This window comes from Schistocerca cancellata, chromosome 8 (assembly GCF_023864275.1).
Source record: "Schistocerca cancellata isolate TAMUIC-IGC-003103 chromosome 8, iqSchCanc2.1, whole genome shotgun sequence".
Taxonomy (NCBI): Eukaryota; Metazoa; Arthropoda; class Insecta; order Orthoptera; family Acrididae; genus Schistocerca; species Schistocerca cancellata.
In genome coordinates, this window is record NC_064633.1 from 43,748,560 (window position 1) to 43,820,648 (window position 72,089).

Sequence of the window (72,089 nt, forward strand, 5' to 3'; positions counted from 1 at the left end):
TTTCTTCTCCCCATTTTACATCTAAAATTAACTCTTTGAGAACATCTACTCGTCTCAGAAACAAACCGATAATGTGCGCATTTGACTTTTCTAAAGCAAAATACGGACGAGTTTAAATAGAAGCACACAAGTCTGTAACAAGTACGCGCGAACAAGCTTAGTGCATCCAAGAGTCGCTTAGTAGATAGACTGTGTGCATATAAAAAATGACGAGCCTTTGCTACGAACTGTACATTTGAGCATGTGGACAAAAAGAGATTATTTTCCCCTTGTATTGGGTTTTTCCAGTCAGCTCCGACGATGCATTTGCGTATAAGAACACAACTGTTACTATCGCTGGATGTTATTAGGTTATTATTTTAAAATTAATATGTATTTTCCCTCCGTTTCTTAATAACGTATCATTGTAGGTTAATTCCTCTTCCTCCACTCAACAGCGATGAGGAAACTCCTTGTTCCGACTTCACACATGCATCCACCTTCAACCTGGTGAAAAGGGTGGGATGTGTTCAATAAAATAATTTGAGGTCATTATAACAACAGAACGTTTGCCCACGGATACGATACACTATAGAACGAGGGAGGAAGAGGGGGGGGGGGAGGAAAGCCGATAGTTAATATATCTTCACATCAAGCTATGTACAAAAAATAAGTGAGATTGTGTGAAATAACCAAGTAATTTGAATCTAAGCTGGCCGCTGTGACCGAGAAGTTTTGGCGCTTCAGTCCGGAACCGCGCTGCTGCTACGGTCGCAGGTACGAATCCTGCCTCGGGCATGGATGTGTGTGATGTCCTTAGATTAGTTAGGTTTAAGTAGTTCTAAGTATAGGGGACTGATGACTTCAGATGGTAAGTCCCATGCACTTAGAGCCATTTGAACCATTTGAATCTAACTTAATCTGATCTGGCCACTGGTGTCATTAACATAGATTTTATGGCCAATGGAAATTTTCATTAGAAATTGAGTTCAAGAATACGACATAGTATGTGAGGAAATTTTTATTTTCAACTCAGTAATTAATTCCATCTACTTTCCTAACGATCTGGTTCGTTAACAAATGATAGTACTTCAATAATTACGATAATGTATATTTATTATCTTTAAACACAAACTACGGCTATCGATTTTTACAGTAATAGACCAGTAACTGCGTCTTCAGCCAATGAAACAAGGACAGAATGGAAAATGATCTAATTACATGGTCCCAAAAAAATTTCTTATAATTAACATTCCGTGACCTAACCTGGAGATGCGCAGTGGATAAGGAGAGTGGTGTGAAACAGTCTTAATAGAAACAATTCATTCTAACTCACGAAAATTGCCATACTATTTTTCAGATACATTAGATATCGATGATTTATAGATGTTTAATTATCACAATCAAATTCGTTAGGGTGAAAACAGAACGCGTACAGATAACGAACTAAATAACACATCGTAGACGCTGCCTATGGCTGCTATGTGCGGCATCGAACGCAAATCCCTTAGTTCGGATAAAGTCTTTTCAGACAGACAGCCGTGCTGGCCGCGGTGGTCTAGCGGTTCTGGCGCTGCAGTCTGGAACCGCGGGACTGCTACAGTCGCAGGTTCGAATCCTGCCTCGGGCATGGGTGTGTGTGATGTCCTTAGGTTAGTTAGGTTTAAGTAGTTCTAAGTTCTAGGGGACTTATGACCTAAGATGTTGAGTCCCATAGTGCTCAGAGCCATTTGAACCATTTTGAACAGACAGCCGTGAAATGATTAAACGCAATCGCTTGAGGCGATAAAACATTTATTTAAATTCTGCAAGTTGAGCCAACCATTAAACTCATACGAACTGTGATAGAAAAGGTTTTGACTGTTTCCCGAACGAATGCGTGTTTGAATTTAGAAGTAAGCTAAAGCACGAAACACTACGATCATTGATAGTTGGTTGTTGTTGGGTTGTTTGGAGGAAGAGACCAAACTGCGAGGTCACCGGTCTCATCGGATTAGGGACGGATGGGGAAGGAAGTCGGCCGTGTCCTTTCAAAGGAGTGATTTAGGGAAATCACGGAAAACCTAAATCAGGATGGCCGGACGCGGGATTGAATCGTCGTCCTCCCGAATGCGACTCCAGTGTGTTAACCACAGCCCCACTTCGCTCGATACCATTGATATGTTGTGTACATAGTTCCGCGTAGTCAGCGCGTACACAACTTTCCCAATAGAGCGCGCCCCGCTAAGCACAACGGCGCAGGCGCAGCGCTCGTCCATCTCTGCACTACGAGATGGCGCTGTCTTAGAAACGGACCAAATTCTGCTTCCGCCGATCCGCGTATTAATATGTAATGCAGCCAATGAGATTGCTGCTAACGAAGAACCTTTTCTCCTCGCGGATCACATTCGCGCAGTGATACCTGAACGAGCGAGGTATTATAACGAGTGTACAGACCTCCGATTAGTCACTCGGCATTTGTCTGCCCCAGTCTGTACCAGTCTGCATTAGTCTGCATTAGTCTGTAGTCAAGTTTCAGTCTGCGCCTAATAAGATTATCATATCCCTGTACATAGCCATGAAGAGAAATGTATAGACACTTTGTCAAGTATCAGAGATATGTGAGAATAAGATTAACGTACCAATACCAAAGGAACTGCAGATTGTCAATTGTAAATAGCATCCAGAATCAAGTTAAGTAATTTTATGTTTTTATTATTTTAATAAATGTGTGTGAAAATTAATCAAGTTCTGTTTAAAGTCCTGCCGCCGTTGGATAAGCAGCTGCAGCAGCAAGTCGTATACTCCTAGCTCACTCATTTGTTACATAGTTTAATTCTTAATTTCTTTGCGTGTTTTTGGTACTTGCATTGTTTAATTCATAAATTTCGGGCGTATTATAGTATTTGAGAGTTGTAGCATCACGTTTTAGTACTCGAATAGTGTTAAATCGTGTAGTCTCCTTCCGCCGCCGAGCAGTGTGTCAGCAGTGCACAAGTGGCAGCATTACTGCATTTACTAGGCAATCTTGTATTTTAATAACCGCTTCAATTTTGTGTCGTTTTGTTTGCGCTCTCTGTAGATTAGTTCAGACGTTCTTTGCACAAGTTTTTAGTATGGATAGGGACTGCAACTGCTGTGTTCGGATGCAGGCTGAGTTGGCATCCCTTCGCTCCCAGCTTCAGGCAGTGTTGGCTTCGGTCACACAGCTTGAGGCTGTTGCCAATGGGCATCACTGTGGGGGTCCGGATGGGGCTTTGTCGGGGACGGCCAGCTCGTCCCACGCATCCCCCGATCGGACTACGACTGTGGTTGCCCGGGATACTGCCCGCATTGAGGCTGATCCCTCACCTGTGGTAGAGTGGGAGGTCGTCTCAAGGTGTGGCAGGGGGCGAAAGACATTCCGGAGGGCTGAACGGAAGGCCTCTCCAGTTTGTCTGACGAACCGGTTTCAGGCTCTGTCTCAGGCTGATACTGATCTTCAGCCTGACATGGCTGCTTGTCCTGTTCCAGAGGTTGCCCATCAGTCTGCAAGATCCGGGCAGTCGCAGAGGGTGGGCTTAGTGGTAGTTGGGAGCTCCAACGTCAGGCGCGTAATGGGGCCCCTTAGGGATATGGCAGCAAGGGAGGGGAAGAAAACCAAAGTGCACTCCGTGTGCATACCGGGGGGAGTCATTCCAGATGTGGAAAGGGTCCTTCTGGATGCCATGAAGGGTACAGGGTGCACCCATCTGCAGGTGGTCGCTCATGTCGGCACCAATGATGTGTGTCGCTATGGATCGGAGGAAATCCTCTCTGGCTTCCGGCGGCTATCTGATTTGGTGAAGACTGCCAGTCTCGCTAGCGGGATGAAAGCAGAGCTCACCATCTGCAGCATCGTCGACAGGACTGACTGCGGACCTTTGGTACAGAGCCGAGTGGAGGGTCTGAATCAGAGGCTGAGACGGTTCTGCGACCATGTGGGCTGCAGATTCCTCGACTTGCGCCATAGGGTGGTGGGGTTTCGGGTTCCGCTGGATAGGTCAGGAGTCCACTACACGCAACAAGCGGCTACACGGGTAGCAGGGGTTGTGTGGCGTGGGCTGGGCGGTTTTTTAGGTTAGATGGCCTCGGGCAAGTGCAGAAAGGGCAACAGCCTCAACGGGTGCGGGGCAAAGTCAGGACATGCGGGGACCAAGCAGCAATCGGTATTGTAATTGTAAACTGTCGAAGCTGCGTTGGTAAAGTACCGGAACTTCAAGCGCTGATAGAAAGCACCGAAGCTGAAATCGTTATAGGTACAGAAAGCTGGCTGAAGCCAGAGATAAATTCTGCCGAAATTTTTACAAAGGCACAGACGGTGTTTAGAAAGGATAGATTGCATGCAACCGGTGGTGGAGTGTTCGTCGCTGTTAGTAGTAGTTTATCCTGTAGTGAAGTAGAGGTGGATAGTTCCTGTGAATTATTATGGGTGGAGGTTACACTCAACAACCGAGCTAGGTTAATAATTGGCTCCTTTTACCGACCCCCCGACTCAGCAGCATTAGTGGCAGAACAACTGAGAGAAAATTTGGAATACATTTCACATAAATTTTCTCAGCATGTTATGGTCTTAGGTGGAGATTTCAATTTACCAGATATAGACTGGGACACTCAGATGTTTAGGACGGGTGGTAGGGACAGAGCATCGAGTGACATTATACTGAGTGCACTATCCGAAAATTACCTTGAGCAATTAAACAGAGAACCGACTCGTGGAGATAACATCTTGGACCTACTGATAACAAACAGACCCGAACTTTTCGACTCTGTAAGTGCAGAACAGGGAATCAGTGATCATAAGGCCGTTGCAGCATCCCTGAATATGGAAGTTAATAGGAATATAAAAAAAGGGAGGAAGGTTTATCTGTTTAGCAAGAGTAATAGAAGGCAGATTTCAGACTACCTAACAGATCAAAACGAAAATTTCTGTTCCGACACTGACAATGTTGAGTGTTTATGGAAAAAGTTCAAGGCAACCGTAAAATGCGTTTTAGACAGGTACGTGCCGAGCAAAACTGTGAGGGACGGGAAAAACCCACCGTGGTACAACAACAAAGTTAGGAAACTACTGCGAAAGCAAAGAGAGCTTCACTCCAAGTTTAAACGCAGCCAAAACCTCTCAGACAAACAGAAGCTAAACGATGTCAAAGCTAGCGTAAGGAGGGCTATGCGTGAAGCGTTCAGTGAATTCGAAAGTAAAATACTAGGTACCGACTTGACAGAAAATCCTAGGAAGTTCTGGTCTTACGTTAAATCAGTAAGTGGCTCGAAACATCATTTCCAGACACTCCGGGATGATGATGGCATTGAAACAGAGGATGACAAGCGTAAAGCTGAAATACTAAACACCTTTTTCCAAAGCTGTTTCACAGAGGAAGACCGCACTGCAGTTCCTTCTCTAAATCCTCGCACCAACGAAAAAATGGCTGACATTGAAATAAGTGTCCAAGGAATAGAAAAGCAACTGGAATCACTCAACAGAGGAAAGTCCACTGGACCTGACGGGATACCAATTCGATTCTACACAGAGTACGCGAAAGAACTTGCCCCCCTTCTAACAGCCGTGTACCGCAAGTCTCTAGAGGAACAGAAGGTTCCAAATGATTGGAAAAGAGCACAGGTAGTCCCAGTCTTCAAGAAGGGTCGTCGAGCAGATGCGCAAAACTATAGACCTATCTCTCTGACGTCGATCTGTTGTAGAATTTTAGAACATGTCTTTTGCTCGAGTATCATGTCGTTTTTGGAAACTCAGAATCTACTATATAGGAATCAACATGGATTCCGGAAACAGCGATCGTGTGAAACCCAACTCGCTTTATTTGTTCATGAGACCCAGAAAATATTAGATACAGGCTCCCAGGTAGATGCCATTTTCCTTGACTTCCGGAAGGCGTTCGATACAGTCCCGCACTGTCGCCTGATAAACAAAGTAAGAGCCTACGGAATATCAGACCAGCTGTGTGGCTGGATTGAAGAGTTTTTAGCAAACAGAACACAGCATGTTGTTCTCAATGGAGAGACATCTACAGACGTTAAAGTAACCTCTGGCGTGCCACAGGGGAGTGTTATGGGACCATTGCTTTTCACAATATATATAAATGACCTAGTAGATAGTGTCGGAAGTTCCATGCGGCTTTTCGCGGATGATGCTGTAGTATACAGAGAAGTTGCAGCATTAGAAAATTGTAGCGAAATGCAGGAAGATCTGCAGCGGATAGGCACTTGGTGCAGGGAGTGGCAACTGACCCTTAACATAGACAAATGTAATGTATTGCGAATACATAGAAAGAAGGATCCTTTATTGTATGATTATATGATAGCGGAACAAACACTGGTAGCAGTTACTTCTGTAAAATATCTGGGAGTATGCGTGCGGAACGATTTGAAGTGGAATGATCATATAAAATTAATTGTTGGTAGGGCGGGTACCAGGTTGAGATTCATTGGGAGAGTCCTTAGAAAATGTAGTCCATCAACAAAGGAGGTGGCTTACAAAACACTCGTTCGACCTATACTTGAGTATTGCTCATCAGTGTGGGATCCCTACCAGATCGGGTTGACGGAGGAGATAGAGAAGATCCAAAGAAGAGCGGCGCGTTTCGTCACAGGGTTATTTGGTAACCGTGATAGCGTTACGGAGATGTTTAACAAACTCAAGTGGCAGACTCTGCAAGAGAGGCGCTCTGCATCGCGGTGTAGCTTGCTCGCCAGGTTTCGAGAGGGTGCGTTTCTGGATGAGGTATCGAATATATTGCTTCCCCCTACTTATACCTCCCGAGGAGATCACGAATGTAAAATTAGAGAGATTAGAGCGCGCACAGAGGCTTTCAGACAGTCGTTCTTCCCGCGAACCATACGCGACTGGAACAGGAAAGGGAGATAATGACAGTGGCACGTAAAGTGCCCTCCGCCACACACCGTTGGGTGGCTTGCGGAGTATAAATGTAGATGTAGATGTAGATGTAAAGTTGGTCACCGTCAATCTGCTACTCCAAGCTTGCAAGTGGCATTTCTATCGTCTGACCCAACGGCAGAAGATAAACAGGCCACGATAAGACCACGAGACATATTGCTGACACTCGCCTACTTCGTTAGAGCGACAAGTCAAATACTCTGATGGTGTGTGTACCGAAGGTCTTACAGTACGCACACCACATGATATTTAAGTGCACTTGGGAGCATTCCCTCAATGACAAAGTATGTCTCAGTGCGAGGCCTTATAAACGCGAAAACTGACTAAATAGAACCGATAACATAACAAGAAAAATAAATATTGCATTGTAGCACTTAGGTGAAAAAGATCAGCCGGCCGAAGTGGCCGTGCGGTTAAAGGCGCTGCAGTCTGGAACCGCAAGACCGCTACGGTCGCAGGTTCGAATCCTGCCTCGGGCATGGATGTTTGTGATGTCCTTAGGTTAGTTAGGTTTAACTAGTTCTAAGTTCTAGGGGACTAATGACCTCAGCAGTTGAGTCCCATAGTGCTCAGAGCCATTTTTGAAAAAGATCGGAAGTGTTGCATGATGAAGTAGCGAACTGAATTCTAGCTCAAAACTATAACAGTAAGCTCAACGAGAATAGCATGCGATACTTACAAGATGTCAAACAGAGAAGTGCAAATGGATTCGCAGATTTCGATGGGCCCATTTTCGCTGACTGGAGGGGGGATTGCTGCAACCTTTCCCCTGTCGCCAAGTGCGTGGCAGCGTGGCTTCTAGAAACGGGAGGTCTCTGACACGCCCTGTGTTCCACTTTAGCTCTCCGACTACCAAACTACTGCGAGGTTGCCGTAGCTCATGTAGGGTGGCGTTGAGTCTCTGGCCCTCACAGCACTTTTAAAACAAACTGATACATCCACCTACTTATTCAAGAAGAGTTACAGCGTGGGAAGAATACTGAAAGATATCAGTGGGTGATAAATGAATGTATTGCTGTTTCCAGAGAAGCTATGCTGTTGCTTCATCACATCCAAAGTCTCTGTAAACCAAACAAATAATAATTATACAGATAATTCGAAATCCATCGATTAGCCTCAATCAGTCTTTTCTTCTTGACAGATCAAACTATCCAGTTTTATGAAAGCAATTGTCCAAATTCAAAATGGAACATTGGTATAAACGACAGCACTGATAAAAATTCTTAGTGAAATCAGGTTTTGACGTTATTGCCTTTTAAATGCTGCCTTATTTTTAATGTCTCTGAAGATGCTTTTCAACCTGATAACGTCCATAATCCTAGAAAAATCACAATAAACCCAAAATCACAGATACATAGACTTTCCTATTCAGTTTTAGTACATATACAGTGTCCCAGAATGTTTGCGACATACTTAGAGTGGTTGTAGAGTGTGTCTTAAGAAACTAATCGAGGATAGAAACCCGTATGTAGAAAAGCCTTTCAGCGACGCTACCCAGTGTCGAAGTTATAAGCCACACCTTTGGCAGCAATCGTGACTTGGTGCGCTGACGGAATGTCTCGCAATGTTGTTTCTTACTGAGTGGTCGCAACTGGTTTCCACGGTCGCCAGTAAAGACGTAGCTAGCTGCTGCGCGGACATACCTTGCCTCTTTTGAATGCAGTGCTCTGTTGACTTGATGGATGACAGTTTCGGACAAGGCTTTCCATCTACAGTGTTACTTCTGTTTTTCTCCTGCAAATCGAAAAAAAATTGAGATTTTAAAAGTTTCCATGATAAAAAATCAACAGCGTGAGCGAGACCATCATCCACTGAGGCAACAGAGCATCGCGTTCATATGAGACAAGGACTGCCTGCGCAGCAGCTAGCTACAACTTCTCTACTGGCGATCGTGGCAGTCAATCGCAAAGAACATCGCGCCATCCGTCGGTGTACACAGTGACGCTTTGGCTGCATGGCCTTCAAGCCAGAAGTCAGAATAAATAAATAAAAAGTAACGTTTGATGCCGAAGGAGTGGCCTAATGGCAGATGTCGGCGCCTGTAACTTCGACGCTCTGTACCGTCCTTGGATGACCTTTCTGGACATGCGTTCCTGTCCTCGATTTGTTTCTCGAAACACCCTTTACAACTCTTCGAAGTTTGTCGCTACATTTCTGGGTACCCTTTATTTACGAAAAGTGATATTCACTCTACTGAATGAGGTCTCAACTATTGTTGTATCAAATGCGCACTGTCCTTTCAATTCCAATTTGGAAAGCATTTGATTATTAATAGAGATGAAGAAGCAGCCTTTATTTTTGTATAAAAACACAATTATTTCCATTGATAACACTATTAAACGAAGTCTTCCTGCCATTTCAGACTCGCAACGCGCTTTCATTGAACTGGCAACCGCACGAGACGTCTTCGATTTACACAGGATGGACTTCGGCTGCATTCTCGCTCTGCAGGCATGAAACATAGGAAACAAAAACAGAGAAAACACTGCAGTATATGCTTCTGTTTCACGTTTGCGTTACTCTGTATGTCTAGTATAGACAAATCGTAACTACGCAACGGTATAAAGTAGTCGGCCGTAGCCTTACAGTTTCGACGATCAGAGTCCAGGTACGTTGATACACTCTGTCCAGGTTGCAGAAATGTTGTGTAGCGCATTCTAGTGTTTGTAGTTGTGTACATAACTTGATTTGATTTGATTTAGATTTTAGTTTCCTAGGATTTGCCTAACCCCCTTTCACTCTCTTTTAAGAAAGATCATCTGATGACGACTTCGTAATAAGCCAAAACCGAAAATGCTACAATTTCTGTAACACGTGGCTGAAAGATGTGACTAAAAACTTTTACGAAGTGGTCACTGTGTTTCCTTAAGGCAACAAAAATATTAAGCATTATTACAAAAATCATACACTATTAAAATACTTACGTAAAAGCATGCAACGTTTACCCTGTGTGTGTCAGTATGTGAGTGAGTGGACTGTTCTGTATTACTGAAATTAATTTAAGTCAAAGTTCCTCGAAATAATGTTGTCATAATCATTCGATAATTTTTATAAACAGAACGTCTATTAGTAAGTCGTTAATTTTCAGAATGTACAATTGTTTTCCGTTAGATAAATACTATAATTATTCTGTCAAACTCCCTTGATCGTAAAGTTTTTTGAATAAGATTACTCGTTTTGAATCATTAACGAACGTGTTTCCTGATTTTGGAGTTCCTAACGTGAAGTATCATCGTGTCACGTCGAAGGCTTACAGACGTTACAGCTGTCTGCAGAAAAGTACGCCACACTGAACAGCACAACAAGAACTGTAGAGAGGATAAACCAACATCGAACTACGAGTAGCTTGCGCCATCCAGCGACGCCGGTTACACTTCTGTACTCTTCCCTGTACATTATGCTGTCTCATTTATTTTTTGAAATGTTGCTATAAATTACTCTTTTCTCTCAGTTCCTGTCCGATTTGATTTCCAACTTCATTTTTTTTTACTTATTTCTCTAAGCAAAACAAAAACTGGAATACGTCAAACATGTCCTCGAATTTTGTTCCATCTTCTTACTTTGCAAATACTAACTTTAAAAGCATCACACCATATTCGATCTCAGTCACCCCCTGGTGTCTCCCTTCCTCTCCACCCCCAACCAGTTGCCGCGCCTTTACCGCTGTGTCCCACCTTCTCTCCATCTCCACACCCTCCATCTCCTTTCTCAACACAACTTCCACCATCTACCCCCCCCCCCCCGGATGATGAGCTTCGCCCTGACATCTACCCTTCCTATCAACTCTAACCCCTTCCTGCCTCCTCCTCAGGGCTCTCTCTCCTCCCCTCCATCCTCCTGAGCGGCATCCCCCTCCTACTCCCCCTCCCTCTCTTCTACCCCCTTTCAGTGACTCTGCACTCTGTCCTGCCTTGTCTTCCCTCTTCATCTCCTGCCCCACGTGTCTCCTGCCTCTTCGTGTACCCGCTGACGCCCCTACTCTCTTCATCTCGCATCTTCCCCTGCCGCCCCTTGCTCTACCCTCCTTTTCTATCCTCTCTGACCATTCCCTTGGAAGGTTCCACCTGGCAGTTCTATTCTTCGTTGTGTGTGCTCCAAGTGGGTTTCAAGTGTGTTGTTCCAGTTTTTAACACTGTGGCCGACTTTTAACCTGTGAATGTGCATTCAGTGTCTTCTCTGTGTTTTAAAAATCACCAACTGTGTTTTTTAACTTTCTGGTGACTTTTTGAACTGTCCCCCATGAACATCTCCACGTCAGTGTATTTTATATTTTCTCCCCTTACTCTGCTTTATGTTCCCCTTTTTTATCTCCTTATGTCTGTATCATTTTATTTTTGTTTTAGTTGTCGTGTCACTCGGCTGAAGAGCGGCGGATGGTGCCGCTGACAGCCCTCCCCTGCCCATATGGGATAGGGGAATGAAATCACAATAAAGAAAAAAAGAAAAAGAAATAGATCTCAGTGTGGTTCCTGTAACAAAATTCTATTTTAGAAACATTTTACAAAATTCTGATTATCTGTAACCCATCAGGAAAGTTACAGATATTTACATGGACAAATAATTTTTTTGCGTATTTCCACATATACAGGGTGTTCCACTAAATGTGTTTGCCTCTGTAAGTTACGAAGTAATAGGCGACTGAAATATTTATTGCGGTAGGTCACCATAAGAAACGTTACATTTTCTGTGAAGCTATGAACATAGATTATTGTGCTATTATCCAAAGAGTTACAGAAAAAAGATACAATTTTTTAAATGGAACAATAGTTGTTTGTATCATGCACTGGAATCAGTAACACTAGCTGTGTGTACACAAATTTAAATTACACTCCTATCATCTCTAGTTTGGGAGCTACAACCCTTCAAAGTTTCAGGGGCAGAAAGCACACACGCTGCGGACAAAGCAATGCGCCTTCTAAATGTGGTGCGGCCGAGTTGTAACGTCGTCGGTGTCACGGAGCGAGAAGCTCCCTCGATGCGCTGTTAGACTGCCGACTGTCGCCGCACACGGCCGTATACCCGACAGTTCGAGCCAGACAGTGTAACGTTTCTTATGGTGACCTCCCGCAATAAATATTTCTGTCGCTTATTAGTTCGTAACTTACAGAGGCAAACACAGTAAGGGGCTCTTGAAAGGCTCAAAATCATGAAAAGTTCAATTTATACTTTTTTGCGTTTTCTGAATCTGAAGACTATTACCTTTTAATAGATATATAATTTATTCAATTCCGAAGACTACAACTATTTTTAATTTTTTTTTAAATGTGTTCTACATGGGCGTGACCCACTGTGGCGCTATTAAACTGCTGTCAAATGGTGTTATTAGTAACGTCCGTGTTCATCAGGTACATTTTAGTGATGTGAGATAAAGTATGTGTTGTGGCTAACCTGTGATGGTTCAATATATATCGCTGGTGTGATTGTCGATTGTTTCATGTTTATTTACGCTGTCGTTATCTCGAAAATATTCGTAATTAATTCTGTTTCTTGAGTCTCTGTTTTGTTTAAGTATAATAATGAGTAAAAGTAAAGTTATTAGAAATCCTCTGAAGGCTTTTAAGAAAAGGAGAAATGTTGGAAAGCCAAAGGTATGTGTTATTACTGTAAATAATAACATTCTAACATGGTACGAGCGATGCTTGCTTTAGACAAGGAACGCCTTCGGGCTGCAGACAGGGCTGTAAAGAGTCTAGAAATACAAGCAAGAGTAAACAGGAGGAGGAACAAGAGGAAGCTGGAGGAGGAGTTTGCAGAGGATGAAGATAATCCATCCTACGGACCTGGAATGCACTAAAAAGTTAATCCAATCTTTGTCGCTCGATTCCCAAAACTTTTATTTTCTCATACTAATTACATGTTTTCTAAGGATCTTCCAAACATATTTGTTTCAAACTTTCAGTAAATGTTACACAGTACCTTCTGCATAATTTAACACAGCCTTTTTCCAAAAAACTGTATATTTTTGAATATATAAATAAAAACTTGCAAAAAAAATTGTGAATTTTCATTACAATTGCAAAAAAATCATCTTTAATAACTGAACTACAATTTTGTAAAATCCCTGTGTTAAGTTGTAGCCCATATTCCAATAAATAATCTGTAAAAATTTCAACTTCCTACCTCAAATACTTTGTGAGGAAAGATGTAATTTATAAGCGTTATTTTAACATTGCTAGTATAGGGCGTTCAGGAGCCCCTTAGGTGAAACACACTTGAAGAATGCGTGGCAAAACAAAGTTTTTTTTACATATTTATGACTTGTTGCAGAGCACTGGAGTGAGACGTATACTGTGTTTATCTTATAGTTTCTGTTGGTGTAGTAGACAGTGATGCTTTCTTCTTTTGCTTTTATTGCAGATTCTGAAGACGACTACGGCATAGCCAAACCAGGTAGCCTTGCGCACAAACGTTTGCCGTGTAGGCAGATAAATAGAAAATTATGTAAAGCGTATGATCTCTCTGTAGATGGTAGTTTTACGTCAGAGTTTACTCAGATGCTGTAATGCTGCCTTGTAATAAAATTCGTAAGCCGTGTTTATCACATAAAAGAAGAGACGCGCATTGCAGAATAATTGCGAATGCAGTTGACCAATTTTAAGGAAGGTCGGATCTAAATCCTAAGTAATTTCTGGGTATTACTGAAGGCGGTGTTGAGAGGGTTGCTTCGACACTTGTGCGCATTGCCACACCATCTCCTCACGAGGTTATGTAGACGCCAGCAGGCAGTTGGCGCAACGCGTGGGCGCCCGGGTATTCTGCCGTACACCGCGCTGTCAGAAGCTCTCCGCCCCCCAAGATGTTTATCTAGAGACGGCTGTCTTCCACCTGTCACGCACGGTACATGCTGCGACCTAAGGAAACCACTGCGCAGCTACGACTGCGTCCTGACTGGAAGTTAATTGTATTTACGAACACCCGTCTGGCCAGGTAGGAGAACTCCTCCTGGAATTGACCTAGGTGTCAGACATTAAGTTTTTGGTCGCCATCTTTGCATTTGTACTACAACAGAGCGCCAAAGTCTCCGGAATACGGAAAGAAAAAAGAGGAGAAAGAAATAAAGAACCCAAGAGAACACGGCACTCAAATCACGGACTTCACTCTGTATTCTCGTAAGCAGATGCACTTTCACATACAGCAGGCTTCCGTTTTCACCCTGCGACATATTTCCCACAGATTACAAATAGTTGCTTTTCCCTAGCTCTCACTAACGTTTTCCGGAGCTTTCCCTTGGATGTAAGGCAAATGACGGAAATGGAAATCTCGTCCCAAGTCTTCACAACTGGGACTCCCTCTACTCCTCTACCAGGACGCCTAGTGTTTGGCTGAAAAGTCCTGAGTCTTCAGTCGGTCACTTCGTGAAGAGCCTGCTCTGCTTAGATAATGACAAGCAAATCGGAACGTTGGCCGGCCGCTGTGGCCGAGCGGTTCAAGGCGCTTCCGTATGCAACCGCGTGCCCGCTACGGTGTCAGGTTCCACTCCTACCTCGGGCATGGATGTGTTGCATGGGGGCTTAATTAAAATAAAGATATAAGAATGCAATGCAAATACTTTTTAATTTTCTGTCGCTGTATGTCCGATTACGCTGTTTCGTAAACAGCTGGCCCTGACTAGTATTAGTACGCAATCTGACTGCTTAGAATGACAACAAAGAATGTAAAAAAAATTTTCGTTAACACAGTTAATTAATTAAGTCCCCAGCAACTATAAAATCTACGAATCCAACAAAGCACAAGTGTAGCTGTTCTGTATGTGGTAGTATGACTCAACGCACATCTGGCACGGTTCTTCTTCAACAAGACAAGAATTTTTAAATATCATTTATACTGACGTGATAAAAGAAAATTAGAAATACTATAATTGTGCAAGAAAATCAGAATTACACTCTAATACAAGAACACACGCCAGATGCTTTGTTGACTGAACCTGTAATGACACATTATTCAGGTCACTGAAAGAATAAAAGAATTAAAGAAAATACCTCCATATATATTGACGAAATGCACTCTGACCATTACAATATCTCCATTAGAACAACATCTGCTATCTCTCCCATCAAACTACTGCATAAAACATGGAACAACACTCTCCACTACCACATCTCACTCTGACTTCACGACATGCAGTGTCCACCACAACTTCTCGGCAAGAACTGCCTGCCGCTACCTCTCAATAAGCACTGCCAGTGGAGGCGGCGGAACAATACTCTCTGGCGCGATTTCTGGCGCTGTGGCTCAGTGTAGCCACCTTTCATATGCCCTTCCTCCACGGGCTAGAATTTGATGGTATTTTTGCCTGCATTGGTGGTGAAAATACCACCAAATTCGTCAAAAAAAAATACAGACAAAAATAAAAGATAATATTAATACGTAAGTATCATATAACTAGATAAAATTTTGGCTTTGCACTGACCTTACAATAGCCTAATATATAAAATACAGTAAGGAATACAAATTCTTTCATACATATGACTTTACATAATAGTTTACAGAAATATCATGTGGTTAAACAATTCAATCGATAGCGTCCGCAATGACGAATATGAGCAGGTAAGAGTCTTATAACTTTTCACAAACAGTAATACACAAAAAATCAGTTTATACAAATATTCACATAAAATGTTTTCATAACAAGTGGTTGACAGTTCCAGCAGTAGCACCCAGCAATGTTGAGTAGGTGCAGACACCATCAGGTGACATCATTTCAGTAGAAGCAGCCCATCAGTGGCACCCAGCATTGTGGAACAGGTGCAGACTCCAACAGGTGATATCATTTCAGTAGAAGCAGTCCATCAGTGGCACCCAGCAATGTTGAGTAGGTGCAGACTCCAACAGGCGATATCATTTCAGTAGAAGCAGTTCATCAGTGGCACCCAGCAATGTTGAGTAGGTGCAGACAGCAAGAAGTAACATCATTTCAGTAGAAGCAGTTCCATTTGTGGTACCCAGCAATGTTGAAGAGGTACACACAGCAACAAGTCACATTTCTCAGTAGAAGCAGTTCATCAGTGGCACCCAGCATTGTTGAGTAGGTGCAGACAGCAAGAAGTAACATCATTTCAGTAGAAGCAGTTCCATCTGTGGTACCCAGCAATGTTGAAGAGGTACAGACAGCAAGAAGTAACATCATTTCAGTAGAAGCAGTTCCATCTGTGGTACCCAGCAATGTTGAAGAGGTACAGACAGCAAGAAGTAACATCATTTCAGTAGAAGCAGTTCCATTTGTGGTACCCAGCAATGTTGAAGAGGTACAAACAGCAACAGATGACATCATCTCAGTAGAATCAGTCCATCAGTGGCACCCAGCAATGTTGAGTAGGAGCAGACAGCAAGAAGTAACATCATTTCAGTAGAAGCAGTTCCATCTGTGGTACCCAGCAATGTTGAAGAGGTACATACAGCAACAAGTCACATTTCTCAGTAGAAGCAGTTCATCAGTGGCACCCAGCATTGTTGAGTAGGTGCAGACACCGACAAATGACATTAAACAACTATCACTGATCACACTGTTCCTCAGCAGAAATTAAACATGTCCTAGTGGCACCAATCATGTAGGAAAAGTACAAGTAACAGTCCATAATATTTACTATCACTGATCAGACAGTTCAAGCATGAACAATAGTTTGAATACACATACAAATGCTTTTACAATGCTCTTACACTAAACATACAAATCATAACAAACACACAAATGATATCAGATAATTGTCACATTACTATTGCAAATACACAAACATCAGTAAACCTATAATATTTATGGGTGTCAGTGCAAGCCACTACAAACAAATAAAATAATATTTAGGAGATAGGCGGGTAGGATTAGGAAAGGAAAACACACAAAACACACTCACTCATCTTTCATCCACATTAAGTATTACTGTGTAATTGAATAGTGTTAACTGTGTGAATCCACTTCTGTCAAAATTTCATGTTCATCATGTGTATCAAGTAGTAGTGACAGCAATGTATAACAGTCAATAATAGTTAAGTCAACATCATAGTCATCATGTCAAGACCAATGTTTGCCAAGCCAGATCAAAATGTACGGTTGCTGAACAACTGTCAGTGTGCCAAGATATGCAACTTCCTCTCTCCAAAAAAAAAAGTACATACTGCTTAGTGATTTAACAAAGTGTGTGTAGACAATCTTCCTTCCATTTTAGTGTTCTAGTCTGCTATCTTCATCCTCCTTGTTCCATATAGACCAACAACAACAAAAAAAATATGCACCTCACTTATTTTACCTCTTATACACCACAACTCCAATCAACTTCATATAATCTCAATACCTCCATAATACCTCTTCAATACGTCGATACATATAAACCTTATTGCCAGTATCATTGCACTTCCATAACAACTCTTTCCTCTAGTCAGTCTCCTCGATCGAGTACAGATAAAATCCTAATGCAAACCTCCTCATCTCATACAATCCGAAGACACACTGTCAACACACAACCTCTGTGTAATCCATCTGACCAAAATCTTCTACTCATTATGAATTATAAACAAAGAATGCATACATGACATCTAACAGACTTAGTTCGAATAACTCTCAGTAATTAAGTACGATAACGGAGTGTGAATGATCCTAATATTTCACAGTGTGTACACCACTTCAAGAATTATGGCAAACAGAAGCAAACATGTGGAGTATTTCTTGTGTCAAGTGTCACTTCCTATTTCAATTGCTCACGAAAAATGCAGTGTAATAACTGTGTTGGTATGTCATGTCGTTAGCTTCCTTCCTATTGGCATACATTTATACAGCTTTCATAAAACCTCCAGCTCATGTGACTTCTATGATGTTTCTTGTACTAAAGTCGCTCGTCGAATTACTGCAGTTCATTTTCTTATGTTAAAATATAAAGCACTGAGCGTAAGCAAAACAAGCAACAGCGAGTAAATATACCAGTAGTGAACAGAATGTCAACAAGTGGATGCAGCACAATTTCTATAACGAGGCTTCGCCAAGCGAACAATCCGTAACCCATACCACATCGTAACCCACACTCCATGTCCGTACACTGTACATCAGCATTGCTATATACCAAATTAAAGTATAGTTATGACAACAAGCAGAAATGTGTAAATGTGCAATCCATACGCATAGCAGTAAACATATATCTTACGTACTAAACAGGTCATTAGCATCGTATCTTAATAAGTAAACATGAAGGCGCAAGCAGATAAATCACAAAGTATAACTTACATACCTAACCACATCAGCACAATTAATCAGGTGACAATTATAATTTAAATAAATAGGCACAGCAGGCACGTAATTAAAAAAATATGACATCAGTGGAAAAGCAGTACAGCCAAGCGATGCATAATATACACAAGTTACAACTCAGTTCATTAATAATCATTGTCAAAATCAGTTAACGTACGCAAGCACGTCGCTTCACAAGTAATTTCATAGAACATGTAATTAGCACAAAGTATGAATCACGTAATCGCGAGCAGCAAATTACGTCTAAAGTACGTACCTAAGTGGAAATATGTTACCTGAAAAATAAACTCAATTAATAATTACCTTTTTAGTTTATTACTTTCTTCTTCGAAATGACATTTTTCCTGAAATTTTCTCGATAGCAAGTCGTCTTAACGTCGGACACGCACAGAATTTACCTGAAGTTCTTAAATATTTTAGAGAACCGTATCCTGAAAAACACTGAATGTTAATAACAGAATTCATCAAGTCACTATAGCTTTATACTGAATTTAGTCGGAGAAATTAGACTGTGTATTTATTTACGGCTGTCAGTGCATTCGCACTAAGCGCTCGATCAGCTGTAGGTGCGTGACGTAGGAAGTGATTGTTTGCGGTCAACGACTGCCCTGTGCGGCGCGCAGACTTGACTGTTGCTTTGAGTATATGCCGCCGCCAAAACACAGCGCGGTATCCTTGTACTCTCCGCATGTTTACATGTAGCTGTTAGTTTCTCACAAGTATGTCATTCCACAAAAATTTTTACATTAGATATATGATGTATTCCCTTAGAGCGTCGTGATTTAAGAGTTTCTACTTCGACAGTGTTATCATGAATTATTTTGCGAATTCTATATGGGCCGTTATAAAGCAGAAAAAATTTGCGACACAAGCCTTTTCCTTTGTGAGACAAACGATGAGACTTAATTAACACTTTCTGACCAACTGACAAGATTTTTAAACGACCAGGACGCTTAGCTGATTTCTCTCTTCTAGCAGCCGCAGATGCAATATTTTGTAGAGCCAGGTTGACCACTTCAGAATCCCGCAGTTTCCGTGTAGGCGGAAAAGGAACGATTTCAGAAATGCGATTTGTCGGTGCTTTGTTTTTTAATATCAGTATAGGTGGTAAAGAAGTTGAGTCGTTAGGAAGTTCATTCAGAATGTTTTGAAAAATATGAAGATACTGATCCCAAGTTCTGTGATTCTGATGACAATAAAGACGACACAATTTATTGATTTCCTTCATCCATCTCTCTGAAGCGTTAGATTGAGGGTGAAAAAGTGAAATGAAAATTGGTTTAATTTTACGACGCTGTAGAGTACGAAGCCAAATTTTAGAACGAAACTGTGATTCATTATCTGATATAGCCTTATCAACATGACCCACTTCTTTAAGAAAATGGTTAATGAAAGCATTAGATACTGAACGAGCTGTTGCTTTGCGTAACGGTGTAAAACACACATATTTTGATGTCAACTCCACTGCTACGAAAATGTACGCAAAACCATTAGTAGATCGAACCACTGGACCGAACAAATCAACTGCAGCCATGTCCTTTAATTTCGCTGGAATGATAGGAAACAACGGTGCTCTGTGAGAAACTGTCGGCGGCTTAGCCTTTTGACATAATTTGCATTTGGCAAGAACAAATGGAATACGTTTTTCCATATTATTGAAGTAGCAATTTTCTCGTAATTTATGAAAGCATTTTCTGGGACCAAAGTGTGCATAACTGAAATGCGTATACCAAATCAGCTTATTAACCCACTCATCAGGAATACAAACTAACCAAACAGAGTTGTCGACCGATATTCGTTTAAAAAGAATTTTCCAGATAGTTCGCAAAAACGAGGTGTGGCCAAATTGTCCAATCTAACAAAGCGTCTAAGAAAATTACAGACACCAAGGAAACTACGAACATCACGTTTTGTGGCAGGAACAGCATAATTACGAATAGCGTCTAATTTTTCTGGATCAGGAAGAATACCTTCTGTAGAAATAATGTGACCGAGAAATTTCACCTGAGAACGACCAAATTCAGATTTTTCTAAGTTCACCGTAATGCCAACTCTTGCAAAAATACGTAATAATGAAACCAAAATTTTGTTGTGTTCACTCCAAGAATGTTTAGCAATAAGAATATGGTCAACATATGAAGTTATATTGTCACGAAGATGAACAGGTAAAATTTCGTTTAAACTACAGATGAATGCTACTGAAGGTACAGTAAGTCTAAATGGTAATTTCCGAAATCACTTTTGGGTAAATTAGTCAAATCCGGTTATTGTTTACTACTGTCTAGATAGATTGATAGTTGAAGAGTTGTTTCGATAGATGCAAAGAATAGTAAAAGAGTAGGCAGCGGTACAGAAAACTAAAAAAGGAAATAGCACCACTACAGCTCGGGGCCCTATGCTCGCTACGGCACATATTCACTTAGAGTAGTGAATCCCCTGAGGACATTAATAGCCGCACATAATTTCCAGTTTGTGACTTCGTGTCAAATTTGTCGGAAGTGCGTACGTAAATTGATCTAACCATGAACATGGATGTATATCATTCTTAGATTTGCGAAAGATCTTAAATTTCCGAACAGTTAAGAAGTGTTTATAGTCAAAGTTTTCTCCTCGTGGCGACAAAGACCTACCGCGTGTGTCCCTGTCCCAATGTCGATTATTGTCAAGTTCGCGCGCCTGGCGCTCTCTTGTTGCTTCTCGTAAATGAAATAAATTACTTTCTTCAAAACCCGCTGCTATCGGTGATTCCAAATTTCTTCTACCGTCCTTTCCTACGATTTTGCTTTCAATTTGTTTGACTTGCTTTTCTAATGCCTCAGATTCCTTTTTAACGCTTTCATTAAATTTTCCGTAATTTTCAACATGCTTATTTATGTTCTGATACTCTTCGGTTTCTGAAAATGGCAATGGTGCTGTATCATCCGAATCTCTGTCCCCATGTAAACTAAGATTTGTCAGTTTATCTGAAATTTCCTCAACTCTTTCCGATAAGTCACCTAATTGTTCTTTCTGTTTATTTACGTCTTCCGTAAGTGTCGCGACTCGGGTTTCATTATTGACACATTTGGTAGCTAGCTGTTCATATTGTTGTGTTAGGTTATTTAACCTGTCATTTGGTACGGATTCCTCGATTCTTTCAAATATTTCTTCCTTATCGTTTGCACGTTGTAAATTTAACTCTGAAAATTTCTGTACTATCACGCGATCTCTTTCTTCCTGTTCTCTATCCTGTTCCTTTTGTCTAATCTCTACTGCAATTAATCTATTATTGTGAGAATTCAAAATCGGTTGTACTTCTTCTCTAATTTCTTTCTTTAATTCATCTTTCATGTTTTTGAAACATGTCCCTATTCGTGAGTCTAGCCGTGTTTCCATTGTTCCCATATCAGTTTCTAATCGTGTTGCCAAAGTTCCCATCTCTGTTTTTAATTCAGATCCTAACTGCGATCCAAGTGAGTCTAACGTGTTTCCATTGTTCCCATATCAGTTCTAATTGTTCCCATCTCAGTTTTAATTGTTCCTATCTCTGTTTTAAATTCAGATCGAAAATTTAATATTACACTCATCAACTGCTCCATATTAACTTGTTCGAAATTCCTTTCGCCCCTAACATTTCCCACAAAACCAGCTTCCTTCGTCATAGCTGTAAAGCTATCTGTGTTCGATACTATTTCAGAATCTTCTATCGTTAATCTCGTATTCTGTGAATTTTCTGATTGAGAAAAATTTTGAAATGGTTCCGGACTATTTTCCCGACTTATTACATTGTTTTCCACTTCATTATTCATCACACTGTTTTCCTCTGTTGGCGAGTTCGCCATGTTAACAATTTCGTCATTCTCACTATTCATCATTTTTGCCTTTTTCATAGATCGCGTAATCATTTACAAAACATAAAAAATTCGTCACTGTACGAAAATTACACACAATGACTCTTCATCTCCAACAATACCATTTACATGCAATGTTTCCCTCAAACACGATTAACGAACAATTGAAATAATTGCACTAGATTGTCAAACGCGTATACAAGACAACAAAATTAAATTATGAAATACCATTAGAAGAATGAGAATTACCAAATCTACACATGCAATCTAGACTACAATTACTAAACTACAAATTACTACAACAATACTGCTGTCTACTATTTTTACAATCAGAAGATTCCAAGGGACGATCCTGGCAGGGTCGCCACGTGCATGGGGGCTTAATTAAAATAAAGATATAAGAATGCAATGCAAATACTTTTTAATTTTCTGTCGTTGTATGTCCGATTACGCTGTTTCGTAAACAGCTGGCCCTGACTAGTATTAGTACACAATCTGACTGCTTAGAATGTCAACAAAGAATGTAAAAAAATTTTTCGTTAACACAGTTAATTAATTAAGTCCCCAGCAACTATAAAATCTACGAAGCCAACAAAGCACAAGTGTAGCTGTTCTGTGTGTGGTAGTGTGACTCAACGCACATCTGGCACGGTTCTTCTTCAACAAGACACGAATTTTTAAATACTAATTATACTGACGTGATAAAAGAAAATTAGAAATACTATAATTGTGCAAGAAAATCAGAATTACACTCTAATACAAGAACACACGCCAGATGCTTTGTTGACTGAACCTGTAATGACACATTATTCAGGACACTGAAAGAATAAAAGAATTAAAGAAAATACCTCCATATATATTGACGAAATGCACTCTGACCATTACAATATCTCCATTAGAACAACATCTGCTATCTCTCCCATCAAACCACTGCATAAAACATGGAACAACACTCTCCACTACCACATCTCACTCTGACTTCACGACATGCAGTGTCCACCACAACTTCTCGGCAAGAACTGCCTGCCGCTACGTCTCAATAAGCACTGCCAGTGGAGGCGGCGGAATAATACTCTCTGGCGCGATTTCTGGCGCTGTGGCTCAGTGTAGCCACCTTTCAGTGTGTCATGTCCTTAGTTTAGTTAGGTTTAAGTAGTTTTAAGTACTAGGGGACTGATGACCTCAGATGTTAAGTCTCATAATGCTCAGAACCATTTGAACCATTTTCGGAACGTTGTGTACTTTCAGTCAATACCTACCAATCCCCAGTGATTTTACTTCAGATATTTTTGGTGATAATTTTAACGAAATGTAATCAATAGTTGAACATCGACCCAGCACCATTAGAACGTGTTATAAGCATCTTTCTGTAAATTTATGTGTTAACAGAACTGTTCACTCACAGTTAATGTTATAATTCTTGTAATCCATAAATATTATCACAATGGGTGTATGTACTATATATATGCAAATATGTATGCCCCACACCTTCTCCAAAATCAGTGGACCGATTTGAACCAAACTTGGTACACATATCACTTACTGTCTGAAAATCATCGCTGTGGATTTAAGAACCATCTACCTACCAAAGGGGTGGGGATGGAGGTGTATAAGCGGAGTGGCCCACACGCATAAGTACCCATATTTTAGTCATCTAGTATTTGAGAACTAGAACACTTAGAGACTTGCAACGAACTTCATACATAAGAGCCTTATACAACTTTTTCTCACTAACGACCCTTCAGCCAGCCACAATATGACGAAAGGAATAAGTTTATCGCTTAACAAATTTCCGCTGTTCATGCAGTAAAACTGTCGCATCAAGCACGACGTTTAAAATTATTACTACTTTCCTACTTACTGTAATCGCTACACATTTTGCAGACACTATTCTCATAAACCACACAATGAGCCAGGAAGTTATATCGTTGTCAGACACGTAGGTTACAACACATGACATCACAAAAACTGCTTGACGTTTTAAATTATTATTTCTTTACTACTAACTCTATACGCAACGCATTTCGCAGGAGCAAGTATATAAACCATTGGACGTTTGTGAAACACGTAGTTCGGCAGATATGACGTCATAATCATTGAGCATGTGTGAAAATGAAAGTGCAGGGCGAAATTCGCTGGAGATAGAGATCAAAGATGTGTACAAATACATGTGAAATACGTTACACATACGTTAAATATATCTGACACGTGGGCAAAGCCACGAGTAAAATGCTCATCTTAAACTCGGGGAACGAATTTAAATAAACTGGGTAAACGTTTTACTTACGAAGTGGAATGAAACTGTGTGGCGGTAAGAACAACCGGAGAGAGGAAAGGAAGAGGAGGAGATGAACAGTTAGAGGGGAGAGGAGGGAATGGACAGAGAAAAGGAAAGAGTAGGATATCGACATTGAAAGGGCGGAGGAGGTGATGGACAGAGAGAGAAAGAAGGAGAGACTGAGAGAAGGGGAAGGAGCACAACGGCCACAAGGCAGAAGATTCCGCTGGGAGATTCCGCTGGAAAATAATCAAGTTAAGTTAAACTCCACAGGAGGGCGGCTAGAATGTCGCCAACTTGAAAACACACGTTGTTGCTCGTGGCAATTCACAGTGTGGACAGTTGGGGCTGTCTGATAGATTAACTAAAGACTCATTTTCGTGTCCGGGATCGGTGAGCCACAGACCTCGTATCAATGGCAACAACCCCTCACACTCCTACAGTGCATGGATGTCGCCAGTGGGCCTGGCCAGATACGTGCCACAGAGCCTTCCTCGCTGCTCCACGCCAACTGACCAACTCCCAGGCCCGGAAACGTTGAAAGGACCAAATATAAGTCGGCGGATGAGATGGCCAACCGAACGACCAACTAACGGTCGTGCCGCTCCAATCTCCCTCCGTCAGACAGTTCATGTGAGTCGCCAGCGGTCGGCGAGCACTGGCTGTCGGCGCCTCACCGGTGCTCCGTCCCCGAATTCACTGCTGCTGCGTTCCAACTGCACTGCTGGTCGGTCACGAACTACCTGCCAGACAGACACACGACGACCTAGGAATACTATCGGTCGCTCCAGAGATGGTACGACAGTGCACTTATCGATATGCGCCGCTGCTGCCGCTCACGGCCAAGTAATACAGCAAGTTAGTGACACCAGTAAACAGAATAATAAAACTAGGTGGCAGTACCGTAACAGCAGATGACAAACAATAAATGTCATGAACAACAGCCGTGTACGGCTCAACCTCCCCCCCCCCCCCCCCCCCCGACCTCAAACATCAACCAGAGGGTGACATAGCAAAATGAAATTGACCGACAGCTCCTTAACGGAAGCAAAAGACAATAGGCATGAGAAAGCCATAAGAAAGATGTTAGCTCGGACCCGTCCATGCAGAGGGAACACGCCCACTGGATAAGGACATCCCTGCACCAGGATCGGACTAACCTAGGTCTGGCAAGTCTGGCAAGTGTCATTGCTAAGTCAAAGGCAAAAGCGAGACACCCGCTCGAAACCTACCAGGCAGAGGAAACACATGCCGACAGGCAACACGACATCCCTGCACTGAAGATACTGAGATAAGTCTCATAAGTTGACAAGTTAAAGAGCTATTCGCAGTTGAGAACGAAAAGAGATATCGGAAGTAATGCATTAACTACGCCTGAACCCTAACTTACTGACTGTCACAGGGTTGGGTTCCTTCCAAAACACAAATAGTGTGCTCAAGGCCTGTAACAGCCTCAAACAAAATTCAATTGCCACTCCTGTCTCACCCACCAACGCCGACGTGATGTCAACCGGGTTGCTAATTCCAGAACACTGCCCTCAATCGGTTGGTGTCTTATTGACAACTCGTAAACGAGGTGGACCTTTCTGAGCAGGCAGATCCCTGGACTCTGTCTTACTGCCATTACGATAAGCACCTGAAACAAGTAACAGCCAAAAGAGTATGGTGCCACAGAATACAAAAACAGAACAAGAGTGAAACTGACAGCAACTGGAATGGCAAGCACAAGCAAAACCACGCTCTGCTGCCAGTGAAATGCCCTGCTATACCCGCAGGACAGGACAGATAGTTTAATTTGTGGAAAGGGGCCAAAATGAGTGACTGTCAGTTGCACTCAAACATACTACTTTATTCATTTGACAAATATTACAAGAGGAAAGAAAACATTAAAAGTAGAGCAAGCCAAACATTTAATTTTAGAACTTAATTCCCAGCTAAATGCGCCATTCAATCTCACTCCTCAAGGGCAAAACAACTTTAATTTAAAATCGGGTAGAAGCCATACGTAAACAAACAATAAGGACAAATAAGAAAAGGAAGCACATCAAACGGCGCTCACAACTTTCCGAGGGTTATCCTGGAATTCAAATATTAACGCTCACTTAGGTAAGACAGGCAGTCGGCCCAACAATTCTCAATCCGACGACAACCCAACCAGCAGACAGTCAACCGACCAAGCAACAGGATAACTTCCGCTTCACCCAAACAGCACAAAACAGGGGGTTGAATGGAACAACGCAGAAGGTATCGCTGCCCACAACAAATTACATATTCAGCTGTCAAACTACACGCTGTGCTGGGCAGCCACAACACAACAAAGAAAATACACTGCCTGAATTTACGTCAATGCCCAGGGCAGGAAACCGGAACATTAATGGCCACAAGACAGAAGATTCCGCTGGTGCACTTCAGTTAAAAAGTAATCAAGTTAAACTCCACAGGAGGGGGGCTAGAGTTTCGCCAACTTGAAAACACACAGTGTTCCTCGTGGGGATGTCCCAGTAGCCCACAAATAAATTCAAACGACACAATGTGAACAGTTGCGGCTGGCTGGTAGATTAAGTAGAGTCAAATTTCGTGTCCAGGATCGGTGAGCCACAGACCTCGTAGCGATGGGGACAGCCCCTCACACTCCGACCACTTGTGGACGCCGCACCAGGCCTGGCCAGACACACACCATGGAGACTTCCTTGCTGCTCCATGCCCACCAACCAACTCCCAGGCCCAGAAACGTCGAAAGGACCAAATATACGTCGGCCTATGAGACGACCAACTGAACGACCAACCAGTGCTCGTCCCGCTCCAATCTCGCTCCGTCAGCCAGTTGATGTGTGTCGCCAGCGGTCGGCGAGCACTGGCTGTCGGCGCCTTACTGGTGCTCCGTCCCCGACTTCACTGCTGCTGCGTCCCGACTGCACTGCTGGTCTATCCCAAACTGGCTGCGGGACACACGACGACTTGGAGATACTATCAGTCACCCCAGAGATGGTACGACAGTGCACTTATCGATACATGCTGCTGCTGCCGCTCAAGGGCAAGTAAGACAGGAAGTTAGTGACGCTAGTAAATGGAATAAGAAAAAGAGGCGGCAGTACTGTAGTAGAAGATGACAGACAATAAATGGCATGAACAAAAGCAGTGCATGGCTCACATACGTTGGGCACCATTGGCAACGAGTCAGTCATTCCAAGAAACAGACGCAAAATTCCACAGAGTACTTCTTACCATCCCGGTGAATATGCAGTATAATTAAACCCTTGATCCACGTCACTGCATGCATATTAGTATGTGGATAAAATGTCGTATCAAGGAAGAAATCGGAGTCACTGTAGTAGGGGCTTTCGACCAACTGTGTTGTATGGGAGCGAAAGCTGGGTGGATTCAGGTTACCTTATCAACAAGGTTGAGGTTACGGATATGAAAGCAGCTAGGATGATTGCAGGTACTAGTAGATGGGAACAATGTCAGGAGGGTGTCCACAATGAGGAAATCAAAGAAAAACTGGGAATGAACTCTATAGATGTAGCAGTCATGGCGAACAGGTTTAGATGGTGGGGTCATGTTACACGCATGGGAGAAGCAAGGTTACCCAAGAGACTCATGGATGCAGCAGTAGAGGGTAGGAGGAGTCGGGGCAGACCGAGGAGAAGGTACCTGTATTCGGTTAAGAATGATTTTGAAGTAATAGGTTTAACATCAGAAGAGGCACCAATGTTAGAACTGAATAGGGGATCATAGAGGAACTGTATAAGGGGGGCTATGCTCCAGACTGAACGCTGAAAGGCATAATCAGTCTTAAATGATGATGATGATGATGATGATGATGTAGTAGGGGTACTGCACTGAATGATGGCAAGCATCAGTCTCATCGGCCTTTACACTTGACGGCAGACCCGTGTTACTGACTGTGTACGTCTGTATCATGAACGTGGTACTGGAGCTATAATCGAGTCTGCCATACATGTGATATCTCTGACGATTCATATTTTTCTGGTTGAACTCCAAATACCAGGCCGCTCTTTCGATTAAAGTGAGGAGATCGCCATGCACTGAACGCCAGACCATTGGCTAAGTATTTGAAGGAAGACGGCTTTCAGCCATATACGAGAATGGCCTTGCATCATACAGTAATAAACATCACAGTCCCTCTGAAGCTGCTCACTCGCAAGCCCAGCTTTGACGTAAATGCACGAAAAATTCCTTAAGGTGAGTTAGTGTGGGGGCAGTAAGCATCACTGCAATCGGTGGCTTCTGAAAGGTGCGTGCCAATTCTTTGCTCAGCATTCGTGTCGAGCTGCACTGGTGGCGAGTCGACAGTGTCATCATCTCGTCGACATATAAAGAAGCTGCCCTAACCCACACACTGACCACTCTGAGATCGCCCTCTGTAGCAGGGAGTGTGAGCATATATCAGACCCTGAGCATTATTCCCTCACTGAGGAAGTAACTGAAGACCACCTGTAGACTGCACGCTATCGTCTGGAGCATTGAAATGTCCATAGCCACATGGCACATCCTGCATGCCAGGCTCACATAAGCCACACTGTGGACATTGTTGAAAGCCATAGGAGGCTGCTGCAGACATCCATATGCATGCTTTGTAGGGGATGCAGAGTAAGCTCTCTGCCTCAGATAACGTCACAGGTTTTCCCCTGCTGGCATGTGTCAACCTCCCCCACGACACCTTTGGAAAATCCCACTGCAGCCCTCCACTCCCCTACCACCTCGAGAAAAAATCGAAGGAAATTCAAATTCGTGGGAAACATAGTAACTTGGCTACCTCCACTAACCTAACCACTCACCCTCGCCCCCTCCTATGATGTCTCCCACAGCTGACCACTGCCCTGCCCCTGAATACGGCAGGTAACTGTCAGTCTCTGTACAGCTGCGGGGGAGGAAGGTTGGGTTAATATACACTCCTGGAAATGGAAAAAAGAACACATTGACACCGGTGTGTCAGACCCACCATACTTGCTCCGGACACTGCGAGAGGGCTGTACAAGCAATGATCACACGCACGGCACAGCGGACACACCAGGAACCGCGGTGTTGGCCGTCGAATGGCGCTAGCTGCGCAGCATTTGTGCACCGCCGCCGTCAGTGTCAGCCAGTTTGCCGTGGCATACGGAGCTCCATCGCAGTCTTTAACACTGGTAGCATGCCGCGACAGCGTGGACGTGAACCGTATGTGCAGTTGACGGACTTTGAGCGAGGGCGTATAGTGGGCATGCGGAAGGCCGGGTGGACGTACCGCCGAATTGCTCAACACGTGGGGCGTGAGGTCTGCACATTACATCGATGTTGTCGCCAGTGGTCGGCGGAAGGTGCACGTGCCCGTCGACCTGGGACCGGACCGCAGCGACGCACGGATGCACGCCAAGACCGTAGGATCCTACGCAGTGCCGTAGGGGACCGCACCGCCACTTCCCAGCAAATTAGGGACACTGTTGCTCCTGGGGTATCGGCGAGGACCATTCGCAACCGTCTCCGTGAAGCTGGGCTACGGTCCCGCACACCGTTAGGCCGTCTTCCGCTCACGCCCCAACATCGTGCAGCCCGCCTCCAGTGGTGTCGCGACAGGCGTGAATGGAGGGACGAATGGAGACGTGTCGTCTTCAGCGATGAGAGTCGCTTCTGCCTTGGTGCCAATGATGGTCGAATGCGTGTTTGGCGCCGTGCAGGTGAGCGCCACAATCAGGACTGCATACGACCGAGGCACACAGGGCCAACATCCGGCATCATGGTGTAGGGAGCGATCTCCTACACTGGCCGTACACCACTGGTGATCGTCGAGAGGACACTGAATAGTGCACGGTACATCCAAACCGTCATCGAACCCATCGTTCTACTATTCCTAGACCGGCAAGGGAACTTGCTGTTCCAACAGGACAATGCACGTCCGCATGTATCCCGTGCCACCCAACGTGCTCTAGAAGGTGTAAGTCAACTACCCTGGCCAGCAAGATCTCCGGATCTGTCCCCCATTGAGCATGTTTGGGACTGGATGAAGCGTCGTCTCACGCGGTCTGCACGTCCAGCACGAACGGTGGTCCAACTGAGGCGCCAGGTGGAAATGGCATGGCAAGCCGTTCCACAGGACTACATCCAGCATCTCTACGATCGTCTCCATGGGCGAATAGCTGCCTGCATTGCTGCGAAAGGTGGATATACACTGTACTAGTGCCGACATTGTGCATGCTCTGTTGCCTGTGTCTATGTGCCTGTGGTTCTGTCAGTGTGATCATGTGATGTATCTGACCCCAGGAATGTGTCAATAAAGTTTCCCCTTCCTGGGACAATGAATTCACGGTGTTCTTATTTCAATTTCCAGGAGTGTATTTTATTTTTGGTGGACACTGATGTAATGAATCCTAATTTCATAGTTAATCATGGAGATCGGTCCTAATTACAGCTCTATATGCATGGAACTCCATAACAAGCGCCTAAAATCGCTGTACAGCGGATAATTGAATATGTCACTCAAAACTGGTGTTATCCTGCTGAAAGAAAGATTCACAGTACCACCCGAGACTAGTAGTTGCCGGACTGAAACCTTCAATAGAACGCTCTCTACACCTACAACTCGAAATAGATAAGTAAATATCTCTGTAACTCTAAATAGGAGCCGGCCGCGGTGGTCTAGCGGTTCTGGCGCTGCAGTCCGGAACCGCGGGACTGCTACGGTCGCAGGTTCGAATCCTGCCTCGGGCATGGGTGTGTGTGATGTCCTTAGGTTAGTTAGGTTTAAGTAGTTCTAAGTTCTAGGGGACCTATGACCTAAGATGTTGAGTCCCATAGTGCTCAGAGCCATTTGAACCATTTGAACTAAATAGGACACTCACCACTTTTCGAGTTTCAGTTGCTCGTTTGAGGAAACACTGTGTGCTAAGTTTATATTTGATGCCGGACTCAGGGATGTTAATACTACTGTATTGTATTTTCCTCACCTTTCTATGCATAGTTCTGCAGTAGCAAACCCGCACATATAGGAAAATCAGGAGAATTACATATCTAATGAAAGTTTATGAATTATTTGGAACCCACAACAGATCGCAAGAAAACAGACACGCAGCAGATTGGCTGTACAAACGATTGTACCACCAACATACCACATCACTATAGTAAACACACAATTTGTTTCATCCACAATACAAAATCATCAATTTTGTAACTATGCACTAGACACTCACACACATACCACAAAGACACACTGATCCCAAAAATAGAAGCACACACACCGTATATAGTCGCAGCACCAGATATCCCCCACGAAGTAGGTCATCCACTGGTGACCCAGTGGTCACTAAGCAACTGCCCCCGCACACGCTGGCCTGATGCACGATCGGGGCGCCCTCCGCCAGAAGCAGACACTCTCCAAACTAAAGGCTGGCCTGATTCCTCCAGCACAAAAGCGTCCTCCAACGGTGTTGTTTCCAGTTTGGGCAGCATGTTGCCATGGTTTCTGCAAAGAGCTACGACAATCTCTACACTCTGGGATTACAAGAATATTTACTTTCTGAGCTCTGTCGATGAGAGATCTTCGCCAATCGCAAATTAATTTACCAGTGTCGAAACCGATATCAGCTGTAATATCCGATTTTAAACGCCAGTACGACGATATTTGTGATACTTTCATGCTGTAATCACCGATTAGCATATAAAAATCTCCACCATTTCATGTGTTTTCACGTAGTTAGCCGGAATTTCATATCATTTATGCGATTGTTTTCGATATCAACCACATAGCAGTATGCTGCCCATCTCTTGCACAGTATAGTTTCGAGGATAAAGATTGTAAAATACGTCTCTAGAGTGCCGAAACTTTGACGAGGTCATTACGTGTGATGTGCTGCAAACCGCTGAGTAATAAACTTACAATGTCTGCGATGAGTTTTTACATGAACACTCAAAAACTGAGTAAACTGGTAGTTCCACTCCTATTTTTAACGAATACTGATGTCAACAGTGTAACAGACTTTAAAGGGACATTTGCATGCTGAACTTCTATTAGCAGAAAACGTAATTATAAGTATTGAAATAAAGGAATAATTTGAGCAATAGATATAGCCACGGCTGTATGAATATTGTATGCAGCCGCTGGAAACATTTGAAGATTGTTGATCGTCAGATTATTGGCGGAATAAGAGGCACTTTTGGTATTCTAGGTCTAGTCCAGATCAGACGTGTTTTGCCACACCGCCTTTAATACTACATTATTTTATTAATGCATTCACGAATTGCAACCAAACGGCACTCGCAATTGCATAATGCAAGTCTCATTGTAAGTGTCATAATTTAATTGCGATTTATTTCAGGATATACTGTTATTACTAACCTATGTATGTTTTGTTTTGTATCTTTAGTCTTTGTAAGATCGTTGGGTGGCTTGACAAAAGGTTCCGTACTTCTAAGCAAAAAGTAGTCCAACTCGATCCACCGTCGTCTTCGGGTGCTGTCTTATTACGAAGTCCGATTTAAGTGAAAACACAGATGCTGCGGTCGCAGGTTCGAATCCTGCCTCGGGCATGGGTGTGTGTGATCTCCTTAGGTTAGTTAGGTTTAAGTAGTTCTAAGTTCTAGGGGACTTATGACCTAAGATGTTGAGTCCCATAGTGCTCAGAGCCATTTGAACCATTTTTTGAAAACACAGAGAGGAGAAACACGGTTAAAATACATGAACGGAACTGTAACAAAAAAGCCATACTCAAGCGCCGAGATTTTGTATGATATTTAATATTCATTACTATAATTCATTGTACTGTCTCGATCCAGGTACGAACGAGCTAAAATTAAATTGGCATTTCGTGTCTGGACACATTGTCTTATGTACTATATTGTCTTCCTTTCGTTACATGTTCATTGGATACTACAAACTGGATACGACACCCTATTACTGACTATTGGAATACATTGGAGTAAGACGAATTGTGTGTCAATAGCTGAAATTATGCTGCAATCGAGGATACAAGGTAAGGCGCCGCATCTTTACATCAGCAATCTTGTACAAGCGCTTTGTATTATCGCAGCTTGCTTGATAGATCTATCACAATTTTCCGCTTCCGTAGCAGTGATTTAAAGCTACATCGCGGTTTCCAAAATTATTTTCATTATTCATCCAGTCCACAATATGGCCGACTTTAGTTCTGTGCAACGTAATACAACGTGCAGCCATTGCTGTTCTAAATTCCACCATTACTTACGACAATTATTGTCTTGTGCAGACATTGTCGCACAGCGAGATTAATTTTTACATTTATTCTGATTACACACACGAGTTCACATTTTTGTTGTGTCATAAATTACGTGTGGCATGGTATTGACCAGAAAACAATTAGCAAAGATGGAGAACCAGACACTGCAAACACAGATCCAATCCGACTCTGACATGCCATTGAATAATGAAAGTGACTTTACCGTTGGCATGAAAACTAACGAGCGACATATTATTGACTATTCTGGTGACGTAAATTTAGAAAATACACCGTCCACCAGTAATATACCTAAGTCTAGTTCCGAACCAATTTTGGTGTTTGACGTCATGTCTAACGACGTGACGGTGGCGCAACAGTTGCACATCAATAGTATTGCCAGTATGTTCGATGCTGTTTTGAAAAAGATGAACGAAAAAAAACACATGATGACTGACAACAAAAATCAGAGCCGGCCGCGGTTGCCGAGCGGTTCTAGGCGCTTCAGTCCGGAACCGCGCGACTACTACGGTCGCAGGTTCGAATCCTGCCTCGGGCAAGGATGTGCGTGATGTCCTTAGGTTAGTTAGGTTTACGTAGTTCTAAGTTCTAGGGGACTGATGGCCTAAGATGTTAAGTCCCATAGTGCTCAGAGCCATTTGAACCTTTTTTTTTTTTTTTTTTTTTTTGAACGACACTTTGTGTAGCCGTGTTGAGGAGATAAACAAGAAAACACAAATAAATGTGGGGCAGACATCCAAAGCACAAGTAAACAATCTCAGTAAAACATGCGAGTCTGTACTTACTCAGATTAAATCTTTTTCGGCAGTGCATGATGATATAAAAACGTGTATTGCCGATGTCGAAAACAGAGTCGATACCATTGAGGAGCGCCGGAACAAAGACCGATAGATCCGCATTTGCTGTTAATACAGAAAGTAACAAATAGTGATCTCTAAATGCCTCAACAAGCTATAAAAAGATGATACACGCCATTAAACATTTGATGTCGTGATGTGCTGAAAATTATTTTGTGGCAGCATGTATTATTACTCCCGTATCTCCCTCCTGCAGCTCAAACAAGCGAATACAGCAAAAGTAGATGTGTCGTGATTGTTCCAGCGCTCCTCATTTGACAAACAGCTATCTGAAAAAGTAAGACTACGCACTGACAACCATTTCTCATGATCCAATAGAGAATTTTACAGATGGATAGAGTAAAAAGACAAATATTTTGACGAGTGCTTACAAGAAAATTTGCCTGCTGTTGTCCATCACACTGTAACGGAATTTATAAATAACAACAAACAAGTAATCAGGTTTGACAACTACATACAACCAGTGTTCAATGACGTTAATAACAACCACAACACACAGTTTGGCAATGAATACAATTACGTTTATAACGCATACACATTACACACTACGTTCTCACAACAACAACAGTACGCACCTCGACGTGACACACTGCAGTGCAGTTGTGTTAATTATCAACAACATTTTTCTTGCGAATCACCTGTTGAACCTTACAGTAATCATTCTGAAACTAAACATTACTATAATGCCAAGGAAGAGGAGAGCCTCATAAAATACAGACAATTTAAGCCATTTATACCTAAAAAAGAACCGTTCATCCTGTCATCTTTCTTAAAGCCTTCTGAAATGCATTTCCTCGTACGTGGAGTGATCGTAAGAGGATATTTATGTTGTCTGTTATATTCAAGGCGGCGCAGCTGTATGGGCGTATAATGAAGCCGACAAATGCGTCACATATGAACAGTTTGGGAGAGCCTTTTTATCTAACTTTTGGTCACAATCTGTACAGGAACAACTTCGTAGGCAGATTGTAGATCCTGAACTATTCAATCCTAAGCATGGCAATTTGCGGCGGTATTTTGAGAAATATTTAAATATGGGACATTTCCTTGACGAGCCGGTTGCAAAGCGTGACATTCTCCGCGCATTTAAGGCGAGACTGCCGTTTAATATCAAAGAAAAACTTCTGCACATCCCAGACAACGACGCAGAGTATTTTCTAACAGTGCTCGATTCTGTTGATATGCTTTACGAGGACCAGCGTTCCGTGCGGCAAAACAATTGCTACAATGTTTATACCAGGCTTCTATCAAGCGATATACGACCTAGGGAAAAAAACAGTGACGTCAGTCTAAATTAACAGTGTAGCCAGTGCAAAAATGTAAACTGTGATCGCGCACACGCATCTGTATCAAAACTGCGAACTAAGACAACTTAATTGCATTGGCATTTACGTAACGTTCAACTGCCATAAACAATGCTCACCTTTAATAATCTTATCGTATGTTTACGGTTAATGGAACTGTGAACGACGACCAGTGGAGGACTTACGTATAGGTCCACTAGGCACGGGCCTAGGGACGGCACATTAAGGGGGAAGGCATTTTTTACTCTGTACTCATTTTAAACTTTTGCGTTTTAAAATAACTGCGCTTACAAACGACAAAATTTTTTAATATTGTTAAACAACTGGCTAGTTTAAATAAGTCTTAAGAACGAAATTCGACAAGTTTGTAAATATACATAGTTTACTTGGTGACTGAATGGATATTTAACATTAGGTTTCTGTCCGGTATCATCTTCATGATTGTTCAAAATAGCTGTCAGGACGACAGTACAATGTTTGAAACGTTAGTATTCCGAGAATGTTGTCAGCTTCTCCCTAACCCTACCATATTTTCCCCATGAAAATACTGGGGCCGCTGAAAAGCTGTCATAAACTAATGAGCATTTCTTAAATACTCTAACATGTGTGGACCTCAGTATGTAAAACCCGACTGTACTTAAATTTCTTGTAGGAATTACTGGGATGTATCAAGTCAACCCTCCATTACAGTAATTAATGCGAAAGCTCTGTGGTCTTGAAGACCTGAGTTTTGATTTAATGAGACCCGTTTAATGAAACATGTTGATACTGCGAATGTTTTACATTTTTAAACACATGTTTGTACGAAAAGAACATAAGCAGAATGTCTAATAATGTGTGAAATACATTTCACAACAGTTTAGAAATTTTATTTATTTATTTACTTCCATTTCTTTGGTGAGAAAGGAAGAAGAAGCCAACTTTCGTTTGTCTCATTTATAGTGCTGCAGCCTGCACGATATCAAAGTTCCCACTCTGCGCAATCGAATACTACGTGGCATTGCAAATTTTATATTAAACTTCTTAACTAAGCTTTTTTTTCTTCGACGAAATGTTATTTTTATTTTATGTTGGAACAAAAGGTGCATTTACGTATAGACATAACAATAGTGTTCACACAAATGACAACACACCACATCAACTGCTAACAAGACTACTTAAACTTTATAGTCTGTCTTCTGTGCCCTTAGATACCGCTAAAATGTTATAAGAATAAGTGGGACAAGAACAGACGCAGCACACATCACTGCAACAAACTGCAAAAATTATTTTCTTTTTAAATTAGAAAGACAGTGTCAAGAATAATCACAACATATTTACGTCCCAGCTAAAATCCCAGTGACACGGGAAACAGCCAAAAAAGGGACTGTCCCGTTTTCTTTACGAGACGAATCCCAGCCGGCAGGTGTGCTTCTACTGTTCACTGACAACAGAGAAACAGGCGCCAATGAAATTAAATTATTCTGCATTATCGTACTTTCATAGCACAGTTACGTCGAGTAATCGGAGTTGGTCAGTTCATCGCTCCGTGTTTAAAGAAAAACTCTTTGTGCTCGTGTGCCGTGTTTAAAGTAAAGAACTTTGTGCTCATGTGCGGTGTAGCATGATTGGAACTGGATACAGTCGTTCTTTCCTATTACACATTTCTTTCTTTTGTTTTGACTGTTGGTTGACACTTTTGTAAGTGCCTTAACATGAATAACAGTGAAAAACGCAAACGTGCAAAATTAAGTGGGGCAGCATTTCGGAAATTATTGAAGGAAAGGCGAGAACGAGAAGCCAATGTTCTAAAAACGCTTTGTAGAGTAGATAAATTTAGAGCAAAAAATGTTGCTGGTTCGACTTCGAGTTCAAGTAGTACGGATGATATTTCTGGCACTGCAGCTGTTCTAAAAGAAGCAAATACAGACGAAACAAAAGTTAAAAATGAAGAAAAGTAAATAGTTCCTGATTTCGAGTTTCACGAAAAACTAAGTGTCGAGTCAGACATTACAAAAGGAAATAACCTCGTTAGTGATGATTCTGCAGAATGGTGTGACAATGAATCAACAATCGAAATTCTCTTACAACGTGGCGTTAATCAAAATAGTAACGGTGATTTTTCTAATTCAAAAAAATCAATAGGCGATAAAACTTGACATCTAAACAAAATGTATTTTACCATAAACTTTTAAATGGTGAATCAACTTTGCTTAATTTTCTAGTATACTCTTGTAGCACCGGTGCTGTTTTTTGTGCACCATGTAAATTGCTATTAATGGTATTGCAGGTTGGGAATTTTTTTCAAATATTTCATCTCATCATGAAAATTCACTTGAACCCGAGAATTTTCAGTTATCACTCTTAACAAGAAAAATGTCACTTGGAACAATAGATAAAAATTTCGAGTCATATGTTGAGACAGAAAAAATGTACCGGCGCAGTGTGTTGAAAAGGGTGTTTGCAGTAGCGAAGAAGCTAACAAGTCGTGGACTTCCCCTACGTGAACAAGTTGAAAGATTCTAATCATTACATAATGCTCAATTTATGATCCCTCTTGAACTTATAGCCGAGTTTGATCCTTTTCTCAGAGAACACATTGAATGATATGGAACTCCAGGACAGGGACATACAAGTTATCTTTCTTGAACAATCTGTGACGAAATAGTAGAGCTTCTTTCTGAACGAATAAAAAAGGCCAAATATTTCTCTATAAAAGTAGATTTTAAAGCGGACTTTTCACATATTGATCAATTATCTTTCATATTACGATATGTGAACGAGAATGGTGGATCTGTTGAACGTTTCCTTCTGTTTTTACCAAATCCGGAACACTAGTCCGAAGACTTAGCTGAGGCCGTACTAAAATTCCTGTCTACAAATTCCATTGATAATACTGACTGTAGAGGCCTTTCATATGACAACGCAAGCAATATGTCAAGGATCCACACTGGTTTGCAGACACGCGTTAAAGAACGAAATCCGAAAGCGCATTATGTGCCTTGTGCAGCACATTCGTTGAATTTAGTCGGCACTAGTGCTGCAAGCCGTTGTCGGGAAAATCTTCATTTTTCAATGGAGTGCAAAACCTTTATAATTTTTCTTCTGATTCTACACAGTACTGGGATAAACTTGTTTCTGTCATGAAACCAGGTAAAAAAGTTTACCAAAAAAACGTTTGTCAGCAGGAGAGGAAGCTTGTATAAGTTTATATGAAAACTGGGAGGGCGTTATCAATGTCCTCACACATGTTACCAATAATACGTTTGAAAAACCACTTGTGCGAAATGAGGCTTCAGCTTTATTGAATCATCCCAGCAGTCTACAAAAAGCATTCATGATGACAGTTTGGAAGGACATACTCCAGGGATTTAATAGTGCAAATCTGAAATTGGAAAGTGTAATTATTGATACTAAAATAGTGCATGAATTATATGAAACACTTGTAGGATTTATTGCATATATTCGTGGCATGTTCGACTATTATGAAAATAAATCCATGGAGATTGTGACTGACATAGACTATGAATACACTTATAAAAGGTCACTAAAACGCTAACTTCATGATGACGAAGAAGCGGGCTCTGAAGAAGTTTTTCTGACTCGAAGGGAAAAATTTATAGTCGAAACATTTCTCCCAGTACTTAAAAACTTTTACGCCGACTTCGTGAGGAGGAAGGAAAGCTATAGAACACTGATGGACTCCTTCACAGTTTTCAGTATCCTTAAGAACAGTTCACCCGCCGATATTGGTGAACGTGCAGCAAAACTCCAAGTTTCATATGACACAGATTTAGAGCCTTCCTTCCCTAGTGTATGTGGACATTTCGCAGAACTTTAGAAGTCTTCTGAGATTAGTGATATACCAGTCGAAATGAGTAAATTTTTACGAAAAGAGAGAGTCGGTCTTACCGATTGTTGACATTGCTCTTGGAATATTTCTATTTATGGCACTTACAAATCGTTCAGCAGAACTCTCGTTTTCGGCTCTTAAAAGACTGAAATCGTACCTACGTTCTACGTTGTCAGAGGAGAGATTGAATGCCTTGTATATTCTTCACATCAAAGCCAACATCCTAACTGATAACCGTCGGAACTATGAAGATATGACCGAGTTTTCTGCAATCAAAGCCAGACGCCACCTTTGAAGACTGGTGGGTTTCTTTACTTAATCATATTAGTTTTAAAAATTTAAGATTATAATGTTATTTTATTACAATTTAGAGCATATTCATTCGATTTAAAAACTACATTTTGTTGTTGTTTTTGTGGTCTTCAGTCCAGAGACTAGTTTAATGCAGCTCTCCATGCTACTCTATCCTGTGCAACTTACATCCTTCTGAATCTGCTTGGTGTATTCATCTCTTGGTCTACCTCTACTAGTTTTACCCTCGACTGGTCTCCCTCTACAATTTTTAACCTCCGCGCTGCCCTCCAATGCTAAACTGGTGTTTCTTTGATGCCTCAGAACATGTTCTACCAACCGCTCCCTTCTTATAGTCATATTGTGCCACAAATTCCTCTTCTCCCAATTTAAGTAATTCTCTCGTCTGTAGGACAGTGCTTCGAATTCCATGAGAACCTCTTAGACATGAGATCTGCACTGTGTCTATGGTTTTCTTTGCTGTCTGTTGTGAGTTTCGAAATTGTGATAAACTTTTAGATATGTAATTTTCCTGATTTTCCTGTCTGTGCTTAGACACCAGTGTGGGTTTCCCATTGTAGAACTGATCATGGAAAAGTGAGTAAAATAGAAAATTATTGCCTTAACATTCCTGACTTCAACAGAAGCCCACACAGTGTTTCCGCAAAAAAGCAGCTGACACTCGAAAAGTGGTGAGCGTCACATTTAGACTTACTGAGATGTTTATTTACTTCGAGCTGCAAGCAAAGAGAGTGCTCTATTTAGTGTTCCAGTCCAGCTACTACAACTTTCGAGTTGTACTGTGAATTTTTTTCAGCAATCTTCTGTGACATCTTCAATTTAGAGATGTAGACTATTGTCGCAGGGGAGTATCGTAGGACCATTGCTATTCACAATATACATAAGTGACCTTGTGGATATCATCGGAAGTTCACTGAGGCTTTTTGCGGATGATGCTGTAGTATGATCAGGCTGTAACAATGGAAAATTGTACTGAAACGAATTGCCGCATGGTGCAGGGAATGGCAATTGAATCTCAATGTAGACAAGAGTAATGTGCTGCGAATACATAGAAAGAAAGATCCCTTATCATTTAGCTACAATATAGCAGCTCAGCAACTGGAAACAGTTAATGCCATAAATTATCTGGGAGTACGCATTAGGAGTGATTTAATATGGAATGATCATATAAAGTTGATCGACGGTAAAGCAAATGCCAGACTGAGATTCATTGGAAGTAGGTTACAGTACACTTGTTCGCCCACTGCCTGAATATTGCTCAGTAGTGTGGGATCCGTACCAGATAGGGTTGGTAGAAGAGATAGAGAAAATCCAACGGAGAGCAGCGCCCTTCGTTACAGGATCATTTATTAATCGCGAAAGCGTTAAGGAGATGTTAGATAAACTCCAGTGCAAGATTTTCCAGGAGAGACGCTCAGTTGCTCGCTACGGGCTTTTGTTTAAGTTTAGAGAACTTACCTTCACCGAGAAGTCAAGCAGTACATTGCTCCCTGCTATGTATATCTCGCGAAGACACCATGAAGATAAAATCAGAGAGATTAGAGCCCACGTAGAGGCTTACCGATAATCTTTCTTTCGACGAACAATACAAGACTGGAATAGAAGGGAGAACGGATAGAGGTACTCAAAGTACCCTCCGCCACACACCGTCAGGTGGCTTGCGGAGTGTGGATGTAGATGTAGATTTAAAGATTTTAAGCGCTTCTTGTGTCGCGCTATACGTATGGATGTGTAATTAGGACCGTTCTTTATGATTAACTACGTAATTAGGACTGGTATTTATTTCAATTTCCGTCAAAGATAAACTACACTAACCCAAACTTTCTCTCCCATATCTGAACAGAGATTGATCGTCTCCCGCGACATCCAAGGTTGGGGCAGTGGTGGGGGAAGAGGACACATGCAAGGCAGGAATAACCCACAGTGTCAACCTGGGGCAGGTTAATATCATTTTGATATGGGGCCAAGTACCTTCTGGGAAGCAACTGTTGACTACCGCCCCGGGTTGCTCCAATTTCACACAGCTTCCGGCTGTGGCACTGTATTGGGCAATCCAGTCCAGTGATGTTTGGACTTCTTCGCATACACATGGCAGACGAAGACATAATCTCTCACCTTAAGTCCCTGCAGCTGGTACCACAGTTCATATAACAGAGGCTCCATGGCAGTTGCATACATAACCAACGGCAAGGTGCAGCATTGCCTGACAGAGCAGGCGATGGTGATAGTCCACCAAGCTCGTCCGTTGATCGTAACCCTTGAAGTCGCGCCACGCTGAAGGATTATGACGGTGTTAATGAACGACTGGGGGAGGACAACACCGCATTACCTTCTCACAATAGTCGTGGAGTGCCATGTCGTAGGTATGGTCAAAGTCCACTGTCAACAAAGCCCTGCACACACAAAACGCCACCGCTTGTGCGAAGAGGTCGCGGTAATCGCCAAGCGCCGTCTGGATGTTGCTGTTATCACCAAAAATCACTTTGGCTATCCAAACACGCCTTCAGAAGCTGCGTCTTCACTTCCCTGAGTTCGCTCTATATTACCGTGATGTCTGCACAGGATGCGACACTATTCTCTGGCGTCATTACACTCACAATGGCATGATGTACTGAGACACCTGCGTTGAGATTGACAGCAGTATTCTTAATTGAGCACGGCTGTTTTGCGTCAACGTACTGTCGGCAAATACCGGGTTGCTATAGTTAAACTTTCCCTATTTAGCACGTTATAACACGGAAATTAGTTACCATATGTATACGTCATAGTAGCAGGTCACGTGATTTCAACAATACTAGAGGTAAAGCATACATGGAATTTAGAAATATTTAGTAGCAGAAGTAAAAACAATGAGCTTTCCTATTTCTACAAGTAAAACAAATAATTATTCATTTCTTTGGATCAAAAAAATTGTTCAAATGGCTCTGAGCACTATGGTACTTATTAGCTGAGGTCATCAGTCCCCTAGAACTTAGAACTACTTAAACCTAACTAACCTAAGGACATCACACACACCCATTCCAGAGGCAGGATTCTAACCTGCGACCTTAGAGGTCGCGCGGTTCCAGACTGAAGCGCCTAGAACCGCTCGGCCACCACCCAAACGAACAACGCACAACGTAGATAAGAGGCGCTTTTTGGGCAGACGATGCTCCAGATCACCTCCAATGGCTCCTCTCCCGCTTACGTCACGGTTAAGCGGATGAAGCAACTGTAGCAACAAATAGTACTCTCATAACTTGTACACACATCACGTAGAGGTAATATCACAACACACATATATACAGTAGTATATACTGTAGAACAGGATATGCTAATTCAGGTGAGACAGGCCCGAAGAGTTTACAGAAGCCCTTCCACTTGGACTAGATAAAGGGACCTGTTGCTATCTTTTCTTTCGTTTATTATTATCTTCTTATAGAAAATATTTTTCCCTTCCTTTCCCATATTGTACTTTCTGCATCTGGTAGTTTTTGTTATATTTTTCTTTTTTAACTAACAATTTTTTGTATAAAAAACAAGAAAAATAATAAAATTAGAGAGTGAACCACCACCTGCGTAACTTAGTGGGTTGTTTGCAACTAAAGACTGAAGAATTTTCTCACCTCCAGCCTAACTGTCATGGTACTTGCAGTGGATCCTGATGCAGTATGGAATTCCTGTGTGATGGTTGGGATGGATGTCTGCTTATTAGACATTACGACCCCCTTCAACTGTTGGCGGTTTCTGTCGGTCAACAGACGAGGTCGGCCTGTACGCTTTTGTGCTGTACGTGTCCCTTCAGGTTTCCACTTCACTATCACATCGGAAATATCTGTGCTGTTCGTAAGTGTGAGTGTAATGATTTGAAATCCTGTGACTCTTTCTGTAATTTTTCCTAAATACGCCTAGAACCTCAGCACCAGTCTTAGTCCTTAGAACGGCAACCCATGCATATTTGGGGTACACAGAAATTACCGTTAATAAATAGTTATAACCTGAACTGTTTGTGGAACATGCAGTCCGGTGAACGAAAGGAGCTTGATGAAGGTCATCAGTTCCATTTGTGACAACCGCTCTCTACGGAAAAACACGTTGTGTGCTGAACAATGTAGGTCTTAGCTGTTTCAGATATCATGCTGATTACTATGTCAGTCAGTAACAAGAGCAAGCTCTCTCGTCAGAAAGGTATGTCAACAGAGAATTATTTCTTTATATAGTATGGATGAACAATCCAAGAACAAACGAAAGATTGGATATAAATTTTACTATAAAAAGCGTTATATTTCCTTAATTCTTCGGAAAACGTTGCATTTCTTTTCTTGTTCAACATCAGGATATAAATTTTTTACTATACATTTCTTTAACTAATTCAAGAACAAGGTCCATACCTCTTGTTGGTGTCATATGGCTGTGAATTACGCCACTATTCTTCCATTTCAGTGTTGATGTTCCTGTCGCTGCTTCATATCTACTGAAACCCCTTTTCGACCGGAACGCGGGAAGTGTGGAAAACCTTCGTTCTCATTATTATGTGTATCATATTCCAGCTGCAGGTCTTTAATCCAATTCACTTTATCGAAATCCTTCTTGTAAACATGCAAGGTAGAGTAACTGCATGTGTAGTATTCAGTGCAGTATCTAAAGCCGCACCAGCTGAGCCTGTACACTACCTGCTGAAAGAGAGCTGCTGAGGGCGGAGTCTGATCGCTGAGTCTTGTTTTGCATTATATGAATCCGACCTGCCGTGACTAGGATGGAAGACGGCGCGATGGTCAAATGGCTTGCGGTAGCCCTTACAGAGTGGTTGACGATCTGAGACACTGTTCAAAAACTCTGACAATGGGAAGACATGTATCTAACGAAGGTCCTAAAATTTAAGGGGACCAATGCAGTACTTCACACACGAGCATCGTGTTTCAAACTGAGTAAGCCGCATGTAATTACTTACACTCAATATTATTAGACTGTATATGGCAGCAATGGCCATCCATTTGTAGCACAACTGTCCGAAAGTTTAAGGCAGTTGAAAAATGTGTGTCAGGCTGCCACCGCACGCATCTGTGAGCCCAAATATTGTTGTAGAAGACTTCAGCACGTCATATGGCTGAGTGGGTTCCACTTCTGGGTTAAGTTTTTCATGGTGGTGTAAACGTCTGGGCCAGGGTATGGGAGAAAGAATGATGTTCCATTTATGTGAAGTATTTCGTCCACAGCTCGATCTTCTTGTCGAAATGCTGAAACGGCGGGGGAGGGAGGGGGGGGGGGGGAGGGGAGGCGCTTTCCCTTGACCTTCGAGTCGATCGGAAGGGGAGGTGGGAAAATTCCAGAGGTGACGTGGAGATGGCCGTTAGCTACTCGATCAGGAGTTTGTGGGTGCACTGCATCTGCTGAAGCAGTAACACCACCTGGGCAGAGTCATCCATGGGTTCCGTCATGTTGGAAACTGTGACAGTAAGTGTACTTGAAAGTACCCAAAGACACTATCTAGTCGGAGCACATAGGTGAGGCACTGACCGTAAATAAAAATATCTTGTCCACTGAAATTGGCCGAGAAAAAATACCCATGTACAATTGAATATGAAGTTTATCGTAACAAACATAAAACAGTCTTCCACGATGGGAGTTATTTTAGAGTTCACTTAATTGAAACGAGTTCCTTCTTGAATGCTGAAAGAACAATAATATTGAAACTTCCTGGCAGATTAAAACTGTGTGCCCGACCGAGACTCGAACTCGGGATCTTTGCCTTTCGCGGGCAAGTGCTCTACCAGCTGAGCTACCGAAGCACGACTCACGCTTTACTTCTGCCAGTACCTCGTTTCATACCTTCCAAACTTTGCAGAAGCTCTCCCCCTGGCTGTGGCTAAGCCATGTCTCCGCAATATCCTTTCTTTCAGGAGTGCTAGTTCTGCAAGGTTCGCAGGAGAGCTTCTGCAAAGTTTGGAAGGTAGGAGACGAGGTACTGGCAGAAGTAAAGCTGTGAGTACCGGGCGTGAGTCGTGCTTCGGTAGCTCAGTTGGTAGAGCTCTTGCCCGCGAAAGGCAAAGGTCCCGAGTTCGAGTCTCGGTCGGGCACACAGTTTTAATCTGCCAGGAAGTTTCATATCAGCGCACACTCCGCTGCAGAGTGAAAATCTCATTCTGGGAACAATAATATTATCTGAAGGCTAAAGTACTGGAAATATCATAGTAAAGTGAAAGTTCCGAAATTTGATGTCCATACACTAAGCATAGCAAAACCAAAGACCAGAAGGAACAAGCAGATCTCTGAGTCAAGGATGTTGTTGAAGAAATCCAAAGACAAGTACGACAAAATTGCTCTTCACGGTGTCAAAAGCAACGTTTCTTCAGTGTACATAGAGGACACGAATGATATAGGTTCATAGCTTGTAGCTCCTCAAGGTGAAGGTCGAAGTGCACGGACCCTGCAGCCGGAGGTTCGAGTCCTCCCTCGGGCATGGGTGTGTGTGTTGTTCTTAGCATAAGTTACTTTAAGTTAGTTTAGTAGTGTGTACGTCTAGGTACCGATGACCTAGCAGTTCGGTCCATTAGGATTTCACACACACATATGAACATTTGAAGGTCGAAGTGGACAGCGGTGTCGTCGTAGTGGCGGCTCCACAATGAGATACCGATTGTGGGAATGCTTTTGGAATCGGCACCTGGCGCAAGAAACTCATTTGGAGCGAATTACTTGAGTGCTGCTCTGAGGCCAGCAGGTACTACTTCCGATTATGTGGCGCATCGAGAATCACAGCCAGAGGCCCCTGGCAACACCTGAGTCGCTGCCTGCTGGCGAGGCAGAGCACAGCCATCCCTTCTCTGACGTTCGAAGAACTGCTCCTGAAAAACCTGTGTGCATTGTTGATTGCTGCCTGAGTAGGTGCAAGGCGTCGACACAGCAGGGTTCAGGCTAAATCGTGAGTGAACTGACGATTTTGAAAAATTGCGGAAGACGATGTATACCAGACTGCAAGGGTTGACATAACCACGGCACTCTCCTCCCTGTTTCTGATTATACAGAACGAGTTGCCCTTCTTTGAACTCTTTCAGTGTTCTCCATCAATCCTATGTGATGTGGATCCCACACTTTGCAGCAGTACTCCATAAGAAGACGGAAATGTAAAGTGCAGGCAGTATCTTTAGCAGACCTGATGCACATGTTCTGCCAATAAATTACAGTCTACGTTTCACTTCACCAACAATATTATTTATGAAATTGTTCCAATTTAAGATATCACTGTAACCGAAAAGTAGCGTATTGCTATCAATACTTGTGTATTTAGAGTCCATTGCCACATTTAGTGCCAAACAGATATCTTGTATGTATCTTACGACTTCACAAGACGGTATATGACACCATTATTAGGAAAACAAATCTTAGTTAGTCTCATAAATCGTTTGTGTAGCTCTTGAATAGTAGAAGGCTTATAACTCTTCCTTTTCGGAATCTGTGACAGCACCTTTTAGTAAATCGTTTCTTCGAAGTGATTTATAACGTTGAAACACAGTATATCCTCCGAAACCCTACGGCAAATCGACATTAGAGATAGGGGTATGTAATTCAGCGGATTACTGCTATTTCCTTTCTTGAGTAATGGTGTGATTTGTGCAACTTTCTGGTCCTTAGGTACGGATCTTTCGACGATTAAGCAGTTGTAAATGCCAAATAAGTATGAAGTTATTTTATCGGCATACTCTGAAAGGAGCTTAATTGGGATACAATTTGAACCGGAGACCTTGCCTTTATTAAGTAATTTAAGAGACTTCGCTAAACCTAGTGTATCTACGTCTAATTTACTCATATTGGCAGTTGTTATCGATACGAATTCTGCAATATTTAATTCATCTTCTATGGTGAAGGAATTTCGAAAAACCGTTTCTAGTAATTCTGTTCTAGCAGCGCTGTCATCACTAACATTACCATTGCTGTCACGCAATGAAGGTAACGTTTGCGTCTTGCTACAGGTGTCGATTACACACCTAAAAATCTCTTTGGGTTTTCTGCGAGATTTAGAAACACAGTTTCGTTATGGAAACTACTAAAAGCAGCTCACATCGTAAAAGCATATATCAACTGCATACACGTTGCATGCTAGTTTAACACGCAGTAACATGTCGACAAAGCAGAAAATGATTGCAGCACATTAAGCTATCCATTCAAAATTCCGATTGTTGAGAGGAAGATGGCAGACTAAAAATGAAGATCTTAAAGAAAAACAAAACTAATAATTAATAACACACACATCAAAAAAAGTTTTGCATCACTCCAGTTCCCAGAATTCCCGAAGACAGACGTTGACTGTGGATATTGAATCACAGACACAGTCCCTTTGACTGTTCAGAGATGACGCTAAACCCGCCCAAAGACGTAAACAACCATGCATGAGCAGTGCCTCTTAGACGGAGGGGCCCGACAGCCGATCACTTCGAGTCATTGCACCAGGAAGGAGGTACACGGCTCCTGTTGACTATAGTTTCCACGCCCAGACGGTTCCATTGCGTCCGCTTTGTTACTTTGTGCCAGGAAGGGATCTCAACAAGGGAAGTGTCCAGGCGTCTCGGAGTGGACCAAAGTGATGTTGTTCGGACATGGAGGAGATTCAGAGCGACAGGGTCGACAACACCTCCCAATGGCTACTACTGCAGTGGATGACAGCTACCGCGCAGGAACGCTGACAGCAACGCCACCGTGTTCAATAATGCTTTTCGTGCCGCCACAGGACATCGTGTTCAGACTCAAACTGTGCGCAATAGGCTGCATGATGCGCAGCTTCATTCCCGACGTCCATGGCGAGGTCCATCTTTGCAACCACGACACCATGCAGCACGGTACAAATGGGCCCAATAACATGCCGAAGGAGCGCTCAGGACTGGCATCACCAATGAGTGTCGCATATGCCTTCAACCAGACAATCGTCGGAAACGTGTATGGAGGCAACCGGGTCAGGCTGAACGTCTGAGACACACCGTCCAGCGAGTGCAGTAAGCTGGAGTTTTCCTGCTGTTTGGGGTGACATTATGTGGGGCTGGCGTAGCCGCTGTTGGTCATGGAAAGCGCCGTAACGGCGGTACGATACGTGAATGCCATCCTCTAACCAATAGTGTAACCACATCAGCAGCATATTAGCGAGGCATTCGTCTTCGTGGACGGCAATTCGCGCCCCCATCGTGCACATTCCTCACGATAACGACATCACTCAACTATAGTGGCCAGCATGTTCTCCACACATGAAGCCTATCGAACATGCCTGGTATAGATTGAAAAGGGCTGTTTATGGAGAAGGTGATCCACCAACCACTCTGAGGGATCAACGGCGAATCGCCGTTGAGGAGTGGTACATTATGGACCAACAGTGCTCTGATGAACTTGTGGGTAGTATGCAACGACAAATACAGGCATGCGTCAATGCAATAGGACGTGCTATAAGCTATTAGAGGTACCGGTGTGTACAGCAATATGGACCACCACCTCTGTAGGTCTCGGTGTATGATGGTACAACATGCAATGTTTGGTTTTCATGAGCAATAAAAAGGGCAGAATTGATGTTTATGTTGATCTCTATTCCAATTTTCTGTACAGGTTCCGAAACTCTCTGAACCGAGGTGATGCAAAACTTTTTTTGGTGTGTGTAGAACAGCTGATCAGGAGTATAATGACATGGTTTACGATTTTATTAAATAACACAGATCTTCAGATTTTGGTTGGACATATAGTGGCAACATAGAACGACCATATAGGCTTGGCTTACATACTACATGCAGGAAAGTAATATACACTCCTGGAAATTGAAATAAGAACACCGTGAATTCATTGTCCCAGGAAGGGGAAACTTTATTGACACATTCCTGGGGTCAGATACATCACATGATCACACTGACAGAACCACAGGCACATAGACACAGGCAACAGAGCATGCACAATTTCGGCACTAGTACAGTGTATATCCACCTTTCGCAGCAATGCAGGCTGCTATTCTCCCATGGAGACGATCGTAGAGATGCTGGATGTAGTCCTGTGGAACGGCTTGCCGTGCTATTTCCACCTGGCGCCTCATCTGGACCAGCGTTCGTGCTGGACGTGCAGACCGCGTGAGACGACGCTTCATCCAGTCCCAAACATGCTCAATGGGGGACAGATCCGGAGATCTTGCTGGCCAGGGTAGTTGACTTACACCTTCTTGAGCACGTTGGGTGGCACGGGCTACATGCGGACGTGCATTGTCCTGTTGGAACAGCAAGTTCCCTTGCCGGTCTAGGAATGGTAGAACGATGGGTTCGATGACGGTTTGGATGTACCGTGCTCTATTCAGTGTCCCCTCGACGATCACCAGTGGTGTACGGCCAGTGTAAGAGATCGCTCCCCACACCATGATGCCGGGTGTTGGCCCTGTGTGCCTCGGTCGTATGCAGTCCTGATTGTGGCGCTCACCTGCACGGCGCCAAACACGCATACGACCATCATTGGCACCAAGGCAGAAGCGACTCTTATCGCTGAAGACGACACGTCTCCATTCGTCCCTCCATTCACGCCTGTCGCGACACCACTGGAGGCGGGCTGCACGATGTTGGGGCGTGAGCGGAAGACGGCCTAACGGTGTGCGGGACCGTAGCCCAGCTTCATGGAGACGGTTGCGAATGGTCCTCGCCGATACCCCAGGAGCAACAGTGTCCCTGATTTGCTGGGAAGTGGCGGTGCGGTCCCCTACGGCACTGCGTAGGATCCTACGGTCTTGGCGTGCATCCGTGCGTCGCTGCGGTCCGGTCCCAGGTCGACGGGCACGTGCACCTTCCGCCGACCACTGGCGACAACATCGATGTACTGTGGAGACCTCACGCCCCACGTGTTGAGCAATTCGGCGGTACGTCCACCCGGCCTCCCGCATGCCCACTATACGCCCTCGCTCAAAGTCCGTCAACTGCACATACGGTTCACGTCCACGCTGTCACGGCATGCTACCAGTGTTAAAGACTGCGATGGAGCTCCGTATGCCACGGCAAACTGGCTGACACTGACGGCGGCGGTGCACAAATGCTGCGCAGCTAGCGCCATTCGACGGCCAACACCGCGGTTCCTGGTGTGTCCGCTGTGCCGTGCGTGTGATCATTGCTTGTACAGCCCTCTCACAGTGTCCGGAGCAAGTATGGTGGGTCTGGCACACCGGTGTCAATGTGTTCTTTTTTCCATTTCCAGGAGTGTAGATTCGAGATAGAAGACTTATATCAACACTAAGTTTACTAGGTCTAATATTATTAAGAAATCAGCACTTACACATTAGAAGTGAGGAAGATAAATGCGGATATGTAAGGGCTGATCAAAAACTTTCCCGAATACAGCAAAGTCCAGGTTCGGTATACCAAAATAGCCGCCAACACTGACGCAATTCTCCCACGTATACGTCACATACATCACGTATACGTAAAACAATGTGTCCAGCTGCAGGAAGAATTCTGTAATTGTCTGCTGCACATCCTCGCCCCACAGCAATCATCGACAATTAAAGGCACTTTTACGGAGCTGAAGGCGGGATAATCGCATAGAGAGAGGTAAAAAGTATAGGGCGGTTGCTTGGGTATCTTCCACTTGAGTTGGCGTAACAACAGCGTTACGATATTTGCAATATAGGGGCGTGCATTATCAAGCAGCAGCAGCAGCACACCAGGCCGCAACAGTGGTCTTTGACAGATAGGCCGCCCGTAAACATTCTTCGTTCTCCGGTGGATGCCTATCGGGGTTCGTCCTTCAGAAGAATAAGGCAGCAGCCTGTGTGCTGCGATGCGGAGAGCGGGCACAACCCTCGTGACGATGACGTCAGAACGACACACTGAGTTACAGTGCCATGACTCCGCCGTTGTATAGTAGCGTTCTGCAGGGCCATTATGAGTAGAACGTCACGCGCGCTCCGTTAACTCTCCAGTCTTTCCCACACGATTTTATAGAAACTATTTGGTAAAAAAAAATTACTTTTACGATGCATATAGCTTTATTTGTCAACTTCATGATGAAGCAACCGTTGTCACGCTGATTGTTATACTTACTGTGATATTCACATGTAAGTAAGTAGCTGCACGAAACCGGAAAAAGTTTGCAATAAAAAATATGGGTCACTATGATTTAGCGTTTGCTGCGTATATCATCGTATGTTGCAGCAAATGAAATTTAGCTAAAATATTCAATTTTCATTTACACGTGGCAAGAAGTCTCTATACGTCTCCAATCTCGAGAAAATGCAATTTAAGTAGCATGTTCACTTCTGACCACACCCCTGCGAAAATGAAGTATTCATAACATTCCTCATATTGTAGGTAGGCTGTTTAGGTTTTTGTGTTGGTAACGCCACGTAGCGCTGTGTATGAAAATCGCTGACAGTGCTGTGTGCGATCTGTGACTGGTTGGCATTGTTGGAAAATTCGCTATTGTAGCGTAGGGCAGTTGGATGTGAACAGCGCGTAGCGCTGAGCAGTTGGAGGTGAATCGACAGCAGTGGTGGATGTGGAGAGAGAGATGGAAGAATTTTTAGAGCGGACGATCTGGACTTGTGTCCGTCAGAGAAACGAAATTTGTAAGACTGGATGAATGACTTTTGAACATTATTAAGGTAAATACATAGTTTGTTCTCTATCAAAATCTTTCATTTGCTGACTATGCCTATCAGTAGTTAGTGCCTTCCGTAGTTAGAACGTTTTATTTAGCTGGCAGTATTGGCGCTCGCTGCATTGCAGTAGTTCGAGTAACGAAGAGTTTTGTGAGGTAAGTGATTCATGAAAGGTATAGGTTATTGTTAGTCAGGGCCATTATTTTGTAGGGATTATTGAAAGTCAGATTGAGTTGCGCTAAAAATATTGTGTGGCAGTTTATTGATGATCGGAATAAGTAAAGAGAGAAATGTCTGAGCACGTTCAGTTTTGTTCAGCTGTTTGAAAACCGAATAACGTAGAGGTTTATCAGCACAGTCATTTATAATTTTCCAAAGGGGACGTTTCACAAGAAAATGTTATCATGTTCTTCGGACGACTTGTTATTTTAACAATATGGAAAAGAGAATTCGAAGATTCTTGTCTATTTGTAAAAAGCTAAAGCATCTACCATCTCACATCGTGCTCCGTTGGTTCCAATCATTCCTTCTAAATTAAAAGAAATTGCTGCTGTTGATCTCTTGGGACCCCGTGTCAGAACAACAGATGGATTTTCGTACATTCTAGTCGCTGTTGAACTTACTTCAAAATTTGTTTCTTTCCCACCGTTACGTAAAGCCACTGGACGGTCTGCATCCAACGCCTTTGTTAAAAATGTCTTACGTGAAGTTGGAAACGTTAGTAAAGTCATATCAGATAACGGACCGCAATTCAGATCTGCTGTTTGGTCACGCATGCCTCGCAATCATAAAATCAAACCTGTTTTTATTTCATTGCACTCACCACATTGTAACCCGTCTGAACGGATTATGAAAGAAATCAATAAGCTTTGCAGACTTTATTGTCACAGAAAGCATCAGTATTGGGACTAATATTTACACTTATTTCAAAACGTGCTCAATGAAATGCCTCATGACTCCACTCTTTTACCACCTATTCTTGTACTGAAGAAGTAAGAACCACCAAACAGAATCAGAGAACTTGTACCTTTTCCGAATACACGTAAACTTCCACAGAAAGACATAATTCATTTGGCTACTAAAAATGTAAATTCTGCTGCAGATAAAAGGAGAAAACTACACGGTAAAGCAAATGCAAAGAAATTATATATTGGTCAGAAAGTTCTCATTAAAGCTTATTCATTGTCATATAAGAAGAAACACTTAAGTCACAAATTCTTTCTGATTTACAATGGACCTTACAGAATCCGACATATACCACATGATAATTGCGTTGAAGTTGAAACTCTGCGTACTAGGAAGAGTAAAGATTTACATCACATTTGACATGTAAAACTGTTTATTGAAATATAATCTGCTTTTTAACTTAGTCTTTGCCATAAAATTTTTCACTTCACGTTACTAGTATGCCTTGTCACACTTAGAAACTGTTAATATGCAACAATGTTTGAAGTTAACTATCCAGTCAAGAACCAAGAGAACTTATTTAAACAGTAATTACGAATGCATTGTTATAGTGAAGAGGCGACACAGTATTGTTGTTTGCACATTTTTACTATTTAGTTGCACGATTACGTAACGACTATAAGGGTTACGTATTGGGACATATACTGCTAATGAGATTTTAATGCTACATTTTGGTTTACTTGAAAAGACATTCTTTATTTAAAGTACTTTCTGTAAGATTACAGATGACTTAGTATTTGGTTTGTTTGACAGCTACACGATAATATCACGACGCTACTAAAGTGTGACACAATTTACATTGTTGCTTTTGCGTTGTATCTGTTTTATATCTGCACAGTTTTTCTACATTATTCTGGAAAGTAAAACATGTTTTAGTAGTAACTTTGTGGTATAGCTACAATGAGACAGCTTATACTGTAGCACAACAATACGTTACAGTACAGCACTTTCTTCATCATGGCAATAAGCATAATAACTACGATATCTATATGCAAAGCATTTCACTTTTGTTTATGACGAGGTAAGTACATTGACTTCTGCAGACCTTTGTTTACAGAGGACGATAATTACGACACTTGTCACATTTTTACCATTAAGTAATGACAGAAATTATCCTACAACCAGACGCACAGTTTAGCGTTACAGGACGCGCATTTGAGTGATTAATTTTTGTACTTCAAACAAATTTTAAAGATTTTTGAATTACAAAGATACAAAGAAGGTGTTCAGTGATACATTCCATTCCATTGCTGTGTTCTGTAATACTTGAGGATATAAATACATTAATCCTCAGGGGGTACACCCTTAATTTGTGTACTAAGCGTGTGGCACGCGCTAGGAGCCCTAGCTAATATGGTATATGCTTATACAACTTTACACATCGGTACCATATTTCTCTAACACAGAATTACACAGCTATCTCATCATTTAACTGAGAGAGACAAATTTTTTTTCTACATCAGTGACACATGTTTACGCAATTACACAGTTGGATAACTTCACACTTATGAAATTGTATCTTGTCTGTATATTGTGAAATGCTAATATTTTTTCAGAACCATTGTGATACTATGAGAGCTTTGAATGATGTTTTTTGTATGGGATCATGATAATTTATAAGTACGTTTGAGGTAGATGACACTATTGAAATGAGCAGAGAATTTTTTTTAGGTTTTGAAATTATTGCAAAAAGCTATGATGTTTTTGAGATTTGACTGAGGTGTTATGATGTTATTATTATGATGACGATGTGTATTATACAGTTGAGGTATGTTTATGATCAATAAGCTGACGCTATATGAGGAATTTGATTATGCTACATATTTATTATGATGATGCTATGTATTTATTATGATGAAATATTGAAGAAGTGTCGACAAATACGTAAATGTGTAATAAGATAAGGAATAATGAGTAGTGGTTAGGGACTCTGATTTGTGAAAAAGGATGTTGGAACCAAGAATCGTACTTTAAGAGTTATGAAACGTGTGTACATGTGTGAATGTATCACAAAACTGCTATTCATGAGATTTCGTTTCTACACATTTCCACTGTAATTTTTCGACCTGTGAAATTTTATTGGTATCAAACTGTCACTGTAGCGGAGACCACTGTCATAAATGTTTCGGTAAGGAAGGTAACTTACCTTGATGTAATGCGTTGTGGGCGCCCAGCTGCACGAGTCGCCAGGAGAAAAAGTCATTAGGTGGAGATAAAAGAGGCCATTAACCTCGCTACTGACATTCCTTTGTAGAAAGCATCGCAAATACGAAAAACATATGATTACAGTTTGGAGCTTGTACTTTCTGATATTTACTGAAATGCCTAAGGAAATGATGATAAAGACTTTATCACTAATGTGTTTCTAGTGAAAGATATTTTACTACCTTAGGAGATGCCATATGGCTAGTGAATGACGTTTCATGCCTTGCTTTATGTATATATTTGCTTATTTTGTTTAATGAAAAATAACGTGTGTGTGTGTGAAATCTTATATGACTTAACTCTAAGTTACTCTAAGCTTACACACTACTTAACCCAAATTATCCTAAGGACAAACACACACACCCATGCCCGAGGTGGGACTCAAACCACCGCCGGGATCGGCCACACAGTCCATGACTGCAACGCCTTAGACCACTCGGATAATCCTGTGTGGGTTTTGCTTAATATCTAGTTTCTAGTTGCACTGCAGCATTGGTTAAAATAAAATGTAATAGATGTACTAATAGAAAAGTTTTCTGTCTCCAGACCCAGTAAAGAATAATTTTATGATCTACTTTCTTTTTTTTAAAAAAAAAAAAAAGGGAGGACAAACAGACATTTCCCATCACAGGAATTGCATACATAATTTGTCAACGATTTGGTAACTTTTTTGTAGAGTAAGTTATTGTGATGTGTCACTCTAGTGTTAAAATTTGACATAGGTATTAGACTTTTCCTACATTTAGTGTAATATTCTTTCTGCTTGAGCTTTATCATTCTTAGGTATAAGTTACTGCATTTGTTGCTGCTGTTTGCCAGGCACAGTTCTACTGAATTTTGCATTGTATTAAGTCAGTTTTACTACTGATTTAATTTTCTTGTTGCTGCACATTGGCTCATATTAATTGCAATGTTGCATTTTCTTTGCTAATTTAGATATAGTGCTGCTTGCTTTGCCAATTTGTATTTTTTGTTTTTGCTGCTTGTTTAATGTTTGTGCAGCAACACTGCCTTGTCCCTTAGTATATATATCTGAGCTCAGATTTAAGTTAGCTTAAGAGGGGGTAGGCTATATAAGAGAATGAGTTATCAAGAATAGGAAAAGAATGCATTAAGAAGTTATGTAAAAAAGGTTTGGGCCAAAATGAGTGTTGTACAATGAGAAATAATTATTTTGAAAGAGGATATGAACAAAACAGTAGGGTTTAGAGAAAACAGGTATAGATAGGACTTTTTGGGGATAATGATGAACTAAGGGAGATCTTCAAGAAGTAAAGAAAGTTTTGTTTGCAAATCAAATACGATAAAAACTGCAGTAAAACAAACCCTGTCCTTTCCTTTTGTGTTATTCCGCTATGTGTTTGTGTACCCTTGTGTATTTGTGTTCTTCTTGTCTTTATGAGTTTATCTGATAAGAGTTATGTGGTAGAATTTTTCTAATACTATATTTACTTTGTAAAGATGTTTAGATATTATTTATTAGGTTTTGTTTTAATGCTCATATGTGAAGTTGATGTTGCGAAAGCTATTCTGATCTTCTATGTGTTTACTTATGTCATAATTCCTATAACACTGATGTATATGTTTATTTCTGTTCTTTTACAAAGCCCGTATTACTACAAATGTTATCTGTATTATTACGTTCTTTAATGATGTATTTTGTACCTTTGTGATTGTATTCTTCTATATCAGTTCTTCTAATTAAGTATTTTCATTTCACTGCACACATTATTGTTGGTCACAGTATTTGCACTTGATGTGAGTTAAAAAAAGGGACTGTTAGTGCTCGTACGTGTGTTGATAATTCAGCAAAGGACTGGTTAAAAGCATTGCTGGTTCTAAGGACATTTCAAAAAAAATTTTTTGATTGCACAAGTGGTGGTTCATGGACTTGCTATATTATCCGCAAGACTATTCGATGGTGATTGTGCACTGTCAGAGCTGCAACGGATGGCTGCTAGCCATCTCTACAAGCACTACAGTGGGTCTGCACCTTTGATGGCCCACCAATACCATTATTTCTACAAGGACTGCAGTGGGTCTGCACCTCTGGTGGCCCTCCAATATCAATATCTCTACAATGACTGCAGTGGATCCGCACCTTTGATGGCCCACCAATACCATAATCTCTACAAGGAATACAATGAGTCTGTTCTGTGATGACCTACCTACCAATATTCTTGAAAACTACGACTGATTGTGCTGTGGGTTTGCTCTGTTGTGGCCCATTACCTGTCTGCATGTCAAGAGTCAGCACTATCCTTCCGTTTGAAGGACAACACAACTTCTTCAAGACTGCATGGAAATCCACTACTTCCGTGAGCATTTTCTTTTACTGCTCAGACTTTGAGAAGAAAAACAAACTGCGACTACTGCTGTGATGAATGATCAGGCCTGTCTTCATGAGAACAATTTTTGCTTTTGACCAACACTGTATCAATAATTGTATGCATCTGATATATTTGCTATCGTTAATATAAAAAACATTGCAGATGTGTCTTGACCACTGCTCAAAACAATTTCTAAAATTTTTAGTGGGAAGCATGGGGGCTCTATAAGTAGGCTGTTTAGGTTTTAGTGTTAGTAACGCCACGTAGCGCTGTGTATGAAATTTACTGACTGAGCTGTGTGCTGTGGCTGGTTGGCATTGTTGGATTGTGTCCGTCAGCAAAACGAAATTCGTAAGACTGGATGTCATTATATATATATATATATATATATATATATATATATATATATATATATATATACACTCCTGGAAATGGAAAAAAGAACACATTGACACCGGTGTGTCAGACCCACCATACTTGCTCCGGACACTGCTAGAGGGCTGTACAAGCAATGATCACACGCACGGCACAGCGGACACACCAGGAACCGCGGTGTTGGCCGTCGAATGGCGCTACCTGCGCAGCATTTGTGCACCGCCGCCGTCAGTGCAGCCAGTTTGCCGTGGCATACGGAGCTCCATCGCAGTCTTTAACACTGGTAGCCTGGCGCGACAGCGTGGACGTGAACCGTATGTGCAGTTGACGGACTTTGAGCGAGGGCGTATAGTGGGCATGCGGGAGGCCGGGTGGACGTACCGCCGAATTGCTCAACACGTGGGGCGTGAGGTCTCCACAGTACATCGATGTTGTCGCCAGTGGTCGGCGGAAGGTGCACGTGTCCGTCGACCTGTGACCGGACCGCAGCGACGCACGGATGCACGCCAAGACCGTAGGATCCTACGCAGTGCCGTAGGGGACCGCACCTCCACTTCCCAGCAAATTAGGGACACTGTTGCTCCTGGGGTATCGGCGAGGACCATTCGCAACCGTCTCCATGAAGCTGGGCTACGGTCCCGCACACCGTTAGGCCGTCTTCCGCTCACGCCCCAACATCGTGCAGCCCGCCTCCAGTGGTGTCGCGACAGGCGTGAATGGAGGGACGAATGGAGACGTGTCGTCTTCAGCGATGAGAGTCGCTTCTGCCTTGGTGCCAATGATGGTCGTATGCGTGTTTGGCGGCGTGCAGGTGAGCGCCACAATCACGACTGCATACGACCGAGGCACACAGGGCCAACACCCGGCATCATGGTGTGGGGAGCGATCTCCTACACTGGCCGTACACCACTGGTGATCGTCGAGGGGACACTGAATAGTGCACGGTACATCCAAACCGTCATCGAACCCATCGTTCTACCATTCCTAGACCGGCAAGGGAACTTGCTGTTCCAACAGGACAATGCACGTCCGCATGTATCCCGTGCCACCCAACGTGCTCTAGAAGGTGTAAGTGAACTACCCTGGCCAGCAAGATCTCCGGATCTTTCTCCCATTGAGCATGTTTGGGACTGGATGAAGCGTCGTCTCACGCGGTCTGCACGTCCAGCACGAACGCTGGTCCAACTGAGGCGCCAGGTGGAAATGGCATGGCAAGCCGTTCCACAGGACTACATCCAGCATCTCTACGATCGTCTCCATGGGAGAATAGCAGCCTGCATTGCTGCGAAAGGTGGATATACACTGTACTAGTGCCGACATTGTGCATGCTCTGTTGCCTGTGTCTATGTGCCTGTGGTTCTGTCAATGTGAACATGTGATGTATCTGACCCCAGGAATGTGTCAATAAAGTTTCCCCTTCCTGGGACCATGAATTCACGGTGTTCTTATTTCAATTTCCAGGAGTGTATATATATGAACGATTTTGATAGAGAACAAACAATGTATTTTCCTTAATAATGTTCAAAAGCCATTATATATATATATATATATATATATATATATATATATATATATATATATATATATATATATATCAAAAGCCTTCATTTGCTGACTATGCCTATCAGTAGTTAGTGCTTTCCGTAGTTAGAATGTTTTATTTAGCTCGCAGTATTGGCGCTCGCTGTATTGCAGTAGTTTGAGTAACGAAGATTTTTGTGAGTTAAGTGATTCATGAAAGCTATAGGTTATTGTTAGTCAGGGCCATTCTTTTGTAAGGATTATTTAAAGGCACATTGCGTTGCGCTAAAAATATTTTATGTCAGTTTATTGATGATTAGAATAAGTAAAGAGAGAAATGTCTGAGCACGTTCAGTTTTGCTCAGCTGTTTGAAAATCAAATAACGTAGAGGTTTATCAGCACAGTCATTTATAACTTTCCAAAGGGGACTTTTCAATATCGCCTAAATTGTTCGCGGTATCAAAACGACATTTTGGCAAATGATAGCACAGAACGAGAAGAGTGTTTTACCATATGGTTAACCTACGAATCTTTCTTATTTACGTCGATATAGCCGAAGCTACAGCTTAATTTAATTTTTTTTTTTTCCACCCAGTACTGCAATTCTTAAGAATTCACTGATAGCTAGTGAAAAGAGAATTTGCTAGTATGAAAATATATGTGAAATTTCTTCACTTATCTTACAGCGAAACAACACAATGAGGTTTTCTGTAACGTATTGACCTCTCTGGTCGCCTTTTGCTTGTTTAATAATACACTGTTTCAAGATTCTGTCACCATAGCTATTGCAGGGCGTGTTTGTGAATTTATGCTGTGTTTTTCCACAAGGACAATAAGTAAACAAGTTAAAAAGAGAAATGTAGCCATTACTCGTGACAGATGATCCTTCTTCAAACTAGAAATGGTTTACAATTCAGACAAAGTAAATCGCCAGTTGTGTTGCAATTTTAGCCGCATTTTGTAACCATCGAATTTTTAAGTGTAAACGACTAGGGTGGAGACTTACCAAAGGATTTTCTCCGTGTTATTCATCTGAGAAAGATGAATATAATTCGCAGCAAATGGTGTACCATAGTTCTGATCCTATCCCTATTCACAGTGAAGTGAGTTTTGTTCCTATCCCGATTCACAGTAAAGTGGCGATCTTCTTCACCATAAGTGGTTGTCTTGTAATATGTTAAAGATAGATTACATATATTTTTAATATGTTTTAAGCTTAATGAGAAGTCTCAAGGGGTTCATAAAGTTATGAGTATCATGTTTTCGTAACCTTGTTATCCACAGATAAACAGGCATCATATTTGTTTGTTTGTTTGTTTTTGCTAGTAGATCAATGGTGCATCTTCGTGCAGAGTAGAACTGATCCAATAAAATATTTTGGTAAATCTGAAGCTGTTAACACATTGAAGACCTCAGAACTTTGCCAGCTATTCCTCAATGTCAGTATCACTGATGAATTAAACGACATTTCTACTAAAAAGATCCATTCTCTCGCTGTTTAAACGGTCAGGAACGGGAAGATAACGCTGTTTGCTTTACTTTTTGATATGTAAAAGATAAATGAAGTGTAGGAATGAAATCCTTTGGTAAGTTTCAGTTCCAGCTGTTCAATGTTAATGACGCACGATTCTCCTGCCACTGTGACAGAACTGGCGACTTACTTTCGTCTGACCTTCTAAGCTTTTTTCTTCAGAAGTGTCATCAGCGAGGACTTTTGAGTAATGCATACGGTATAGTCATCTAGATGCTAGGTCAAATTTTGCTTTTGCCAAACCAAAACAGACTTAATGGTTGTAGGTATAAATGGAACGATATTTATTATGTAGCTACACAGAGAAGATACAAAAATTTAAAAAAAATTCTTTCTTTAAAATCGCAAGAACAAGGTTGTGCGGTAGTTCTTACAACTGTAGAGTCGGATTCATTGTTGTTAGATTTGATACTCGAAGGGCATACATTTCTGAAAGTCAATTTATTCATTATAAGGAAAGGTGTAAGGCAGAGAGGGTTAACACATTGCGAAAGAGTTTACAGTTAGCTCCTGATAAATTCTATGAATTCACGAGAAAATCTGCGTCTAATTTTAATATGTTTTGAGAAAGATCGATGCACGTTTGAAAGGCCCCTGCACGATTCAACTAAATCGCCAGAGGAAAAACTTTTAGTTACCTTGATGTAAGTGAAACTCAGTTCAACAACGTTTTGCTTTCTAAAATTTATTTTAAACCGAAACAGCCATTACCGAATTACCACTGTGTGCTGGCCCAGACTCTAAATCGGGGCCTTTGCCTTTCGCGAGCAAGTGCTCTACCAACTGAGCTACCCAAGCACGACTCACATTTGGAAGGTAGGAAGCGAGGTACTGGCGGAAGTAAAGCTGTGAGGACGGGGCGTGAGTCGTGCTTGGGTAGGTCAGTTGGTAGAGCACTTGACCGTGAAAGGCAAAGGTCCGGAGTTCGAGTCTCGGTCCGGCACACAGTTTTAATCTGCCAGGAAGTTCCATACTACCGCACACTCCGCTACAGAGTGAAAATCTCATTCTAGCCATTACACAATTTAAACAATTGCATCTAGCGTCGTCCAAGGAATAGAAAAGCAACTGGAATCACTCAACAGAGGAAAGTCCACTGGACCTGACGGGATACCAATTCGATTCTACACAGAGTACGCGAAAGAACTTGCCCCCCTTCTAACAGCCGTGTACCGCAAGTCTCTAGACGAACGGAAGGTTCCAAATGATTGGAAAAGAGCACAGGTACTCCCAGTCTTCAAGAAGGGTCGTCGAGCAGATGCGCAAAACTGTAGACCTGTATCTCTGACGTCGATCTGTTGTAGAATTTTAGAACATGTTTTTTGCTCGAGTATCATGTCGTTTTTGGAAACCCAGAATCTACTGTGTAGGAATCAACATGGATTCCGGAAACAGCGATCGTGTGAAACCCAACTCGCTTTATTTGTTCATGAGACCCAGAAAATATTAGATACAGGCTCCCAGGTAGATGCTATTTTTCTTGACTTCCGGAAGGCGTTCGATACAGTTCCGCACTGTCGCCTGATAAGCAAAGTAAGAGCCTACGGAATATCAGACCAGCTGTGTGGCTGGATTGAAGAGTTTTTAGCCAACAGAACACAGCATGTTGTTATCAATGGAGAGACGTCTGCAGACGTTAAAGTAACCTCTGGCGTGCCACAGGGGAGTGTTATTGGACCATTGCTTTTCATAATATATATAAATGACCTAGTAGATAGTGTCGGAAATTCCATGCGACTTTTCGCGGATGATGCTGTAGTATACAGAGAAGTTGCAGCATTAGAAAATTGTAGCGAAATGCAGGAAGATCTGCAGCGGATAGGCACTTGGTGCAGGGAGTGGCAACTGACCCTTAACATAGACAAATGTAATGTATTGCGAATACATAGAAAGAAGGATCCTTTATTGTATGATTATATGATAGCGGAACAAACACTGGTAGGAGTTACTTCTGTAAAATATCTGGGAGTATGCGTGCGGAATGATTTGAAGTGGAATGATCATGTAAAATTAATTGTTGGTAAGGCGGGTACCAGGTTGAGATTCATTGGGAGAGTCCTTAGAAAATGTAGTCCATCAACAAAGGAGGTGGCTTACAAAACACTCGTTCGACCTATACTCGAGTATTGCTCATCAGCGTGGGATCCGTACCAGAACGGGTTGACGGAGGAGATAGAGAAGATGCAAAGAAGAGCGGCGCGTTTCGTCACAGGGTTATTTGGTAACCGTGATAGCGTTACGGAGATGTTTAACAAACTCAAGTGGCAGACTCTGCAAGAGAGGCGCTTTGCATCGCGGTGTAGCTTGCTCGCCAGGTTTCGAGAGGGTGCGTTTCTGGATGAGGTATCGAATATATTGCTTCCCCCTACTTATACCTCCCGAGGAGATCACGAATGTAAAATTAGAGAGATTAGAGCGCGCACGGAGGCTTTCCGGCAGTCGTTCTTCCCGCGAACCATACGCGACTGGAACAGGAAAGGGAGGTAATGACAGTGGCACGTAAAGTGCCCTCCGCCACACACCGTTGGGTGGCTTGCGGAGTATAAATGTAGATGTAGATGTAGATGTACTGACAAGAAATGTGCGAGACATGTTTCTGCAACAATTACATCGGAACAGAATGACACAATAATAATAATTACTTGCCGTCAGTATCACGCTTAATTGCTATTTCATTCCATATCCTCCTTTTAGTCGACCTGTTTCCGTGCTAAAAGTGAGTATATTGCTAAAATTCTGGTGTCCATACTACCGCTGTTGTAATTAATGGTTCGACGCCCTCTCGAGAGACACAAACTGGTTTGCGTTGCACGCCCCGCTGCACGTTGTTATTGCCAAGTGGACGCGCCTCCCGAAACGCTTGCTGGCACGGACACTTCCGTATCGCCATACATATTTGTGTTGCACGCTGCGTGGGAACAGCGATCTAAGCTGCTGCCCCGACCCACTCGGACCAAGGCTTAAGGCACGTTCGGCCAGTCTGGACTTGTTTGGTCTTTTTTGTGTCATCAATCTTCTGACTGGTTTGATGTGGTCCGCCGCGAATTCCTCTCCTGTGCCAACCTGTTCATCACAGAGTAGCACTCGCAACCTACGTCCTCAATTATTTGCTGCATGTATTCTGATCTCTATCTTCCTCTACAGTTTTCGCCCTCCACAGCTGCCTCTAGTACCATGGAAATTACTCACTGATGTTTAACATATTTCCTATCATCCTGTACACTGTTTCTCACATATTCATTCCCTCCCCGATTCTGCGCAGAACCTCCTCATTCCTTACCTTGTCAGTCCACCTAATTTTCAACATTCGTCTGTAGCACCACACCGCAAATGTTTCTATCCTCTTCTGTTCCGGTTTTCTCACAGTCCATGTTTCAATACCATACAATTCTGTGCTCCAAACGTACAGTCTCTGAAATTTCTTCGTCAAATTAAGGCCCATGTTTGAAACTAGTCGACTTCTCTTGGACAGGAACGCCCTTTTGCCAGTGCTAGACTACTTTAGATGTACTGCTTGCTGCGTTGATTATTTTGCTAGCTAAGTAGCAGAATTTATTAACTTCAACTACTTTGGGAACCATCAGTCCTTATATCAAGTTTCTCGCTGTTCTCATTTCTGCTACTTCTAATTACTTTCGTCGTTCTTCGATTTACTCTCAATCAATATTCTGTACTCATTAGACTGTTCATTCCATTTAGCAGAGCATGTAATTCTTCTTCACTTTCACTCAGATTATCAATGTCATCAGCGAATCGTATCACTGATATCCTTTCACCTTGAATTTTAATTCCACTCCTGAGCCTTTCTTTAATCTCCATCATTGCTTCTTCGATTTAAAGATTGAACTATAGTCGCGAAAGACTTCATACTTGACTTACCTTTTGAATTCGAGCACTTCGTTCTTGGTCGTTCCCTGTTATTATTCCCTCTTGGCTCTTGTATATGTTGTATATTACCGGTATTTCCCTATAGCTTACTCCTATTTTTCTCAGAATATCGAACGTCTTGCACCATTTTGCATTGTTGAACTCTTTTTCCAGATCGACAAATCCTGTGACCCTGTCCTGATTTTTCATTACTCTTTCTTCCATTACCAACCGTAACTACAGAATTGTTTCCCTGTTGCCGTTACCTTTCCTAAAGCCAAACTGATCGTCATCTAACACGTTCTCAATTTTCTTTTCCATTCTTCTGTAAGTTATTCTTGTCAGATACTTGGATGCATGAGCTGTTAAGCAGATTGTGTGATTATTCTCGCACTTGTCAGCTCTTGCAGTCTTCGGAATAGTGTGGATGATATTTATCCGAAAGTCTGATGGTATGTCGCCAAATTCAAAATTTCTGCACACCAACATGAATAGTCACTTTGTTGCCACTTCCCCCAATGATTTTATAACGTCTAACGCACTGTTATGTATCCCTTCTGGCTTATTTGATCTTAAGTCCTCCAAAACTCTTTTAAATTCTGATCGTAATACTGGATCCCCTGTCTCTTCTTCGGTCATATAGTCGCCAAAGTTCACGTTTCCACGTTTGCCGCACGCACGTCTGAAAGATAGGAATACCACAACAATACGTTTACACATGTCGGTGCTTATATAGCCACATCGTATTCCCGCTACGTTGTCTATTCGTTGCATCAGTGTCCTCAAAAGGAAAGTTTTTGTTCGCCCTTAACAGTATGCATGACGAAAGTACATCTAATAGCATTAGTAATCTAAAGGACAATCGTAGTAATAAATACAAGTGTATTATCAAACCTGCGTTGGACAGTAATTATCATTGTATGGAGGTATCATTTTTGACATTCACCACAAAAAAATGAACAATTTACATGTGCAGTTCATTTACTACCACGATTTTAACGAGATTGCAGGCCGTTAAACACCTGACAGCTGCAACAATCGCTGATATGAAAGAAATTAAAAAAAATTATTTCTGAAGTACGAGAACGAGACATTGTCGAATGAATGATCGCCGGCCGGGGTGGTCCAGCGGTTCTAGGAGCTACAGTCTGGAACCGTGCAACCGCTACGGTCGCAGGTTCGAATCCTGCCTCGGGCATGGATGTGTGTGATGTCCTTAGGTTAGTTAGGTTTAAGTAATTCCAAGTTCTAGGGGACTGATAACCTCAGATGTTAAGCCCCATAGTGCTCAGAGCCATTTGAACCATTTGAACCAATGAATGATCACAGCCGCAAACATACAGCTTCATCCGAAATCTGCTGTGATGGGACAAGCCACTGGGGAAAAGCAATAACATATTACTTTTTTTCAAACTTTTATCTTTTTCTTCTGGTATTCCTACACTGTGATGTTGATTAGATATAATGAGCAGCATTTTAAAGCTGGTGTTTCCAGTTATCATGTCAACTTTAGATGTTTTTTACAATACGTCAAGCTAAGTAAGTGGGTTAGGTTTTCGCTAGTTGTAGATTGTAAAAGTAGTCATTGTAATGGTACTGTAATTTTTATGTGAGCAAAGAGAGTAGTGTAACAACGGAATGAAAACGAAATCAACTTGAACTAAGGCGTTTGGGAAGTCTTCCGTGAGCAGGACACTTTTAGAGAATGAAATTCTCACCCTGAAGCTGTGTGTGCGCTGATATGAATCTTCCTGGCAGATTAAAATTGTGTGCCGGACCGAGATTCGAGCTCGAGACCTTTGCCTTCCGTGGGCAAGTGCTCTACTTTTGCTGAAGAGCAGTTTTTGTGGTGAAATCTTCTAATTTCAGGCAGTGGTTGCACTCAGTTCGCGCTTTGATTTCACCACGGCAGACAGTTACGTTGTACTAGACTGTTTCTGAAATTCACGGCTTCCGTTGCAGAGCTTTCTCTTCACTTCCTGTATTGCGCTGCCAGTCCACTTGGCAGTTAATTTTCCTCAACTAATAAATCTTTATTAAAGCGAGTGTCGAGGTGTGTGACATATACAGATAGCGGCCGTTAAGCTTCGTAGGGCCAAATCGCTTCCGTGCCACTTTCTAGCTGCCGTATTGACCCAGCGGAAAGCGGCCACGCTTCCGCTAGGTTCCCAGACTGCAATAGATTGCCGGCACAGGTGCACAGCTGCTTCAGGTTGCAGAACCTGTATAGAGAGCGAGCGGCCAAACGTGAAATCGACGCTGATTGGCTGAATACTCAGGACGCCATACTTTTACATGTTTAATGGCTAATGCGGTTCGAGTAGCGTGCGTGGTGATGATGTAGGCCGATGTTAACATTACCAGTACCTATTCCGTAGCATAATGATTTGCGACCAGAACAATAGACCAAATGTCGATTCATTATACGTAACTTTACATCGATAAAAGAAAGCACCAGCAGTAAGCCGAGATGTGACGTTGATTGTCGCTTTAGATTTTGACAGTAATTTTTGTAAAGTCTATTACACTACTGGCCATTGATATTGCTACACCACGAAGATGACGTGCTACAGACGCGAAATTCAACCGACAGGAAGAAGATGCTCTGATATGCAAATGATTATCTTTTCAGAGCATTCACACAAGGGTGGTGCCGATGGCGACAGCTACAACGTGCTGACATGAGGAAAGTTTCCTACCGATTTCTCATACACAAACAGCAGTTGACCGGCGTTGCCTGGTGAAGCGTTGTTGTGATGCCTCGTGTAAGGAGGAGAAATACGTACCATCACGTTTCCGACTTTCATAAAGGTCGGATTATAGCCTATCGCGATTGCGGTTTATCGTATCGCGACATTGCTGCTCGCGTTGGTCGAGATCCAAGGACTGTTAGCACAATATGGAATCAGTGGGTTCAGGAGGGTAATAAGGAACGCCGTGCTGGATCCCAATGGCCTCGTATCAATAGCAGTCGGGATGACAGGCATCTTATCCGCATGGCTGTAACGGATCGTGCCGCCACGTCTCGATCCCTGAGTCAACAGATGGGGACGTTTGCAAGAGACAACAACCATCTGCACGAACAGTTCGACGACGTTTGCAGCAGCATGGACTATCAGCTCGGAGAACATGGCTGCGGTTACCCTTGACGCTGCATCACAGACAGGAGCGCCTGCGATGGTGTACTCAACGACGAATTCTGTTTACAGCATCATGATGGTCGCATTCGTGTTTGGCGACAACGCGGTGAACGCACATTGGAGGCGTGTATTCGTCATCACCATACTGGCGTATCACCAGGCGTGATGGTATGGGCGCCATTGGTTACACGTCTCGGTCACCTCTTGTTCGCTTGTTCGCATTGACGGCACTTTGAACAGTGGACGTTACATTTCAGATGTGTTACGACCCGTGGCTCTACCGTGATTCGATCCCTGCGAAACCCTACATTCCAGCAGGATAATGCACGACCTGTCCAGGTCCTGTACGCGCCTTTCTGGATACATAAAATGTTCGACTACTGCCCTGGCCAGCACATTCTCCAGATCTCTCACCAATTGAAAACGACTGGTCAATGGTGGCCGAGCAACTGGCTCGTCACAATACGCCAGTCACTACTCTTGATGAACTGTGGTATCGTGTTGAAGCTGCATGGGCAGCTGTACCTGTACACGCCATCCAAGCTCTGTTTGACTCAATGTACAGGTGTATCAAGGCCGTTATTACGGCCAGAGGTGGTTGTTCTAGGTACTGATTTCTCAGGATCTATGCACCGAAATTGCGGGAAAATGTAATCACACGTCAATTCTGGTACAAAATATTCGTCCAATGAATACCCGTTTATCATCTGCATTTCCTCTTGGTGTAGCAGTTTTAATGGCCAGCAGTATATGTTTAATGGGGGATTTAATGAGTCCAAATAACGTGTCTTACGTAACACTTAAGACCAATAAGGTGACATTCCAAGTTTTTACGGTATCGAGAAGATGTAGGAACACGCAAGCAGCGGTCAGTTAAAGTGAACCCGGAAAAGGGGTTCGTATAGGCAGTTTGTTGACACGAATAAATTATTGCTTTTTTTCTAAATAATTTACACTTTTATGCTGTGATACACCCTTAGACGTGTGTAACCAGTAACATCTCGTTATATATACCATCGTTCAAGGTTATTCTGTGTTGCAGTGAGCAATAAAAAGACAGATTTTTATTGCGAAACGGTTGTCGTATGATGGTGGTAGCTGGCCTACAAATACACTACTGGACATTAAAATTGCTACACCAAGAAGAAATGCTGATGATAAACGGGTATTCATTGGACAAATAAATTATACTAGAACTGACACGTGATTACATTTTCACGCAATTTGGGTGCATAGATCCTGAGAAATCAGTACCCAGTACAACCGACTCTCGCCGTAATAACGGCCTTGATACGCCTGAGCATTGAGTCAAACAGAGCTTGGAAGGCGTGTACAGGTGCAGCTGCCCATGCAACGTCTACACGATACCACAGTTCATCAAGAGTAGTGACTGGCGTATTGTGATGAGGCAGTTGCTCGGCCACCATTGACCACACGTTTTCAGTTGGTGAGCGATCTGAAGAATGTGCTGGCCAGGGAAGCAGTCGAACATTTTATGTATTCAGAAAGGCCCGTACAGGACCTGCAACATGAGATCGTGCATTATCCTGCTGAAATGTAGGGTTTCGCAGGGATCGAATCAAGGATAGAGCCATGGGTCGTAACACATCTGAAATGTAACGTCCACTGTTCAAAGTGCCGTCAATGCGAACAAGAGGTGACCGAGACGTGCAACCAATGGCGCCCATACCATCACGCCGGGTGATACGTCAGTATGGTGGTGACGAATACACGCTTCCAATGTGCGTTCACCGCGTTGTCGCCAAACATGGATGCGACCATCATGATGCTGTAAACACATCCTGGATTCAACCGAAAAGTGACGTTTTGCCATTGGTGCACCCAGTTTCGTCATTGAGTACACCATCGCATGCGCTCCTGTCTGTGATCCAGCGTCGAGGGTAATCGCAGCCACGCTCTCCGAGCTGATAGTCCATGCTGCTGCAAACGTCGTCGAACTGTTCGTGCAGATGGTTGTTGTCTTGAAAACGTCCCCATCTGTTGACAGGGGTCGAGACGTGGCGGGACGATCCGTTACAGCCATGCAGATAAGATGCCTGTCATCTCGACTGCTAGTGATACGAGGCCGTTGGAATCCAGCGCGACGTTCCGTATTACCCTCCTGAACCGACCGATTCCATATTCTGCTAACAGTCCTTGGATCTCGACCAACGCGAGCAGTAATGTCGCGATACGATAAATCGCACTCGCTATAGGCTATAATCCGACCTTTATCGAAGCCGGAAACGTGATGGTACGCATTTCTCCTCCTTACACGAGGGATCACAACAACGTTTCATCAGGCAACGCCGGTCAACTGCTGTTTGTGTATGAGGAATCGGCTTGAAACTATCCTTATGTCAGCACGTTTTAGGTGTCGCCAACCTTGAGTGAATGCTCTGAAAAGGTAATCATGGCCAGTAGTGTATTAAAATTTTTCTTTTATCAGTAGCACAGAACGTACTTAATGCAACATGTTAGCCGGCCGGAGTGGCCGAGAGGTTCTAGGCGCTACAGTCTGGAACCGCGCGACCGCTACGGTCGCAGGTTCGAATCCTGCCTCGGGCATGGATGTGTGTGATGTTCTTAGGTCAGTTAGGTTTAAGTAGTTCTAGGTTCTAGTGGACTGATGACCTCAGAAGTTAAGTCCCATAGTACTCAGAGCCATTTGAACCATTTTTGCAACAAGTTACTATACGTCTTCGTGGGAAATTGGTACGTGCTAATATTGTGGCTGTGGCTTTTTGTGATGTTTTGTGGTTCCTGGCTGAAGTAGGAGAGGGTGGTATGATCGGTGGGTGGCCGGTTTCCTCTCACTACAGCACGATGTTAAAATACACTGTATTACTGGAACCAAGTGAGTACTTAACTTCGGTGTACTAATTCTTGACTCTTGTCCGTGTCCGTATGGCAACTAAGACTAACGATCCCTCCCAGCTTGCTAAGGTGCGAGGCGAGGAACACTAAAACACAGTACGACGTACTGAGCTGAGAGACTGGGGCAGCCTATACGCGTGCTGCATAGGGGACGCGTAGCCTGGGGGCGTGTCTCGGTCTTCTCTTGTCATACGCGCGTCTAGCTCAGCGGCTGCTGTACAATGTTCCCTAGTGCCGAGCGGTGTGCTGGCGAAGGCGTACGCCAGCACAACTAGATTTCTAGCAAAGGGAATAGGGTTCAAACCTAAGTCAGTTCCACTTACCTTCTCAGTTACCACTTGTTAGATTTCTGTAGTGATTTGTTAATGTGAAAACTTGGTTTTCTTATGTTATGAGATACGCCTGTAATATATAGGGCGCACATATTTTTATTTACATTTTATTTTAAATAGCAGTCTATTGAAATTCACAGGGCTAGTTATTGGTTATGGAATATGAAGGGCCGGCCATAATGGCCAAGCGGTTCTAGGCGCTACAGTCTGGAACTGCGCGACTGCTACAGTCACAGGTTCGAATCCTGCCTCGTGCGTGGATGTGCCTGATGTCTTTAGATTAGTTAGATTTAAGTAGATCTAAGTTCTAGGGGACTGATGACATCAGAAGTTAAGTCCCATGGTGCTCAGAGCCATTTGAACCCTATGAAAATGAAGGTCAAGGAATAATGATTTATCTTCCATACATTTTTACCACAGTGTCAGATGATGATGATGATGATGATGATGTTTGGCTTGTGGGGCGCTCAGCTGCGCGGTTATCGAGTCCCAACTTTTACATACTACAATTTTTTTCCCCAATCCAATGTAGCCACTGCACGAATGATGATGGTGATGATGAAATCATGATGACAACACAAACACCCAGTCGCCGGACATAGAAAATCCCCAAACCGACC